Here is a 72,089-nt window from a genome sequence, read left to right as displayed (position 1 = left end):
GTCGGCTGCCTAAATCCATGGTAAAGCAGGTGAGTGGGTCTCCTGTAGAACCAAAGCCTTTGTCTCCTCTTAGCCTCCTCCCACTGGGCCAATTGGCATGATCGCTAGGGAGGATGAGCATTTGAGCAATGCGGTCTCCCGGGGAAATGACAGTGATTCCTCTAGGTGAGGATACTAGAATTTTAACCTTGCCTCTAAAGTCAGGATCTATTACCCCTGGATGTATGATGAGACCTTTTAGGGTGGTGGAGCTTCTTCCTAATAATAACCCTACTGAGTTTTCTGGTATGGGTACACTCCAATCAGAATCTATTGCTTGAACACCCATTTCCGGGGTTAGGACCAATCGGGAGGTGGCACAGATGTCCAATCCTGCACTTCCTGTGGTTGCTCTACGTGCTCCCCCTTGTGGGTTGGAGGATACCATTTCCGAGGGATCTGCTGAATCATCCGTATATTTGCTGAGGGCCCTGGGCTGGGCCCTGCTTCCCATTTTTTGACAATCTTGGGTTGGGGCCTAAATAATTTCCCTCTTTATCTTTGAGTGATTGACATACACTAGACCAATGGTTTCCCTTTTTACATCTGGGACAAAGCCCTGGTTCCTTACCCAAGGTGGGTTTTGGGCTTGGGCAATCGGCCTTCTTGTGTCCCATTTGTCCGCATGAATAACATGCATCTGGGCATGTTTTGGCTTGGTTTGTTCTGCTAAACCCCTGAATAATAGCGGAAGCCAAAACTTGACCTTGTATGGTGGAATCATTTATGTCTCTGCAGACCTTTAAGTAGGTCGTTAGGTCTTTATTTTTCCAGGGGTGAATAGCCTCTTTACACCACTTATTGGCCTACTCATAGGCTAATTGTTTAATTAGCGGCATGGCCTGTTCCGCGTCGCCAAAGATACGGCTTGCAGTTTGTATTAGTCTATCCACAAAATCTGCATAAGGCTCATTAGCCCCTTGAATAACCTTGGATAGTTGACCTTGCAAATCCCCTGCGCCCTGTAGGGTTTTCCATGCTTTGGTTGCTGCTGCGGCAATTTGCAAGTAGACAGCTGGGGGATATAGATTTTGAGCCTGTATATCGTCATATTGCCCTTGTCCAGTAAGCATGTCTACGTTCCATGCAGGATTACCTGCTGCCGCATTTCATCTAGCAGTATCCAGACAGAATTCACGATGACTCGCTTTCCACATTAAATACTGACCTCCTGAAAGGGCAGCTCTGGTTATGTTTTCCCAATAACGAGGGGTTAAATTTAGGGATGCTATGGATTCTAGCAGAGACACAGTAAATGCAGCCTGAACATCATAAGTACTGGCTGCCTCCTTTAAGTTCTTAACTAGTTTGAAATCTAGTGGTTGATGAAACCTCTGATTTTGTGCGTCCTCGAAGATGGGGAAGCAGCAGGAATTGGGAGGGTCAAACCCTTTCCACTTTTGAACATTCTTGGGGGTGCCGTGTTCTGGGTTGTATGCAGGAGGCGGCGCCGTTGGCATGGGAAAATCTTTAATACGCAATTTCCTCGCCCTACGTTCTAATTCCTCATCTGAAAGTTCCCCTTCCGAGCTGCTGCTGCTGCTTGTTACATGGGTGCGCGACCGTTGCTCTTTCACTTCCTCTAGAATTGCATTCCCTTCCTCTAGAGGGGCCTGAAATTTCTCTTTAGGCGTAGTTAAACAGCTTTTTACAAAAGTCCATATGGCTAAGGTGCCAGTGGCTAGGGCGGTCTTATCATTAGCCTTTTGTAGATCTTCCCCCAAATATTCCCATTGAGGGATATTTAATAGCCCTTCATCTAAGAACCAAGGGGCAACCTCCTCTACTGTTTGTAAAAATCTCCTCGCTGAGGAAGCTTTAAGGGCATTCCATTAGCTTTTAGTAAAGCCCTCAAAGGTCTCTCCATCCAGAGTCTGGATAACTCTGACCCCATTATTATTTGTCTCAAGACCTTCGGCCTTTTTTGTAGTCTATCAGTGGCCGCTTTCCGCGTACCTGGTATCCGTTTACAGATTGGGCCGCTTTTCGCGTACCCGGATAGTCGCAATACCGCGAACGTTAAGGCTGCCTTTCTTTTTACTTTTAATTCCTGTATTTCTTACCTTAAGAATTACTCACCTTTAATCAGTCGTTCCCGGGTTTCGGCACCAAGTATCCCGCGTTCTCCGCCCGCAGAGAAGCACGACACACTGATGTTAAGAGCTCTTTATTTCAGTGTACCTTCTTCTACACTCTCCAGAGGAAATCCCCCGCCTTCAGCGAGCGCCCTAGTAATAAAGGCTGTGCGAACCAATCAGGGAGAGGTACATGTGAAAAGCGCGTGGACAGTATATTGAAGCATATGGGGGCATGCAGGGATCATGCAGTGTGCACACTCTTTTCAAGCCAATGAGAGCAACTTCCTTAATGGACGACACTTGTTTGTCTCCTAAACCGCTCATATTGGCATGTCGCCAGCCGCCATCTTGGCTTATACTTCCGTTCGGGGTCCCGGGCACCCCGACACTAGAGCCTGAGTCATTCCAATGTTACATCAAGGTTTGATAAGGACAATCTGTAATATTCCACATCTTCGATAGAGAAACTATATTGACATAATACTTGTAAGAAACAGAGTTTCTTGAATTTGTCTAAAAATAGCATATTGTGAATTAAAGAAATTTTTCAAGGCTAGCAGAATATTTTTACTTTGTTTAGAAGTCTGACTAGGTTACTTGGGTGACATTGGTGCTAAAATGAGTGTCAGACAGTTTAAGATGATAGTTCAGGAGGATGGCTGTTTACTTGGGTGTTAATGGAATAAAGCCTCATAGCAGTGATGAGGGAACAGAAGGCTAGCTGAGGACAATGGAGAAGTTGGCACCCTACAGCAACCCCCCCCCCCAGCCTGCCCTTCATGACTTGTGTGACATTCCTCAGGCACTCCTGGCTGCCCTAAAGGAAAAACAAATAGTTAACGTGTAGAGATCCCAATCCTGCAAGACCTGAGTCTCCCTCACATTACAAATGTCCTTGTGATTTACAAGGAAGAGGCTTTCTTACCAACAGCCTGACTTCCCAAATATCCTAACTTCCAAAGACTCCTAACTCAGTTCCTAAAGCCCTAACATCATCTCCATTCCCTATACTTGAGGGAGCCTGAGGCAGAGGGAAATGTAAATAAAGTTAATTGTCTTCTAAACCTAAAGCTCATTGATAAGGACACAAGATTGTGGGACTGTGACATTCCTCCAAGAATCTCTCAACTATCTTAACTGTTAATGCCTTACTAAAAGGAAAAACCACCTTAACTTGAAAAACAGCAAAGCCTCTGGCATCCTGTGTGTCTTCTTTAAAACATAAAAGTTCTTTCAAGAACTTTTTCCTTACCTCCCCCAAACCCATAGTCTATAATCACCACTCCTCACAATGGCGGGGCAGCAGCTCTTTCTGCCCATGGGTCCTGCCCCATGTTTAATAAACCACCATTTTGCACCAAAGATGTCTCAAGAATTCTTTCTTGGTCATCCACTCTGGCCTTCCCCCACCGAACCTCACTCAAATTCTAAAACTTCGTCAGCATGACAGGGATAGAGAGGTCCTTGGCATTCACTTGGATTAGTAGTGCTCAAAACTTTTTCTTTTTAATTCAAATCAAAACAAAGTCCAAATATTTAAAAAAGCTAAAAGCAAAGCTGCTCTATCAAAATAGATGTCCCACCTGCCCACCTACATCCTGTCCTACCTATTTGAAAATAGGTAAATTTCCCCTTGTCCCTGTTAAAAGCACATCATTAGAGGAGTTTCCAAGAAATCTCAAAGAATCCTTGTGGGTTTGAAAACCTGTGATTTGGTGCAATGTTGCCTTTGAGATATGGGGACAAGTCCTGAGGCTGCTGAGAGTAAAGACAGGCAGGAAAATCATTCTGTTCCTCTGGGCTCTGTTCATCACCACCCCAGTGGACACCACGGCTGCCCTACTGTCCCTGCTGCTCCCACAGCTTTTCCAAAGTCTTTCAGTGTAAGTGTTCTGGCTCTCCTGATATAAGGGAACTCAGGAGAAAATCAAAGGGAAGGACTTTCCATTTGTACAACTGAAGGTGAACAGAGAGGGAGAAATTGGAGTGGTTATTTCTCAGTACTGTCTAAGGCAGTCTGGTTTGTTAACAGCAAGGCTATTCTGGTAAATTCAGCCCCTCACTGACAGTGTAGTTGTCTTTAGTGCATGAATACATGAGAAAGTTACTGGTATAGCCCACACAGACTTTTTCTTTCTGTGAATTTGTTAGATTGGAGAAAGGACTTAGGTCTTCAAACACATATGCTAATCTGTGCAGGGTTTTTTCTATATTAAGAACAGTGTCTTCTCTGGAATCTTGGGGGTTTTTTGGGTTGTTTTTTTTTTTTTAATTTTGTTGCTTAACATTGAGAATAATTCATGCTTAAAGAATTCTGTAATAGGAAAAGTAAGAATGCTTTCTCAAACTCTAGTGCCTATTTTGTGCAGGTAAAAACTGTGGAAGGTCTATTTTTCTATAAATGTATTAACATACAGAAGCATCCAAGAATACGCCTTCCACACAGATATAGGCACTTTCAGTCAGATCCTTGGGCCCTGGAGAAATCAACAATACAAATCTTTTAGTATTTTACTTGCTCCTTCATATACTCTTATCTGGACAAAATGACAAGGCGGAAAAATTCACCACAAAAAAAAGAACAAGAGGCAGTACCGAAGGCTAGCAACCTAATCAATACGGACATTGGTAATATGTCAGATCTAGAGTTCAGAATGACAATTCTCAAGGTTCTAGCCGGGCTTGAAAAAGGCATGGAAGATATTAGAGAAACTCTCTCGGGAGATATAAAAGCTTTCTCTGGAAAATAAAAGAACTAAAATCTAACCAAGTTGAAATAAAAAAAGCTATTAATGAGGTGCAATCAATAATGGAGGCTCTCACTGCCAGGATAAATGAGGCAGAAGAAAGAATTAGCGATATAGAAGACCAAATGATAGAGAATAAAGAAGCTGAGCAAAAGAGGGACAAAGAGCTACTGGACCATGAGGGGAGAATTCGAGAGATAAGTGACACCATAAGATGAAACAATGTTAGAGTAATTGGGATTCCAGAAGAAGAAGAAAGAGAGAGGGGAGCAGAAGGTATACTGGAGAGAATTATTGGGAGAATTTCCCCAATATGGCCAAGGGAACGAGCATCAAAATTCAGGAGGTTCAGAGAACGCCCCTCAAAATCAATAAGAATAGGCCCACATCCCGTCACCTAATAGTAAAATTTACAAGCCTTAGTGACAAAGAGAAAATCCTGAAAGCAGCTCGGGAAAAGAAGTCTGTAACATACAATGGTAAAAATATTAGATTGGCAGCTGACTTATCCACAGAGACCTGGCAGGCCAGAAAGAGCTGGCATGATATTTTCAGAGCACTAAACGAGAAAAACATGCAGCCAAGAATACTATAGCCAACTAGGTTATCATTGAAAATAGAAGGAGAGATTAAAAGCTTCCAGGACAAACAAAAACTGAAAGAATTTGCAAACACCAAACCAGCTCTACAGGAAATATTGAAAGGGGTCCTCTAAGCAAAGGGAGAGCCTACAAGTGGTAGATCAGTAAGAAACAGAGACAATATACAGTAACAGTCACCTTACAGGCAATACAATGGCACTAAATTCATATCTCTCGATAGTTACCCTGAATGTTAATGGGCTAAATGCCCCAATCAAAAGACACAGGGTATCAGAATGGATAAAAAAACAAAACCCATCTATATGTTGCCTCCAAGAAACTCATTTTAAGCCCAAAGACACCTCCAGATTTAAAGTGAGGGGGTGGAAAAGAATTTACCATGTTAATGGACATCAGAAGAAAGCAGGAGTGGCAGTCCTTATATCAGATCAATTAGATTTTAAGCCAAAGACTATAATGAGAGATGCGGAAGGACACTATATCATACTCAAAGGGTGTGTCCAACAAGAAGATCTAACAATTTTAAATATCTATGCCCCCAACATGGGAGCAGCCAACTATATAAACCAATTAATAACAAAATCAAAGAAACACATCAACAATAATACAATAATAGTAGGGGACTTTAACACTCCCCTCACTGAAATGGACAGATCATCCAAGCAAAAGATCAACAAGGAAATAAAGGCCTTAAACGACACACTGGACCAGATGGACATCACAGATATATTTAGAACATTTCATCCCAAAGCAACAGAATACATATTCTTCTCTAGTACACATGGAACATTCTCCAGAATAGATCACATCCTCGGTCCTAAATCAGGACTCAACCGGTATCAAAAGATTGGGATCATTCCCTGCATATTTTCAGACCACAATGCTCTGAAGCTAGAACTCAACCACAAGAGGAAGTTTGGAAAGAACCCATATACATGGAGACTAAACAGCATCCTTCTAAAGAATGAATGGGTCAACCGGGAAATTAAAGAAGAATTGAAAAAAATCATGGAAACAAATGATAATGAAAATACAACAGTTCAAAATCCGTGGAACACAACAAAAGCAGTCCTGAGAGGAAAATATATAGGGGTACAAGCCTTTCTCAAGAAACAAGAAAGGTCTCAGGTACACAACCTAACCCTACACCTAAAGGAGCTGGAGAAAGAACAAGAAAGAAACCCTAAGCCCAGCAAGAGAAGAGAAATCATAAAGATCAGAGCAGAAATCAATGAAATAGAAACCAAGAAAACAATAGAGCAAATCAACGAAACTAGGAGCTCGTTCTTTGAAAGAATTAATAAAATTGATAAACCCCTGGCCAGACTTTTCAAAAAGAAAAGAGAAAGGACCCAAATAAATAAAATCATGAATGAAAGAGGAGAGATCACAACTAACACCAAAGAAATACAAACAATTATAAGAACATACTATGAGCAACTCTACGCCAACAAATTTGACAATCTGGAAGAAATGGTTGCATTCCTAGAAACATATAAACTACCACAACTGAACCAGGAAGAAATAGAAAGCCTGAACAGACCCATAACCAGTAAGGAGATTGAAACAGTCATTAAAAATCTCCAAACAAACAAAAGCCCAGGGCCAGACGGCTTCCCAGGGGAATTCTACCAAACATTTAAAGAAGAACTAATTCCTATTCTCCTGAAACTGTTCCAAAAAATAGAAATGGAAGGAAAACTTCCAAACTCATTTTATGAGGCCAGCATCACCTTGATCCCAAAACCAGAGAAGGATCCCATCAAAAAAGAGAGCTATAGACCAATATCCTTGATGAACACAGATGCGAAAATTCTCACCAAAATACTAGCCAATAGGATTCAACAGTACATTAAAAGGATTATTCACCACGACCAAGTGGGATTTATTCCAGGGCTGCAAGTTTGGTTCAACATCCGCAAATCAGTCAATGTGATACAACACATCAATAAAAGAAAGAACAAGAACCATATGATACTCTCAATAGATGCTGAAAAAGCATTTGACAAAGTACAGCATCCCTTCCTGATCAAAACTCTTCAAAGTGTAGGGATAGAGGGCGCATACCTCAATATCATCAAAGCCATCTATGAAAAACCCACCGCAAATATCATTCTCAATAGAGAAAAACTGAAAGCTTTTCCGCTGAGGTCAGGAACACGGCAGGGATGTCCATTATCACCACTGCTATTCAACATAGTACTAGAAGTCCTAGTCTCAGCAATCAGACAACAAAAGGAAATTAAAGGCATCCAAATCGGCAACGAAGAAGTCAAATTACCACTCTTCGCAGATGATATGATACTATATGTGGAAAACCCAAAAGACTCCACTCCAAAACTGCTAGAACTTGTACAGGAATTCAGTAAAGTGTCAGGATATAAAATCAATGCACAGAAATCAGTTGCATTTCTCTACACCAACAACAAATTCTGAAGTATTCTGAAAGACTGCTATGGGCAATGTAACTGAAGAGTAAAGAGAGCAAATTCACTAGAGGGCTTCTGAGGTAATTTCTTTTTTTTTTTTTTTTCCAATTTATTTATTTTCAGAAAAACATTATTCATTATTTTTTCACCACACCCAGTGCTCCATGCAAGCCGTGCCCTCTATAACATCCACCACCTGGTACCCCAACCTCCCACCCCCCCGCCACTTTAAACCCCTCAGACTGTTTTTCAGAGTCCATAGTCTCTCATGGTTCACCTCCCCTTCCAATTTACCCAAATTCCCTACTCCTCTCTAACGCCCCTTGTCCTCCATGCTATTTGTTATGCTCCACAAATAAGTGAAACCATATGATAATTGACTCTCTCTGCTTGACTTATTTCACTCAGCATAATCTCTTCCAGTCCCATCCATGTTGCTACAAAAGTTGGGTATTCATCCTTTCTGATGGAGGCATAATACTCCATAGTGTATATGGACCACATCTTCCTTATCCATTCATCCGTTGAAGGGCATCTTGGTTCTTTCCATAGTTTGGCGACTGTGGCCATTGCTGCTATAAACATTGGGGTACAGATGGCCCTTCTTTTCACGACATCTGTATCTTTGGGGTAAATACCCAGGAGTGCAATGGCAGGGTCATAGGGAAGCTCTATTTTTAATTTCTTGAGGAATCTCCACACTGTTCTCCAAAGAGGTTGCACCAACTTGCATTCCCACCAACAGTGTAAGAGGGTTCCCCTTTCTCCACATCCTCTCCAACACATGTTGTTTCCTGTTTTGTTAATTTTGGCCATTCTAACTGGTGTAAGGTGATATCTCAATGTGGTTTTAATTTGAATCTCCCTGAGGGCTAATGATGATGAGCATTTTTTCATGTGTCTGATAGCCATTTGTATGTCTTGATTGGAGAAGTGTCTGTTCATATCTTCTGCCCATTTTTTGATGTGTTTGTCTGTTTCGTGTGGGTTGAGTTTGAGGAGTTCATTATAGATCCTGGATATCAACCTTTTGTCTGTACTGTCATTTGCAAATATCTTCTCCCATTCCGTGGGTTGCCTCTTTGTTTTTTTGACTGTTTCCTTTGCTGTGCAGAAGCTTTTGATTTTGATGAAGTCCCAGAAGTTTATTTTCGCCTTTGTTTCCTTTGCCTTTGGAGACGTATCTTGAAAGAAGTTGCTGTGGCTGATATCAAAGAGATTACTGCCTATGTTCTCCTCTAAGATTCTGATGGATTCCTGTCTCACGTTGAGGTCTTTTATCCATTTTGAGTTTATCTTTGTGTACGGTGTAAGAGAATGGTCGAGTTTCATTCTTCTACATAGAGGTAATTTCTTTGACAGCTGATTAGCTTATCCTGCTTCTTAGAATTCAGAGCAAAAAACATTAATATACTTAATATACCCTAACAGTTTCTCGAAGTTTAAGAAGGGCTCATGAGCAGATCAATCAACCTATAATGTACCACAAGTGGGCTATAAAATAATTTTTATGCTAGATTTATGAGTACCTCTTATATAAAGGTTATGCTAGCTTCATGGACTGAGTTGAGAAAGCCAAAAAAAAGTTGAAAGAGTGCAGGAAAATACAACCTTGGGTGAGGGCAAATCTCACCTAATCAAAAATGACCCCTAACTGATAGATACTGGATATGAAGAAAGAGAACATTAAATAAATTGTTACACCTTTAGTACATAAGCTCAAAGAAACACTTTGTGTCATGTTCTAGGAATCACCAAGTTTTCCAGTATCACTGAGAAGAGCAGGCCCTATTCCTAGCTCTGTGTAAACATCAATCACTCTTCCTTCTAATTCTTCCAGGTGCTTTTTTCCTGGCCTTGAGGAGTTTCCTCACATGCATGCCTTGGTAAGGCTGAATATTCAAGGGAACCTTCTACTGATCTCTGAAATTCTCTCTCTGGAACTCTTTCCTCACAGGATTCCCTACTGTGAACCCCTCCTGCTTTGACCTTCCAGATTCCCAGCTACTGCTAACCCAGAGACCTATAGAACTGCACGTGAGCCTGTCCTCTGTAATGCCCCAGACTGAAAAGTCTTAATGCACTAAGCATGGGTCTTTCTAGGGCTCCTGTTCCTACCCACCCAATTTCTAAGGGATCCTTTTTCTTCATTTTGTAAATGCCCAGTGTCTTGAAAACCACTTTTTCATAATCTTGTTCTTTTTTAAAATAGTTTCACTTGAAGCATAGATCTGGTTCCAACCTGGCCAGAAGCTGAATTTCTGTACTGTCTTGCATCTCACTGATAACTCATTTCTTACTGAAGACATTTTCATTCTGTTAATGTCAAATTATAAGTAATATTGTGTCTTATTCCTGAAAAAGTCATTTTGCTCTCATGTTTGATGTTTTCCCTATGAAATACAGAAAATTACATTTTTTTTTTATTTTACTGTCTGAAAATCAAAGATGTATTTACATGGACTCTTGACCTTTTATTTATTGCCCTTTTGCACCTAAGTGTCATTCCTTTTGGTTTTAACTATTATATTTCTGGGTGTTTTATCTGCTTCATTCATTCATTCATTCATACATTCATGCATTCAGGTCTTAATTTTAGTTCATCAAATCCATAAATGTCTAGTTCATTCTCTGCTGCTGTAATCTGTTTCATATTTTGTGTGTTCTTCCATCTAGAAACTACCATTATAAATGTGCTAGAACCGTCTCATTTCTTCCTATTTCTCGTGTTTATCTTTCTGTTCTGATGCGTGTATATTCCCATGTCTAACAGTTCTTTAATTTTCTTTATTTAACAATTTTTAGGCTACTTATTATATTAAAAATCACTATGTATTTTCATTTCTATTGCTATTTAAGTATATTGTGAATTACTCTCTTAAGTAATTTTAAAATAGTGTTGTTTTGTGGAATTCTGATCTCTTCTCATGCGTGGTCCAGGACTGGGAATTCAAGCTTTCAAAGATCTTTTATTTTTCCCATCCATAGTATAAAGGAAAGAAGAATTCGATTCTGTAGCTTGTCTCCTTCATTTGTTGAGATTATCTGTCACTTCAAGTGTCCTGGCTTTGTGAGTGGTCTTCTTTATAGCTTCAAGCTTTCCTTCAAGTAAGACCACATCACTATTCACCACAGTCCACATGGAAACCAAGTCCTCAGGGCCAGGCAAGGATCACCAATGTCAACTGATTTCTTTACTCTGAGATTCTTCTTCTTTCTAATTTGAGACAGAACTTCCTTTTTACCATTTTTTGAAAAAATATTTGACATATAATGACATTTTTGTCATGGTTTATCAAAAGTTTTCATGAAGTTTTGCCTGGATAGTGATCCACACTAGATACATTTGCTAAGATTTTCAGAAAACTTTATGTAACTTTCGGGTTAGGCATTTTAAAAGACTTGACCAGAATTGCATGATTAGTAAACATTTTGACTATGATTCAAACCCAGGTCATGACATCTCGTAGTTATGCACTTAGCCATTCACCTCTATAACCTATCTTTAAAGAGACAGGACATTTGGACATCTTACAGATGTATTTTTCTAAAAGGAGAAAGGACCTCAATTATTTGACCTATACCTGACAGTTGAGTGTGAGTATATCTTATGTTCCTTGCTATTTAAGTATATTGTGAATCTGTTCAAATTACTGGATTTGAGAAAAATGCAAGAAAATAAGGAAAAATAACATAATGTTAGACATTGGCAGGTGGATCTAGCTTATGTCTCTTTGTTGAAAAGTTACACTATTTCAAATTCTACAGGTGGCTACTGGATAGCTTCCTCTCACAGAAATTCTGAGTTTACTCTGTGATGTGCTAAAATCAGGCCATTGGAAGTTACTCATGATCAATCCCTGATATTGCTTGAGCTTTATCTATTTATCTTGAATTAAAAAGCTTACTTAGTGATGTATTGTTCAATTCAGTCTGCTGTTTCCACAGTACGGTCCTTTGCATTTAAAAAGGTGAACACTTAAAGCTCTGATTAATTTCTCCTTTCAACAGGAAAAGTATCACTTACTCCATGAATGAGGTTAAGCAGATACATGTCATTGATATATTATCATCATCATCATCAAATCCCTACACCAAAAAGCAAAGTTCAAGTTATTTTATTTAAATGTTGATATTATCTCTATGAAGTTTTTCTTCTATCCTGCAGAATTTTCCAAGGAGTTTCTCAAAATCACATAAATTTTAGAAACTCCCAGTGAATTCTACAGACATAAGTATTTGTGTCTCTGGTACATACAGATTTCTGCTTATCTGAAGTTCTAAGTCAGATGGAATCTTACTCTTTTTCATCCAGTCCCAATTAATTTGAAAATAACACTATTTTATAAGCACAATGTCCTAATAAGATAGAAGTTTTTATCCTTAAGTGTTCGTCCTAAGCATTTTCTAATTCTCTCAAAATTGCAAGACCTGCACAGTATTCCACCCGCACGATTATTAGCACGGATAATTATATCAATGACAGAAAAACACTGAAGGACACAGGATGGGACTTTTTCAATGTGACAAAAGTTATGTAAGTTTATGGGGATGACTGAACAAAAGACGATGTCCAGGGGTCAACATCTAGACTCCCAAAATAGGTCACTTCAGTTATGTGAGGGGTAAGTGGTTTGTGAGGTATAAAGATTCATTCCACAAATGCATGATGAGAATGTGGACAGATTTTAGAGGCTTGCCTTTCCTGTTTTGTACTCCTGTGTTATGCCACCCATCCCCAAGAATGCCTGCCTGACTCTATCTTAGCTACTCTGGAGACTTGAATATCTTTCTGTCTATTGCACTAGGTTCTAAGCACAAACCAACTATTTTGAACTCTCTTTGAGATTCAATATAGTTAAAGTTAGTCACCCCAAAACAAAGGTCAGTGGATCCTAGCTTTAGACCTTTATGAGATCCATTCTTGTATGGTCATACAAAATTCCAAAACTTTAATTCCAGTGGCAAGTTTGACCATCATGGTAATTACCAACATAATCTCGACACCTTTTTCAGAAATTAGTCTCAATCTTGTTTAGTCTAATCAATTACTATAATAGCATATTTCTGGCCAGTTTAATTGTAGACAGGTACCATAGGCCAATATGAGAAATGAAGGCAACTTCTTTAATGATATGTATAAGCCACTGAATTAACTGATGCCAAATCTACCCATTTTAATATATTTAATTTGAAATAAGTCAATCTATTAATTCAGGAACTTTTCACTGATTACTTGCACCTAAGTGTAACTTAACTGATATATTTTCTCAATCTTGGCCATGAGTTCTCCTATTCTTGAATACATTTTAATGGTATCCTTATAATTTCTTAGTTATACATTTTTAGAGGTAGACTCTGTATGTATGAGCAGTTAGGTCAAGTCATACTATTAAAGCTTCAGTCTCTACTAAGCAAGTGTCCTCCAGGAATGTTGTATTAATTTATGTACCAACAGCATTACATCATCACCAACAGTAGGATGAGGAGGAAGAAGGGGAGGTAGGGAGGAAGGGCAAAGACTACAACTACTACTTTTTAATTTTGGTCATAGGTAAGGTTCCATGTCCCCTGGGAAAAAAAAAGGTTTTGTCTCTAAAATTCAATAATTCAGAGACCTACATAGATTTCTTGAATGCACTGGATCATATTTTTGAACATGACTGAAAAAATTATTATTAAAAATGCAAATCAAATATAGAGTTAACTAAATATTTCAGAATATAGATATATAAGAGAGAATGAAAACAGAAAAAAAAAAGGCTAAGTGGAGAATCTAATACTTTCTAGAAAGATTCATACAAAGAAACATCATCATGAAATTTCAGAAGGATTGAAATAAAGCAAAGAGTTTGTAAAAGTGGAGATAATAAAAGATATTTCAATATAATATAAATAATATTCAAAAGTACTGTCAATTACCTAGAAACCAATAAAAAAAAGATTCAACATGTACTTTCATCAACTGTAAGGGCCTGTTTAGCCAGAGCAGCCCCACCCCAGTTGAACTGCCATTTTGTTGTTTATGCAGTAAAACTTAATTTGACCCTGTCCCCCACCCCGACCCCGGGGGGACTTACATAAAAACAAGTCCTGGAAACTAGTCCCAGGTAACAAAGCTCAAATACAAGGGTGGGTCAGGCCAGGTGGAGACATCCGATCAGTTGGGGGGGGTGCATACTGTCTCCCTAGTTACCAAGGATTATGGGCCCCGCCCGTTGGGCACCTTTTGGGCACCAATTCTGACCAAGGTGATAGGCTGGTTCAAATGTCTACTAGGGTAAATTGTAATTTAATTGGTCACCTAGCATGACTGTGCAGCTTTCTCTGTGTGTTACAATTTCATTGGCCACCTGTGCATGGCCAGGCCCAACCACATGGCCTTTGCTCTAGAAAAGTTAGTCTGTGAGGGAGAGAGAGGTTGCCCTCTCTGTAAGGGGTGCCCCTGATGGGTCTGTTTGACAGTTGGTTTGATTCTTGACGCTTGGTGCGAAATAAAGCTTTGCTTGACCTTTGGTTTGTATCAGTCTCGCTCCTTTAATCACAGACCCATTATTGGGAGAACCAACATTGGGGACCCAACATAACCACCAAACTTTTAACCATTCATGTATAGAAAAAACATTTTCGAACAGAAAAACTCAGAAAATTTACCTCTTTTACACTCCTTTCTTAGGGAGGTTGCTTCAAGTTGTGCTCTGGCAAATTCAAAAGGTAAACCAAGAAGTAATAAGCAAACAGTGGATCCAACTTAAGAAATGAAAGAAAAGACATTCCAGTTGAAAGATTAAGAATTAGAAGTACAAATGTATTATTTTTAGACATGATGATGACTGGCAAGAAAAAAAGTCAAAGGGATCTAAGAGAGTTACAAGCTGATTTTGTAGAGAGTATCTGTGTTTATTAGGTACATTACTTTTTTATAGATTGTAAAATAAATTTTAGAATAAAACCCTTTTATTATAATCAGTATTTATTAATAAAAATGTGTTAATATTTTTATTTGTCACCAAACATTTTTAATGTCACCAAAAATTGTCTGTATCCTAAATCATAAGCAGATGCATGTGTATACATATGCAACACACAGTAACTGTCTTATTCATCAGATATATGGGAACTCTGTATCCACAAAATTCTGTGGAATCAATGAATCTCCTCATTCATTTGACAACTCTGTGGATTGCTAGCTTGATGAATCCTAATACACCTGAACCCTTCTTAGAGAATAACTTACTAGTCAAAAATTTATGAGAACTTGTATCTTTTCAAATAAGTGTTTTGTTTCCTTTGGGTAAACACTAACTAGTGGAAGACCCGGATCCTATGGCATTTCAATTTTTAATTTTTTTGAGGAACCTCTGTACTGTTTTTCCTAGTAGCTGCCCCAGTTTGCAATTTCACGTGGTACACACGACTTCTTTTCCTCCACATCCTTGCCAACACTCGCTGCGTCTTGTGTTTTTTATTTTATCTTATCCATTCTGACTGGTGTGAGGTGGCAGTTCTCCGTGTTTTATTTGCATTCCCTGATGATGAGTGATGTTAAGCATCTTTCATGTCTCTGTTGGCCATATGTATGCTGCCTTTGGAAAAACGTCTATTCGGCTCCTCTCTCCATTTGTTTTTTTTTTTTTTTTTTTTAAAGATTTTATTTATTTATTTGGCAGAGAGAGATTACAAGTAGGCAGAGAGGCAGGTAGAGAGAGAAGGAGGAGGAAGCAGGCTCCCTGCCGAGCAGAGAGCCCGATGCGGGACTCGATCCCAGGACCCCGAGATCATGACCTGAGCCGAAGGCAGCAGCTTAACCCACTGAGCCACCCAGGCGCCCTCCTCTCTCCATTTGTAATTGAATTTTTTTTATTTGGTATTGAGTTGTATCAGTTCTTTATACATTTTTGGATATTTGTTACAGAAAAATGAAAATCAGACCAGCAAGAGATCAAGGGACTCTTTTGAGAAGTAGGGGTACTCAAATTTATTTCATGCTTGTGAATCCAGATGAGCTCATGCTTGAAACTCTGGGCCCCAGGCAATGGGGTCACAAAGCTTTCATGGGGGACTGCAGGCAGTCAGGTGCCCAGGGCCATGCTGACTGCTGGGAGGTGGATTTAAACTGGGGGATCAGGGGCTGCTTTGGGCAGGAACAGGATAGATCATTTGCAAATATCTTTTCCCATTGAGGAGGTGCCTCTTTGTTTTATTGATGAGCAACCCTAGTGTCCACTGCTCAATGAATGAATCAAGTAGATGGGGCATATATGTACAATGTAATACTTGTTAGCTATAAAAAAGAATGAGATCTTCCCATTTGCAAAAACATGGATGGACCCAGAGGGAATAAGCCAAGGTGAAATGAGTCAGAGAAAGACAAATATATGATTTTATTCATATGTAGAATTTAAGAAGCAAACAAATAGACAAAAAAGACTCTTAAACAGAAAAGACTGGTGGTTCCCAGAGGAAAGGAGGGTTGCTGAAATAGATAAAAGAGATAAAGAGTGCACCTCTCCTCTTGAGCATTGAGTAATGTCTAGAATTGATGAACCATTATATTGTGCACCTGAAACTCCCATAAGACCGTATATTGATTATACTTCAAAAAATTCACGGGCGCCTGGGTGGCTCAGTGGGTTAAGCCGCTGCCTTCGGCTCAGGTCATGATCTCAGGGTCCTGGGATCGAGTCCCGCATCGGGCTCTCTGCTCAGCAGGGAGCCTGCTTCCCCTCTCTCTCTCTGCCTGCCTCTCCGTCTACTTGTGATTTCTCTCTGTCAAATAAATAAATAAAATCTTAAAAAAAAAAAATTCACGAGAACACATGATTTCAGAAAAATAATACCTTGCCAGGAAAGGACAGCAATCCCTGTACTGATGAATGAAAGACTACTCCAAACTTGGCTGTCACAGAGAGGCAAGGCAAGGGGGTCAATGCTTGGAGACCCTTTGCCCTTCTTTGCTCCTGCTTTATGGGCCCCTCAGGATAATCACAAATCCTTACCACTGTTTCTCAACAAGGGCTCTCACTGACACTAGGAGGAGCTGTTTCCGGGAAAGATACAATATGCTAATCTTCCTGTTCACCTGTTCTGCCAAACATAGCCTAGGGTACAATGCATCCATCTCTTAGATCACAGGGAGCTGTTTGAACTAACAAAGCTTTGGGGAAGGCCCCTCCCCCACAGCATTCCAACAGCAGAGTGGGGAGCAGGCCAGGGCATTCTAAAGGCCTCTGCCTTCAGTCCAAACCTTCCATCACCCCCAGGGCCCTCTGCGTTATATTTCAGCAAGCCAGGTATTGCTGATTTCCTGCTCCCCATTAACCCCAGCAGTACCTGGCCCTGCTCTATGGTGGATCCTTACTGTGGCACCACGAAAGGTAAGAGTTGGTTTTCGTAAGACTCAGACCACCACTCTCTACTTCTATGTCAACTTTCCTCCACTCTTGTTGATTTGTCTTTTTTATTCACTTTTTGGATAGCAGGCAAAAATACCAGAAATTCTCTTATCATAATGAGGCAGAGATGGTGGCTATGTCCATATTGTCATCTAAATTGTGGCACAAAGTTTAAATGCATTTAAATTATCTGGCTCTAACTAGTCCTATACAAGCTCACATTTTAAGACAAAAAAAGGGCCTATTTAGCCAAAGCAGCTCCATCTTGGTTGAACAGCCATTTCATTGTTTATGCAGTAAAACTTAAACTGACCCTGCCCCTGCCTCTCAGGAGACTTACTTAAAAGCAAGTCCAGGAAACCAGTCCCAGGTAACAGAGCCCAAGTACAAAGGCAGGTCAGGCCAGGTGGAGACATCCAATCAGTGGGGCACGCATACTGTCTCCCTAGCTACCAAGGAGTGTGGGCCCCGCCTTTTGGGCATCAATTCTGACCAAGGTGATAGGCTAGTTCAAATAGCTACTATAGGGTAAATTGTAATTCAGTTGGCCACCTGTGTGTAGCCAGGCTCAACCACATGGCCTTTGCCCTTTAAAAGTTTGTAAGGCAGGGAGGGGTCACCCTCTCTGTAAGAGGCAGCCCCGACCAATCGGTTTGATTCTTGATGCTTGGCATGAAATAAAGCTTTGCTTGACCTTCGCTTTATATCAGTCTTGCTCCTTTGGTCACGGACCTATCACACCCATTTAGGAAGGCACGCAGTTACCTTGGGCACTTCACAGAACCCCAAATGCAAACAATTACTTTCTTAGGTTAGATTAAGTGGACAGTCTAATTTGATCTGGGATATTTAATGAGGGGCAATCACTAGTTTTCCACTGCTCACAAAGGATGTTGTGGAGTGTCCCATCCAGGCTGGTGGTATTGGCGCACAGGTAGGACAGGGGTATGCAGAAGTCTTCATAAATGTCAATCTTTAAAAAAAATCCTATGACAAGAGGAGAGGGATCTAAACAGGAGTAGTGGTTAAATTTCAATCTTCCCCAGGGCTCTGGCATTTGCCCAGAGACCTGAAGTGGAAAATTTAGAAAGATCCATGAAAGGAATAGCAACTGGAATTCTCTAGAAATACTTGGGAGAAAAGTAGTTCAGAGTTTGGTTTTTGGAAGGGATGCATTGGTTTGAGTTTTAAAAAAAAAATAAAAACAGGAATCTTGGTTAATTAGTATAGTTTCTTTTTTTTTTTTTTAAGGTTTTATTTATTTATTTGACAGAGAGAAATCACAAGTAGACGGAGAGGCAGGCAGAGAGAGAGAGAGGGAAGCAGGCTCCCTGCCAAGCAGAGAGCCCGATGCGGGACTCGATCCCAGGACCCCGAGATCTGACCTGAGCCGAAGGCAGCGGCTTAACCCACTGAGCCACCCAGGCGCCCCTAGTATAGTGTTTCTAATGAGGGAACAGCCGGCAGGCTGAGGACAGAGCAAAAGCTGACACCCTCCAACCTTCCCCCACCCCACTCCTGGGTGGAACATCTGTGACTTTCTTTAGGAATCTCCCACCCATCATAATGTTAATACCTTGCTAGAGGGCAAACTGACCTTGGCAATGGCAAGGCTTCTGGTATCAGGTATCTTGTAGGTCCTCTTTAGCATATGAAAGTTCTGTTGAAACCTCCCTTTTCCTTAGGTCCTCCAACTCCATGGTACATAATGGGCCACCCCTCACAACCCCGGGGCAGCAGCTTCTCCTGCCCATGGATCCTGTCCCTGTGCTTTAATAAACCATCATTTTGCACCAGAGATGTCTCAAGAATTCTTTCTTGGTCATTGGTCCCCGACCTCATCCCACCGAACCTCACCTATACTCTAGAACTTCATCACTTCTATGAAAGGGAAATTTAAAAAAACTAAATAGGGATGCCTGGGTGGCTCAGTTGGTTAAGCAGCTGCCTTCGGCTCAGGTCATGATCCCAGCGTCCTGGGATCGAGTCCCACATCGGGCTCCTTACTCGGCAGGGAGCCTGCTTCTCCCTCTGCCTCTGCCTGCCTCTCTGCCTGCCTCTCTGTCTGCCTGTGCTCGCTCTCTCTCCCTCTCTCTCTGACAAATAAATAAATAAAATCTTTAAAAAAAAACTAAATAAAACATGAAATTACAAGCCCTTTCCAAATGTGACTGTATAGCTTAAAGTTTCACGTTGTTTGGATTAAATAAACTCCACTGGAGATCAGCCTGCAGGGCATTAGGTGCTGAAATGGGGCTATCTAGGGAGTTCTTGATTATTGAACCAGAAAATGAAACTAGATGGAAATTTTAAACAACAACAACAACAACAAACCTGTTAGTGGGAGAAAAGCGCTCAATGTCATTATGCTGAGATGCCTATATTATAACCATTACCACTATTTCTGCTTCTGTACCTTCGCTTGCTAACCCATGAGGAGATGGAAAAATACCAGCAGACTTTCTATAGACACTCTGTAACCACACATCCCCCTCCCAGAATTGGACCTGACAGAATGGCTGCTCCCGGGCCCCCCATCCAGCTCTGGGCCAAGAGATAACAGCCATCTGACGCCAGAGAAACCCCCACCCGGAATTGGACATAACAGAATGACTGCTCCCGGACCCCCCCATCTGGCTCTGGGCCGAGAGATAACAACCATCTGGTGACCCGCAGCTTGACAGAAAGACCCCAGTCAATCCTGAGGTGACACATACCCTAGCGGCGCCAACTCAGCAGTTTGAAGAATGACCCTTTGTTTGAAGAGCCCATTGCCCTAACCGATAATCAATTCCCAGCCTTTTCCTGCTCTGTAGCGCGCCAGTCATATTATAGAGTTCCTTTTTGATTTTCCCGCGGTATGTGGCGATTTGTTACAAGATACTATGATGTATGCTAAGTCCCCGCCTCCCCAAAAATAGTGTATAAAAAGTGTTGTGATCCTGAGCTCAGGACATCTTAGCATCACCGGTAATGAGCGTGCGGAGGTCCGGGTTTGAACTCGTAATAAACGACCCTTGCTGTTTGGCTTTGACTCTGGACTCTGGTGGTCGTCTTTGGGGGGTCTCGAAATTTGGGCACAACAATGCTTATGAAAAGAACAGTCTCAACAAACATTTCTCACCCCAAAAAAAAACCCCTAAGATTTAATCAGAATAAACTGTGTGAGCATTTTGCAAAAGTTCCCTGTGGGATCTTCTATTTGCATGCTCCCGTACTTAAGAGTTATATGTCCCTCTGATGAGAGAGCAGGAGGCTGGCGCCTTGTACCCCCTCTCCACCCACTCCCCTTAGTAATATGTATGACATTCCTCAGGCACCCCTGACTGCCCTAAAAGAAGAACAAATGGTTATATTGCAGAGATCACAGTCCTGTAAGGCAGGAGTCTCCCTTTGTTTGCAAATGTCCTTGAGATTTACAAAGAAGTTACCTTATCAATAGCCCAATTTCCAAGGACACATAACTCCGTTCCTCAAGCCCTAATGCCACCCTCCCCTCCATAAGAAACCAAAGGAGGCAGAGGTAAAAAGAAAAGTAAGTAAAGTTAAATTTCTTCTAAACCTAAATCTCACTCACTAGGACGCTTGATAGCAGGAATGTAACATTCCACCAGGAAACTCCCAATTGTCTTTATGTAAATGCCTCATTAGAGGGGAAATGCCTTGACTTGATAGTAACCAGGCCTTCAATATCCTGATAGTATTCTTTGCCCCAATAGCTCTTCTGAACACCCCTTTGTCCTCACCTACCCAACTCCTGTGTATATAACCAGACACTCCTCACAGGCTCAGGGCAGCCGCATCTCTGCCTGCCCACGGGTCCTGTCCCCGTGCTCTAATAATCCACCTTTTTGCACCAGAGACGTCTTAAGAATTCTTTCTTTAGCCGTGGGCTCCGAACCTCACCCCACTGAACCTCACCTAGGTTCGAGAACTTCATCACCTCTGTTCTTACCAAAGGTATTACTTTAGCCCTTCTAGTTAGTCATAATGATGAAGTCTTAGAATATAAGTGAGGTTCTGTGGTAGCCGATGATCAAGAAAGAATTCTCGAGACGTCATTGGTGCAAAATTTGAAAGGAGAGAAAGCAGACTTTCAATCTTATACCAGTTTACTTTAAAATCTGTTTATTTTAATCTTAGTCCGCCCTGACCACACCTTAAATTCCATTCCAAAATTTTCCCTTCACAAACCTACAACTTTCCTCTGCATTCAGATTTTGTCCCAAGCCATCTTTCCAAACAGCCATCTTATTTAGGACAAAGTTACCTTTTACCTTCAACAACAATGCATTCCCATCAGACGTTTAGAATTTTGCATTCTTTAGAAACCTTAATCTCCAGTGAAGACTATTAGGGTCCGTGATCAAAGGAGCGAGACTGATACAAAGCAAAGGTCAAGCAAAGCTTTATTTCGCGCAAAGCATCGAGAATCAAACCAACCGTTCTGGGCCCTCTCTTACAAAGAGGCGACCCCTCTCAGCCTCACAGACTAACTTTTATAGAGTAAAGGCCATGTGGTTGAGCCTGGCTGCACACAGGTGGCCAATGAGATTACAATACACAGAGAAAACTGCAGAGTCGCGCTAGGTCACACACGGGCGGCCAATTGAATTACAGTTTACCCTAGCAGATATTCGAACTAGCCTATCACCCTGGTCAGAACTGGCATAAGGCAGGGCCCGCTCTCCTTAGTAGCTAGGAAGACAGTATGCGCGCCCCACTGATTGGATGTCTCCACCTGGCCTGACCCGCCCTTGTATCTGGGCTTTGCAAGTTAAGTTCCTCTGGGAGGGGCAGGGTCAATCTAAGTTTACTGCATAAACAATGAAATGGCTCCCTCTGGCTAAGTAGGCTCTTACAAAGACTAAGGAGTAATCAATTGTGAACGTTACATCAGAATTCTTTACATGGCAAACTTGTGACTCCATTAGGCACAAAACATGTTTACCAAGAGATTTAAATATCCTTCATTTCTTTGCAATAAGAAGTCAAAAGCACTGACCTATGTCTAGTAATTAATGACTTAGTACTTTATCCTATTTGGAAAATGCCTAGATGTTCAATGAATTTAATTCCATTTATCATCCAAGTCCAAAGACTTTGAAAGCTATCTGAACAATTACCCATGAAAACTTTTAGACAATGAACCAACAGTTTAGTCATTTTTTTTTTTTTTTGCTAACAAATTGCAACAGAGATCATATTAGCTTATTTGACTTTCAGCAAACCTCCAGAGTAAGATTCACATTCAGTGCTGATAACTTTAAAGACATGTCTATCTTAATTAAACCAACAAACTTAACTTAGTTTAAATGCTGATGGACATTCCACCTGGGCCCACCCCACTGCCAATGTTTACCTGAGACATGGGTGGGGCAATCTGGAGTGGGAGGTGTTAGGTCCAGGGGGTGCTCTTCTCATTCCCTGACAGTGAAGAGAGGAGGAGCCATGGAGGAGGAGGCACCAAGGATGGTCTAGAGGCCAGTTATGCAGGCCAGGCCACACCCATGTTGTTATAGAAACAGGGGAAGAGGGAGACAGAAAAGACAAAGTGCTGCCAGAAGGCAGAGAGAGTGTTCCCAGTTTCAGAGCTCTTCAGCTCCAACAGAGGAGCAAACACCACGTTTTCCTGCCAACAAGGTTCAGGGGGAGAGGTTAGGCAGTCCAGGTCGGGCCAGGGAATGTCCCTGAAACAAAGGGAGTTTTGACAGCTACTTGGGTATATTCCTTAATGTTTCCATCCCAAGGGAGACTAACCCTAGTTGGCTCCAGTTATAGCCATCAACCCAGAAAATGAGTGAGGGAGAAGTGAGGGAGAAGCCCCCACATCTGTTAGGAGGAACAAAGAGAGGAAAAAGTCAAGGTCCCCTTTGGTAGGGATGCCTATGTATCCTCCAGCAACCTGGGTTTACCAGGAGGCGGCTTAGTTACATAATTATCATCCAACATGGCAGGACAGGGGTTACCAGCCACACATATTTGGGCAAACACATTCTGCAGGAGGCTCTTGGGTCAGGGCCCTAGTGTAAAGCAGTGAAGGCATAGGTATGAGGAAGGAGGGTACCTTAGGTCCATTTCCCCTATTTTCTGTGGAGGAGGTCTAACTGACAGATCCCACTGAGGCCATGTGGAGTTCCAGGATCTCAGTCCTTTCCTAAGTTTTGCAATGCAGTTTGCTTCCAGTGGGTTTTTAAAAAGGCACCTCAAGTTAGAGTCCTTGGGAACTAAAGAAGCCTACTGAGGCCATGCTCCCAGAAAAGTAAAGAAAGTCCATTATCAAATCCCCCCTGCCCCAACTCCTGGCTGGCGTCCCCCATGCAGGATATATCAAAGGTTCCCGTGTCAAAAGGGACCAGAGGCATGCGTCCCTCAAGTAAGACATCACTAGTGATCATGAGCCTGCCTTCCCCAGGAAGGCATTCCTGCCAAAAAAGGCCCTGGAGGGGTGCCAGTGTCTCTCCCCTTCCTCATTGCATCCTAGGCTACAGATGGGAGCCTAGTGAATGGACTGAAATATCGTGCCCTGCCAGGCCATCGTCTGTCCTGAAGGTTGCATACTGCCCTGCCATTTTAACCCATGGAAAATACTAAAAAGTTTTACAAGGGGAAATTACCAAATTTTGTAGTTTTAAGTAGTTAGTAAAGGACACTGACAAGAAACAGTAAAGATTGAAATCCATCACGGTTGTAAGGGCCTACTTAGCCAGAGGGAGCCATTTTGTTGTTTATGCGGTGAACTTAGATTGACCCTATGCAGTAAACTTAGATTGACCCTGCCCCTCCCAGAGGAACTTACTTGCAAATCCCAGATACAAGGGTGGGTTAGGCCAGGTGGAGACATCCAATCAGTGGGGCCCGCATATATCTACTAGGGTAAAGTGAAATTCAGTTGGGCACCGGTGTGTGACCTAGCATGACTGCGCAGTTTTCTCTGTGTGTTGCTGACCTAGCATGACTGTGCAGTTTTCTCTGTGTATTGCAATCTCATTGGCCACCTGTGTGTAGCCAGGCTCAACCACCTTTATAAAAGTCTGTGAGGCTGGGAGGGGTCTCCTCTTTGTAAGAGATGGTCCTGACCGGTCAGTTTGATTCTCGATGCTTGGCACGAAATAAAGCTTTGCTTGACCCTTGCTTTGTATCAGTCTCGCTCCTTTGATTACAAACCTAACAATGGTCTAAGTGACATTGTGTGGTTCTGAGAGCCAGCTTCCCTAAGAAATGTCCCGGGTTGCGTTTTCATTCAATCGGTACTGGTTTCAGCTAGCTCCCAGTGGAGATGCTGTGGCTGGAAGCAGCCAGACCAAGGATATGATCTAAGGATCACATTAGATCCATCAGGAGGAAACCTCACACAGAAGTCTTAAGATTGGCAGCCATCCTGGTGACTTAGGTGGCTGTTCCATGCCCAAGACAGACAATAAGTATAAGAACAGGAATAACTAGAGAGCACCAAGTTTGTGGGTCTTATTACCATTCTGGTCAGGGTACTAACTGCCAGCCAAACGGCAGGCTTTCTCCTCCCTTAGAGCAGCCACAGGCTAGAGGATTACAGCCTGAGCAGTCAACATGCAAGTGTTCCAATAAGACCACACTCCTTGAAAAGCCCCTGAAATGAGAGTCAAGGAAGAGGAGAGAAAGTACTCACCAATTTTGCACTAAAGCTCAGTGTTCAGATGTAAAGACTCAAAGCCCCACGTTTGGGCACCAAATGATGAAATTTTAGAATGTAAGTGAGGGCTGGTGGGATGGAGTCCGAAAACAACAACCAAGAAAGAATTCTTGAGACAACTTTGGTGCAAAATGGTGGCTTATTAAAGCACGGGGACAGGACCCATGGGCAGAAAGACCTGCTGCACTGGAGTTGTGACCAGTGGCTGAATACAGACTATGGGGTTGGTAGAAGTAAGGAAAAAGGGAGATTCCTGAAGAAATTTCACATGCTAAAGAGGACCTACAAGAAACCAAATACCAGAGGCCTTGCCATTTTCAAGGTTTTTCCCTCCAGCAAGGTATTAACAACAAGATAGTTGAGGGAGATTCCTGGAAGAGTGCCCCCCATGTCCCACCCAGGAGGGGAGGGCTGGGGGGAGGGTGCAGGTGTCAGCTTGTGCTTTGTACTCAGCTTGCCTTCTCTTCCCTCATCGACAGTGGAATAGGATTCCAAAGGATCAGAAACAAGAAAGTTTCCTTTTGTTTGCCATATAATCGTTCTCTCATTCTGCCTAGTGATACTGCATGGCATGTTTTTGCAAGGCAAACCTCAAAGTTACAGTCTGTGCTCCAAGCAATGTGATAAATTGAGTGTCTTAGAGATTTTTTTATAGAACAATGTAGCTACCCTTCCCCAGGTAAGTACATGGTACCAATAAAATTTCATTCGGCCTTCCTGAGTTTGGCAGGGCTGCACACTCATACTTCCAGTGGGACAGTTCATTTGTAATAAATTAGCATCATACAGTGATGGGTGATACAGACAAAATTGGCAGGAGTAAAAGAAGTCGATAAACATTTACTATTGGAATCATGTTAAAAATATGATAGGAGTGATTCTGTCCCATAAAAGCTATAAAGGAGATGCCTATTGTTCTGAGAGACCTGTGAAAAGTTGCTCTTTTTAAAATACTTTCCTATATACCAAGGAAAATGGGAGTCATACAAAATTTTTTGGAATTACTGGCAAACATATTCAGAAAAGGAGGATGTAATACTTCTTTATACAGTTTGCAGTATGTGTTTGGGGATTTTCTAAAAATAGTTCACTTAAAAATATTTAAATAATTATCTATGGCTTTTTGACAACTGTTAATGTTACTAAAATCCCAAATAATGAGAAGAAACTGCTCTGTAAAATTTCCAAGAATCTAAGAAGTAGCAATCATCCTTACATACCACAGTCATCAATAGAAAAATCATACCATTGTACATACAGAAAGTCACCCAGAGATCATGAAATTCAGTTTTTACTCCTGTTAGCCTGTTGCCTCTCTCACTCAGCAAGGGATATGAGATATTCTACTCAGGGTAAAACAATAGGGATTCATTTTTTTTCCTTGATGTCTCCAGTCCCACAGCATTAATGGCTTTATGCTGATATAAAGCCCATTACTTGACATTTAACAAGTATTTGAAGGTTATAAAAGGAAATTAAGTATTATATTAAAAATGAACTTCTTTGCTAAAAAATAACACATTTATTCATACAACTGCATGCCAAGTATATGAGCAATACGAAGTTTTTGTTTAAGCCTTTTTAAATTTAGTCTAAATATACCTTCCAATTACTTTTGACTCTGGTAGTTTGTTATGGCATCACCATGACTGACTGATATTTATGGCCTATATAAGTGATCATTAATAATTTAGTACCTTTTGGTTAAGAGTCAAATGTTGAAGCATATTGAAGAAAACCCCAATGTTACATTTTGTTTCATTTTTTAACTACAGTTGCACTTTTTTCTTCATCTTGATCCCCTTTACCCTAAGTAGATTATATGTCATTTAACATGCCTTCAAAGCATTTAATCAAATTTAGCCAGAAGCAAATTTCAAGTTTATTAATTCTCAAGGCAAAAATCCATTTAGAATCTACTATGTGCCAGGTACTTTTCTTGCTCTGGGGATTCGGTGGAGAACAAGGAGGGCAGACTTCTCTTGGGACTTATATTCTTGCTCTTTGAGTGTGTGTCTTTGGTTTTCTCTTGAGGTCAGGGAAATTGTTTTTTTAGCTAACTCTGATAGCCTGCCCAATTCTTTTCTCTTCCTGAAAACCCTAGTATCATCCTATTTGGTTTTCAGATTTTTGTCTCCAATTATATTTTCATATAATTATATCATTCTTGGTACTTTAAAATATTATTTTCACTTGATTTTATGAGACAAGAGGTTTTGTCCCACCATTTATGGACCTGAATTTGTTATTCGGGAAGACATTTTTCAGTTATCACAATGTCCTTGGTGGGATGTGATGTGCTTGATTTTCTACAAGGAAGACAAAGACCTTTCCCCTGAGGACTGTCTGGGCAGTGGGAACTTGGGGGGTGGGGAAGCTCAGAGCTCTCCCAAAGCCAGAAGCAGTCCCAGGACCCAGCCCAGGCCGCCAGTAATTCCTTATCTGTCAGAGGGCCAGCCAAGCTTGTACACATAGTCCCAGTCAAGCTCCCTTGAACAGCACTCTCCAGGCTCTGCTGAAGGGAAAGACCAGCACCAGCTCTTCCCTGGAGCCAGCTCCGAGCTCCATACCTGCCCTGCTCCCTGAGGTGGGTGGCACAGGAGAAGTGGCAGAGAAATGTGGGTACAGCTGGGAGGGTATATGTTCAGTACCATGTCCTCCCAGAACTTTTGTGGGAAACAGCAGACTTTTTTTTTTTTTTTTTAAGAGCAATCTTGTCACATAACTTTATCTTATAGAACATATCAGTAGAATGTCACTGCCATTGAAACTATTGAAAATGTATAGATTATTTCTAGATCTTTTCTGCCCTTTTCCTGTCAGCAAACATAGTGGACTGGACAGACTGCTTCCGGGTCTGCATAACACATTCCTTCTCACCTCAGAGCCCACTACTCTGTTTTCCCCTCTGCCTATCATTCTCCTCTCTTCCTTTTGTTTGTCTTCAGCTTACTCAACATTTCCCTTCTTCCCTCTTCCTTCAGTGTGTGCTTACTGAGTACTATCATGTGCTAAGCGCTAGTGATACTCTGGGGATCAAAATTAATATGGTTTAGGTTTTTGAGGAGTTTTCAGTTTACTGGGAGAAGCAGACCAAAAAAGTGCATATAAATATATAAACCTTTATCCTAAATTCAATGAAAAAATAATACATTTGTCTACAGACACATAGTTAACTGAGTCAAGGGGTTGAGATAATGAACTCTCCATTTTCAAGAACTTTTCACAATCACAACATTATTCTGTATTTAATAATTAGAAATATATTAGTTTACTTCTCATACCATCATTTTTCTTTTTAATAGTCACTACTTAGGATATATCCCGAGCCAGTTAGAAAAACACAGCAAATTGCAATAGCATGGTAAAAAATGGATTGCATTATTTTTCACACCTTCCCATTTTTGTCTGCCAAGTGACTTTGCAGTCCCGTCTACTAAGAGTCTACAGCATTTCTCCACCTCATGGATGCTGGGTACATAGGTTAGTAAGTGGTTTGTTATGTAGCATTGTTTGTGACAATTATTGACAAAAACTGTAGATACTGCCAAGTCCCTTCTATATTTTAGAAAACCTTTTGGTGTATTCTAATCTTCAGTGTAAGAAGGTACCTCACAAACATTTCTTTTGTTGTATAATACAAAGAGAATTACAAACTGCTTGTTTAAAATAATTATGGATTCATATTTTTGGTCATAGGAACCTCAACTGCAACACTCCCACTCTGTCCCCCAAAGTAGGACTTACCAGGAGTAAGGAAGCAAAACTACTGGCTAAAACAGAGACATCCCTGTCTTGCACTACCTGTAATGTTTATTTTTTGAGATGTAGAAAAAGGGAGCTTAGATCTCTGTATTTCCTGTTTAGAGAGACATTTGCATTGATGTTAAGATGCTCCCATACTCCAATGAAACTGGAATTTGCAACCCAAACCTTTATTGATGGTTTGGCAGTTTGAGTAAAAAATAACTCAGTAAGGTCACTAATTCAAGAAGATTTTAACAGAGATGGTGGTGAGAGAGGTTAGTGGATGATTAAAATAAAGTAAAAGTCAGACAGGTCAAAGATGGAATGAGGTGATTTTCATATGGTACCATTCCCAGAGAATAAAATCTGCTTGTGATATGTGCGATCTTGAAACATACACGCACACATACAAAGGCCCCATTTCTCCCAACCATCACTCTTTCTCGGCTCTATTTAACAAAGTAATTGGTTAGACTTATTCTCTGCAGCCTGTTCTCCTCAAGAATATCCCAGTGAGATTTTGATGCCACAACTACTTCTGTCAAAATCACCTAGAAACGCATTGCGAAATGCAGGAGTCCTCAGTTTTTGCCATCCTTTAAAATCAGCAGAATTTTACATATTATTCACTCCCACTTTTTTTTGAGAGAACTGGCATATAACATTTAGTAGTTTTTGGCATAGCCATTTTCTAAAAATACTTCTTCAGTGGTATTCCGGGGCCCTTCCCCCTCCCGGTATTAGAAAAAAATTTCTAAAAAGAAATTATTCTTTTTAGCTTCCCATTATTCTACCATCATAGAACCTTTAACCAAAATATTTGGATATTTCTCCCTTACTTAAATCCATGCCTTGATAATCATAACTTTAAATATTATCTAAATATGAATGAACTCTAAAAGTATTCTCCAGCCTGGATTTCTCTCCTAAATCCCTGAATTCCAGACCCATACAATACCACCTACTATCTTTACCTAAGAAGTCAAAGACACCTTGAACTCAACATTTCCAAAGCAAACTTATCCTATCTCCCAAAGTCTGCCTTCTGACATCTTCTCTGTCTTGCTTATAGCTATATTGTTTTCAGCTGCCGAAGCTAAAAATCTTGGTGTCTTCCTTAATTATTCTTCTTTTATACCCAGCATTCACTTTGGCAGCCAATCCTATCAGCTTAAAAATATATTTTAAATATTTAAATATTTTAAAAATATATTTAAAATTCAATAGCTTACTACATCCATCACAGTGATATGATCCAAGCCATCCGGGCTTCTAGTCTAGATAATTGTGATGGCCTCCTCATTTGTTCCCTGATTCTGATTTCAATCCAGTTATCTAATTCTCCACACTGTAACTGGGGGGAAATTATCCTTACCTATATTTATATTGACATAAATATATAAATATATAGACATTCATCTTTTAGAATGTCAATCATATAATGCCATTCCATCCTTCAAACCCTATCAATGACTTGCCCTACTAGAGAAAGCAAAAACCTACTAGAGAAAAAGCAAAAACCATTACAGTAGCCTACAATGTCCCAGGAGATCTGCATATCATTCTCCTCTAATCACATTACTTCTAAGACCACATGTTCTGTTATTATCTCCCTTATTTCTTGTGTGTTAGCCACACTGGACCTTTGCTCTTCCAACACACCAGGCAATAGACACCTAAGAGCTTTTATATCCATAAGTGTTTGGGTTTGGGTTTTGGCTTTGCCTAAAAAGCTCTTCTATGGATAACACTCACGCTCACTTCCCGAGGCTTCTGTCCCCAGACACTTCTTCAGTGAGGTGTTTCCTAATCATCTGATTTGAAATTGAGCTCCCTCATTCTCTTTAGCAATTCTTTTCTCTATTTCATCTATGGTTCTTAATGATACCTGACGTCATAACTTTTTGCTAATTATTTTTGTTTTTTGGTCTTTCTTTTCCTATTTAAATGTAAAATTCATGAGAGCTGGGCTTTTGCTATTTCTCCATTGTGTCTTCAGAGTATGGAATGAATATTCAAAGAAAAAAATGGGTAAATAAACTAATCTAATGAATCCTGTTTGGCTAAAATCATTGGTGAATAAATTAGCTCATTACTTAAAACTGTCAGAGCAGATTCCAGCATCAAACAGGAGTAAGGATCTAGGTTTTCTGATCTTTAGATATCCCTTATACCTTAAAGTCTTAGGGTTCTCTGGAGATAGGACACGTATTGGATAAGAAAAAATTACTTTAGTTCTTCCTTTTTCTTTCTCCTCCTCCAGATGGTGACAGCATAGGAAATACAACTGATAATACAGAACAACAGCTCTGCCTCAGCCCAGCAGAGGACAATGGGCCATAGGAAATGGGACACACTGAAGAATGAAGTATGTCTCCCTAAATGCTGAGTGGGAACCAGCCCATAGATCCCTTGCTGGGTAGGCCTATGTCTGCCTTCCAAAAGCCATGAGAACCAACTGGTAATCACCCTGATTAGTTTCACATACTAAGTAGAAATTTGATGAGAGGATGGTTTGGCCTTGCAGGTAGTACTTGTAAAGACAGTCTTGTATCACTGAGTGGCAGTGTTGAATTTCTTTTCCTGTCAAGACCTAAACCCACATACATTTCACTCAACACGTCGGGATTTATAGTGTCAGCAGTCTCAATGCAGTTTTCATCTGCTGTGCATGGAGAAGGATTTGAAACAGCAGGAGCATATCGTCCATGGGCACTGAGGAATGAAAGCAGCAAAGAGTATGTGTGTGCACATACATATATTAAGGGCAAGGGCACTAGAAAGGGCGAGGACAAAAACCCTTGACTTCTTAACTATTTTCAGTGAAAACAGCATATGTGACAATTGATTTGACTGTCTGTATAGAAAGTTTGCATTTCCAGATTCTCAAATTCCTTTAACTTCTAAAAATACCACTATTACTAAAAGACCCAAGAAACATATTCCCGATTTCTTGGGGAGTCAGAGGGAAGTGAGTGGGTAAAAACTTTTAATTATATAGATCAATTTGACAAAATGGAAGTTCACAGAAGTGAACAATGAATGTTTTCACTTTCACACAATGCCAAGGATCACATGTAAGCATAATGAAGGGAAGCTAGCCAGTGCATACATAGCCGGTCTTATAGTACATAGTAAATCTTCTTCCTGACTTGGTGCCATAAAATAGTTAACTGCACAATGCTTACAAAAATCAGTAAAGGGAGAACTATTCAATATCAGAGGAAAGATGCTGACTCAGAATTCAAATGGTCAGGAACTAAGAAAACATATGGTAATTCCTGCACCTTGCCTCTTGTTTTTTCCTAAAAAACACCGCATGTCTTAGAACAGAAATGTTGAATTTGAGACCTCAGTTTGACAGGTAGATAACAGTGTGAGATGTCCAAATGGTGAAGTACTTGGCACAAGGTAAAATAAATAAATAAATAAATAAACAAATAAATAAATACCTAAAAAGAAAAAACAAAAAAACCTAGCCCAGGAGACTCAAGGGAATAAAGCATCAAGGGCTTGTATACATGATAATTGAGAGTATGCCAGAAAATAGCACATCGAGGGGCACCTGGGTGGCTCAGTGGGTTAAGCCTGTGCCTTCAGCTCAGGTCATGGGTCCTGGGATTGAGCCCCATATCAGACTCTCTGCTCAGCAGGGAGCCTGCTTTCCCCCCACTAACCTCCCCCCCGCCCGCCTCTCTGCCTACATGTGATCTCTGTCAAATAAAATCTTTTTAAAAATAATTTATTAAAAAACAAAAAGTGGTTGTGAAGGTCAGTATGTTTCATATACCACACCAATATCACCTCCAAATGAACCTAGGCCACAGGGATGCTAGGATTTTATTGTGGTAAAGAAATTTTGTGGTCTTATCGTTAAATATGACTGTATTTGTTATCTGGACCTAGAAAATTAAGTTCTCGTGGAAAAACTTTAATCACTGATGTGATAACTATTTTCCACTCAACAAAGGAATTTCATAAAGAATACAGAGGCTCATGAAATGCATTTTTAAAGTACTCTAAGAATATATGGTTTGACTTACAGGGAGTATACTGAACTCCTCACAAAGATCATAAGGTAAAATGGAGTTCTGAATGTGACTTATCAGCCCAAGAAAAAAATTCCGATAACTTTATTCAATAAGTGATATATAAAGTATTATATTTGTGATGGACTCAAATCTTTTTTGGTCAGTCCTTTTTGTTGTTGTGCATTTAAGAGTGAATATCTATGTGCAGTAATTTTTGTATATAAATTATTCCTCAATAAGCTATTAAACAGTAATAAATAAAGTAATAAAGTGATAGTTCGGGACGCCTGGGTGGCGCAGTTGGTTAAACGACTGCCTCCGGCTCAGGGCGTGATCCTGGAGTCCTGGGATCGAGTCCCACATCAGGCTCCCAGCTCCATGGGGAGTCTGCTTCGTTCTCTGACCTTCTCCTCGCTCGTGCTCTCTCTCACTGTCTCTCTCTCTCTCAAATAAATAAAATAAAATCTAAAAAAAAAAAAAAAAAAAAGTGATAGTTCACCCCAAAAGAAGACTGAATCTCTAGTTTCTAGAATATATGCTCTGGAGGGTACCTGGGGGGCTCAGATGGTTCAGGGTCTGCCTTTGGATCAAGCCCCTCCCTTATAGAGACCCAATTTAGGATCCCTGCTCAGCAGGGGGCAGGGAGTCTGCTTCTCCCTCTCCCTTTGCTCCCCCTCCTAGCTCATGCTCTCTCATGCTCTCTCAAATGAATAAATAATATCTTTTTTAAAGAAAGAATATATGCTATGGAAAAAATTAGAGGAGACTCATCTTGTAAGCTCTACCTTCTAAATTTATTTGACTACCACTTTAAAGTGATACAAAAAATTCTATGGATTCATAATCTGTTGTAGTTATTTGTGCATTTTTAGGAAGCTTTACTATGTGATGGCGCAGGGGAAAACAATAGTAAATAAGATAGATAACTTTCCAGCTCTCAGAACTTTCAATCCTGAGGAATATAGGAAATACATATATAATTACCTTATACAGTTTTAAGTCTGGATGAAAAAGTATAAAGGAGACCGCAGCGGGAATGGGAGCTAGGCTTAGCTGAGGAGGGGAAGGGTAACTGAAAGGGAGGCTTCCACAAAATAATTTATGGAGGGCAACAGAGAGCAGGACACCGGATGGACAAATCCCTTGAATAAAGATCACGAGGTGTAAGGCCACAAAGAGGCAAGTGAAGAATTTAAAGATTTGAAGCAAGTGTGAGAATGTTCTCTTTGTTATTTCTTTTGTTAGTTTTTTGTCACGGATAGTGAGAGCTGAAATAGAGCAGAGATGTGATTTTATTAATATGATCCTTCTCCAAAGTGCTCTGTAATTTTCAAAGATTTGTCAAATAAGTCCTGTCCTTTGACCCCTTGAACAGTGCCGAAATAAGTGGTGCGGTTCCAATTACACTCTTGCTGTTGAGGAAACTGAGGCTGATATGGTATCTCACGGTTGGTTATTAAGGAAGCCAGCACCAGAATGAAAATTGACATCTTTCTCTCTTGGCTCTTAGCTCACTGTGCCCTGTTGCCTTCTTTCCATTTGTCTTCTAGAGAAAGAGAAGCAATGGCTCTCTCTGACAATAAAGCACATAAAATCCATTACAATTTAATGGAAATTTTAAAAACAGGAAATATAGTGATGTCTCTCTTGAAGAACTATTTTACATTCTTCTCTAGTGTGGTTTAAGCGTGGAAAGTGATGTTATTTTATGGCATTGTAACAGTAAAGGAAAGCAGATTTATGGCAAGTCCTTGAATTGGGAAAAATCTTGTTTCCAAGCAGAACCTATAATTTGCATTTGATCTTATAATTCTAGGATGAACTAATTATAGCATGTTGTATACAATTAAGGCTGAGGAATAATTTCATTTTATGTGCTAATGATGTTCACATAGGAAAAGATGTCCATGAAAGCCACACTGAGAAAGTCAGTGAAAAGTTGGCCTGGGAAGAAAAACAAAAGAAAGAAAGAAAGAAAAAGAAGTGATTTCAGTTTGAAGATGATGCTAGATTTTATATATGGAAGAGATCAAAGAGAGAAGTAAAAAGTTATATGTAATATCATAACTTAAAATAGAAAGCTTATTTCTTAGTTTTGCTCCATTAATTTATATGAACCAACAATGTAAATTCATCATGCACTACTTTGTTTTCATCTGTACAATGGGAGGAAAATGACATTCTTACTTCTAGTGAAACTGTGGAACTCAAGAAGAAATCTCTTAGGGGCACCTAAATAATGCATCGTTTAAGAAAAATTGATACCTGTCTCCATTTAATTCATTAACCCTTCATTTACAAAATCAAATTAATGAATGGGACAGCACTAATCACAACACAGATGCTTCTGGTTATTCCTAAAACAAGGCTTCATATGACGTTTTCATGACTTAAAATTTGAGATGCCTTATCGCAAGTTCTAAGCAATCTGGCCACATGGACACTGAAACCTTTATAGTCTGAGTTTCATCACCCCTCCAAGACTCTCATTAACACAATTCCTGTTTATTGTTCACTTTCCTTTCCATGCCATTAGAATTACATGCTACTGTGAAACTGTTCCTGTATTTCTGCTTTCTTTGTCTTATTTACTGTAGGAAAATTTTACCTCCCTGATTAGGTTTTGTACCATTATTTCATCAAACTGCCCACCTCAGTATGCCCATCTTCATAGTTCTCCCTGGGCTTTTCCAACAAGCCTAAGGTAACAGTATGCTATTAAAATACCTTTTCTTGTATCACCAATTATTTTTATAAACAACAGTTTAATTCTTTGCCTTAACTGAAATTTTACTTTCTCCTCCAGTTCTCTTCACAGGAGAGTATCATTTTTTACCTTTCCTAATTCGTTTGAAGACTGAGTAGATTTCCACGTTAATTGCTGACCATGCTTTTGCCTCCACTAGAGGGCAATTGCTTTCTAGAAATCATTACCAAACCTTGACACTAGTTTTTTCACAAGTGGTGTCAGCAACTCACAGTCAAAATGCAATCCCTCTCATTGATGACTTCACCAATAAGCTCCTGGCTTTTATCACTACCTCCTACCTTGCCAAATATTTTTACAATTTCACCATCAGCATTGATGACCCTTCTGCCACCTGCAATGTCAATCACTTCTGGATATTTGAAGGCCATTTTTCTAGCACTGTTTCACCCTTGAAGAGATGGGTCACGCTTTTCATGTTTGGAAATGATCAATCTCAGTGAGTTCACACCTTGTGGACACCAAAATCATTTATTACATCTTTTTCTTTACCTTTTTGCAATTTCCCATCCTATGTTTTTTCCCATTCCTCAATTTATTAGCTTGGCCACCATATTAATTGACTAATGATTTGTTTAATTCAGTTAATTATTACTATTTATTGTGGATAGGTACTGTATCAGAGAATTGGGATTTGAAGAATTTAAGACAAAACAACAAAGGTTGATCACCATAGTACCTCTCCCTAGAAAATTTAATTCAGTAAGCACTAGAAAGTACTGCTGCAAAAGTTGGATACCCAGCATGTTGTAAAACAAAAATCCAACAGTACCAGCTGAGGTGGCTCAATAGGTAAGATGACATCCTCTGTAAGAAGCCCAGAAAGAATATGTGTGATGATAAAGTAAGATACTCAGAAGTTTTTTTTTTTAAAGATTTTATTTATTTATTTGAGAGAGAGACAGTGAGAGAGAGCATGAGCGAGGAGAAGGTCAGAGAGCAAAGCAGACTCCCCATGGAGCTGGGAGCCTGATGCGGGACTCGATCCCGGGATTCCGGGATCATGACCTGAGACGAAGGCAGTCGTCCAACCAACTGAGCCACCCAGGCATCCAGATACTCAGAAGTTTTAGCATGGTAATGGAAAGGTTACAAGGTTCAGAGTCAGGCTGAAAAAGATTCAAAGAAGGATTTCTGGACCGAGGACAGTTTGCACCAAGGCATCCAAATGTCGATGCCTGAATACTGTCCCCCCAAAGACCAGTCAGAAAGTCACATCTCACTGATTTCCACAAGCATAGATTCTGGACTACACCAGAGAGACAACATGGCGAAGATGAGAGAGCGGTGCTCAAAATCAAAAGGAGATTCAAGGCCTTCTTATCCTCTGTGACTATAAGAACATTGAAAGGTTATGACATGACCTCATCTTGAAGAAAATGAGAATAAGAAGCAAGCATTGAAAAGGCAGAATTCTCCCCCTCCCCCATTTTAGTGAGAAATAACTGACATCCGTCACTGTGTAAGTTTAAGGAATATACATCATGATGGTGTGATTTACATGTATAGTGAAATGATGACCACAAGAGGTTCAGTTGACATCCATCATCTCCTACAGATCCAGGAAAAAGCAAAGAACGAAGAAAAAAGAAAAAAAGTGCACCTTGTAATGAGAATTCTCATGGTTTTAATCCAACAACTTTCCTAATTACCCAACAGCAGTGTTAGCTGTAGTCATGTTGTAAATTATGTCCCTAGTACTTATTTATCCTATCTATAATTGGTAATTTTTGCATTTTGACCATCTTCCTCCCACTTCTCCTCCCCACAAACCTCCGCCTCTGGAATCCTCAAGTCTGATCTCTTTATGTATGTTTAGATTACTTGTATATTTAGATCCATACATATTTAGGTCCCACATATGAGATCATACAGTATTTGTCTTTTAGTTATACAGTATTTCTCTTTCTCTGTCTGGCTTATTTCACTTAGTACAAAGCCTTGAAGGTCCATCTATGTTACTGCAAATGGTAAGATTTCCTGGTTGTGTGTGACTGAATCATATTCTACTGTCTATGTATAGACCACAACTTCCTTATCCATTCATCCATCAATGGACACCTAGGTTGTTTCCAAGTCTTGGCTACTGTAAACAATGCAGCTGTGAACATGGGGATGCAGCTATCTTTTCAAGTTAGTGTTTTCATTTCCTTTGGCTATACTCCCAGGAGTGGAATTGTTGGATCCTAGGGTAGTTCTATTTTCAGTTTTTTGGATTCTCCATTCTCTTTTCCATAGTGGCTGCCCTAGTTTAGAGTTCTACCAACAGTGCACTAGGGTTCTCTTTTCTTCGCATTCATGCTGACATTTCTTATCTCATCTTTCTGATAATGGCCATTCCAACAGGTTGAGGTGATACATCATTCTAGTTTGAACTTAAGCACCTTTACATGTACCCACTGACCTGAAAGGCGGAATATTTATCTGAAAGTGATTAAATCATTGAAAATAGGTTTTTATACTTGTGAAGATGTAAGATCATATGTTAGCAGGTTAAACTACACAACTGACACTTGAACAATGTGAGGACTGAGGTCACTAACCCCCTGTAAGATTGAAAATTCAAGTATAACTTTTGATTCCCTAAAAACTTAATTACTAAAAGTCTGTTGACAAGAAGCTTTATGGATAACTTAAACAGTCTGTAAACTCTTATTTTTTAGGTTATAGGTATTCTATACTGCATTCTTATAATTAAGAAGGTAAAGAAAATCTTAAAGTTACAAGAAAGAGAAAAAATACATTTACAGTACTATACTGAGAATAAGTACTCACATAAGTAGACCTATGCAGTCCAAATCTGTTGTTCAAAAGTCACCTGTTTTTTTTTTCTTCTTTTAAAACACAACAAAATGGAAAACTGCTAACAAATTCAGATCCTTTATAGAAAACAAAAATGCTAGCTTTCGTTTACATGTTTAAGGAGTATTATGAGTAAATTTTTAAGCCTGCAATTAGTATCTATTTTCTCTTCAATGTAGATCTCTGTAATTGGTCATTGGGAAAATAGGAGTATAAAACAAACACTTTGAGACACAGCAGAACTTATATAATCAAATGTGAGTTGACTCCCTAAGTCATCAGTTACCTGACACTTACTCTCCATGGATGACAGATCTTCAGAGTAGCAGCTCATTTGGAATTAGCTATGAAGGCATTTCACCAGTGCCATAAGGAAAGCAGTTACATTACTCTGTGACCAAACCTTGAATTCCTCATAATGTCATCTCTTTCAGTGTAACTACATCTACCGGTGACTTTTCTGCAGCCACGCATACTTTTAGCTTGAAGGGAGAATTAGTGATATCCCATCTGTCAACTAACACTCAGGAAAAATTAAAAGCTCTGTGGAGAAGATTGGGTTTTGCAATGATGAGGACAAATTTTATCAGAACGATTGACAGCAGCAACCACTCTACTGCCCTGCCATGAATTACAGACTTAATCTGTGCCAGGAATAGCACCAGGCCATTTACATATAACTACCTAACATATACAAGAAATAGAAATGTGGAACATTGTTCCTGCCAATGACACCAGAAATGGACAAAATAAGAACATTTGGAAGATACATAGGTTGTGAGTAGACTTCGAAGCTAATTCAGACTGATTTCAGTCTCTGATTTTCAAGTTTTCTTTTTAAATTTGCTGCTGGAATATCAGCAGATTCCCGAGTTTGATTAATACACTCTGGGATGATGCTAGAAAGTGTGTGAGGCTTATGCAAATGAAGTACTGGTTTTGTTGGATTATGTTCTGAAAATTGTTTCAATAAGCAACTGCCTTCATTTTTCAGGAAATTTTCAGTGTTCCAGAAGGAAATGCTATATGCCTCTGTACCTTGAGGACTGCCTTCTAGCTTAAAGCCACAAATGTTTTATAATGAGTTATCTTTAAAAAAGAAAAAAATCAAAACATCACAACAGCTGTCATGTATATCCTAGAGAACCAGGCAAGAAAAGGAGACTGTAAATCTGACAAAACAAAACTGTATGGGTTTTGAGAAGAATATAGGAAGATGTGATTTAGGGAACCATTCTGTGCTAAATTTATTGATATTTCAATTATGTATGATATTTGTCACTGCCTTTGACACTCTAAGTAGGAGTGTTAACAAATTTTGAAATGACAAATGCAAATTATATTAGTGATTGGCATAGCAAAAAAAAATTGGCTTGAAGAATTATCAAAATAATCTTACAAATGCTAAAAAAAAAAAAGAAGGCAGCAGGATTTTTCATTTAAAAAATTCCCCAATGTGCTCACTTCGGCAGCACATATACTAAAAAATTCCCCAATCCATTCCCTTTTAGCCCTTTATCTAAAAACTGAGTTCTTAGATTACTAATTTTAGTTCACTGATTTTTCTCTACTATGGTAAAAGGTTATTTCTCAAATATTCTTAATTCTCTCATTTTCCCAATTTAGTTGTTACCCTTTTTAGTTAAAACAGGACACAATGTTTTACTCTGACAAAATTTATGTTTTATTCTTTGCCCCCAATTCATAAAGTGCTCTGTAACTTTTATTTCTTATAGAATTCTTTCTCCCTGTGATTCTCCCCAGACTCCCAACTTACATTGCCTGTCTTAAATCGTTCTAAAAACTCAAAAAGAAATAAAGACGAATCTCTTGCATATTCCTTTTTATTCACCAAACACCTCCCTTTCTCCTGGAAAATGCAGCCCTGCCTCTGTAGTCTGGACTGACTGCCATCTCCAGATCTGCTGTTCCAGGGGACTGGAACTGATGTCACTTCTTTTTTCACCTTATAGTTATGGTTTATCTCCTTCTAATGCTAAAACATCTAAGTATGTTCTAGGATTAGATATATGGAAAGAAGTTTTCTGATGTCTGAAATTATTTTTTATTCTATCTCAAACTTAAATGAAAATACTGAGTAGTGAACAGCTGGTTTAAAATCATCCATCAAAATTAAAAAGAAAATGAACAAAAAATAAACAAAAGTAACTCCTTTGTCATCTGTCATCCAGTGTTGCTGACGAGAATGTCAATGCTAATTAAATGATCCCTTCTTCTTAGGTAACTCTTTCCTCACCTTCTTCTGCCTCCTCACTCTCTCCTCCAGACAAAAAACAAACAAACAAAAAAACAAAACACACAAAAAACCAACTTCTAAATTTCTTTAGTTTTTCTGCAATTTCACAACTCTTCATCACAGTACCAGGATTTCTATTTTCATGGGTTTGGGATGCTTCTTTGATATAGACCGTTTTTTCCCTATGAGGTTCTGAGAAGCCCTGTCAGATTGATGTCGGACAGCCTCAAGGGATATTCTCTGTGGCACCTCCCTCCTGCGTACTCTGTGTCATCCATTTCTCTTTTCTTGGAATACTATCCATTGCCCTTTTTACTAATTGCTATTCAGCAAAGATAGTTTCATTTTTTCTCCCCTTCCATTACCCTCCTGTCTCTCACTTCTTGTGAACAGCATCACACTCCATTACATGCTTTCTTTGAAGAGAACATTCATTAGAGAAAGACTTTGCGTATCCGTCTTATTCTCCCGCTCTCCCTCTGCCAGGTTTCAGGCTTTCCTCCAATCTCTGTCGGTCTTGACTCTCTGTTCATATCTAACAAGGAGACCATGAGAGCATAATCCAGGAGCACTGTGTATGGTGTTGGGGTGGACTAATGAAGATTCAGTGCTTCCCTGTGTGACTGGAGGATAGGGCAGGCTTTAGAGTGGGGGGTGTCTAAGTGCTGATATGTGAAGAACTTTCTACCCCGCAGCCATTCATTTCTCTCTTTACCTGGGTAGTAGAATACAGTTTTCTACGTGGAAAACATTTTGTCAGTACTTGAGGGGAGAAGTCTATGGTTTGAAATACTGTTCCACTCATATTTTAGGTTTCCTTTTGTGTCTCACATCTGTCCCAAGTTATTTATTACCAGCTTCTCAAAATACTGATCTCTAAGGTTATCCATGGGACAATATCAGAACCTAGGCTAACTTCTGTTCTTCTCCCAGTTATTGGTCAAGCCTTTCTGATCTCTTCTCTGGGACTTACAACTGTGTTGAAATGTTTTGTTTACTACTGGAACCCCATTTTTTCTTTTTTGTTATGAAATTACACTCTTTTGCTTCATTTATTTTCAATTTAATGTATCTTCAGAAAAAAGAAAAAGATATGTATGACCAATTTTTCTTTTTGACAAATGTTACTGTTTGGAAAATTAATGCACAACTTGAAAGAGAAAGAATGTATAGCTTCTGACTTTTCAGATCTAATATTATGATCATTCAAATTATTTTTATCTAAATATACCTGGAGTTCTTAGAGAAATATCACACCACACAATTACCTAAATATGACTGGCACTGGCATGCAATGGATTATTTTAAAAATTAAGGTATGATTGGTGAAAGAATGTGTGTGTGTGTATATTTTCAAGCCTGGAGTATCTAGTACTTTAGGCTCTTCTGATAATTTTATTCAACATATTATTCAAAGTCTTAGCCACAGCAGTTAGGCACAAGAAATAACCAGTATCCAGATTGGAAAAGAATAACTAAAACTGTCACTATTTGCAGAACCTATGATTTTATATTTAGAAAACCCTAAAGACTTTACCAAAAAAGGTGAGAACTTATAAACAAATTCAGTAAAATTGCAGAGTACAAATTGAATACACAAAAATCTGTTCTGTTTCTCTCCATTATTAACAAACTACCAAAAGAATTAAGAAAATAATTCCATATACAACTGCATCAAAGGAATTAAATATCTAGGAATAAATTTAACCAAGGAAGTGAAAGTTCTGTCTCCTAAAATGTGTATACAGTTGATAAGGAAATTAGAAGTAAATTGAAAGACACTCTGTGCTCATAGACTGAAATAATCAACATTTTTTAGATGTCTATATTACCTTAAGACATCCATAGATTAAATTAAATCCCTATCAAGTACCAAGCAGCAATTTTTTTTTTTTTAGATTTTATTTATTTGACAGATGGAGATCACAAGCAGGCAGAGAGGCAGGCAGAGAGAGAGGAGGAAGCAGGCTCCCCGCTGAGCAGAGAGCCCGATGCGGGGCTCGATCCCAGGACTCTGAGATCATGACCTGAGCCGAAGGCAGCGGCTTAACCCACTGAGCCACCCAGGTGCCCCCCAAGCAGCATTTTTAAACCAAAATAGAACAAACAATGTTAAAATTGGTCTGGAACAACAAAGACCCTAAATAGCCAAAGCAATCTTAAGAAGGAACAAAGCTGGATGCCTCATGCTCCCTGATTTTGAACTATATTACCAAGCTCTAGTAATCAAAACAGTTTGGTGTTAGCAAGAAAACCAACAAATAGATCAGTGGAACAGAATAAAGAGAAATACAGTCATGCATGTATGAGAACTTACATTAAAGAAGGCCAGAATATAAAATGGACAAAGGATATTCTCTTCAATACGTGACAGTTGTAAAACTAGACAGCAAAATGCAAAGAAAGAAAGAAAAGCAAATCAGACTTCTCTCTTATACCATATACACAAATCAACTCAAACTTGGTTGAAAATTGGAACCTGACCTGAACCCACGAAATGCTCATTAAAAACAAACAAACAAAAACCCAAAAAACAAAACCTATGTGGTAAATTCCAAGACACTGATCTTAGTGATGATTTTTTTTATGTGACTCCAAAAGCAAAAGAACAAAAGCAAAAATAAACAAGTTAGACTATATCAAACTAGAAATCTTCTGCCAACAAGGGAAACCATCAAAAAAATCAAAAGGCAACTGATTGCAGTAATTTCTCCCATTCATATCCTGTATCTTATTAAGGGGCTAATATCCAAAATATATATTAAAAAAACTCATACAATTCAATAGAAAAAAATCTGATTAAAAAAGAGGCAGAGGATGTGAACTGATATTTTCCCAAAGAAGAGGTACAAATGGCCAACATGAAAACATGCCAAAATCACTAATCATCATGGAATTGCAAATCAACACCACAATGACATGTTATCCCATAGCTATCAGAATGGTTATTATCAAAAAGACAAGAAATAAGGGGACACCTCAGTGGCTCAGTCAATTAAGCATCTGACTCTTGATTTCAGCTCAGGTCATAATTTCAGGGTTGTGAGATCAAGCACCATTTCAGGCTTGGTGTGTGGCATGGATCGCACTTTAGATTCTCTTTCTTCCTTCTCACCCTCTGTGCTCCCCCGCCCAAAAAAGATAAGAAATAAGTGTTGGCATAAAGAAAAGGAAAATTTTTTTTCTCCCAATTTATTTATTTTCAGAAAAACAGTATTCATTATTTTTTCACCACACCCAGTGCTTCATGCAAGCTGTGCCCTCTATAATACCCACCACCTGGTACCCCAACCTCCCACCCCCCCGCCACTTCAAACCCCTCAGACTGTTTTTCAGAGTCCATAGTCTCTCATGGTTCATCTCCCCTTCCAATTTACCCAAATTCCCTACTACTCTCTAACGCCAAGAAAAGGAAACTTTTGCGCAATGTTACTAGAAATATAAATTGGTACAACCAATATGGAAAACATTACAAAGGTTCCTCTAAAAATTAAAAATAGATATCATATCACCATATGATCCAGCAATTCCACTTCTGGGTATTTATCTGAAGTAAATAAAAACACTAATTTCAAAAAAGATATATGCACCCCTATGTTTATTGCAGCATTATTTATAATAGCTAAGATAGGAAACAACCTAAGTATCCAGCAATGGATAAATGCATAGGGATGATGTAAAGGTGTGTGTATATGCATATGTACATACATAAAATGTATATATGTATACAATTATATATATAATTGAATACTGTGTTTTGTATATATAGGAATATATATAAATAAGGAATATCAGGAATACACACACACACACACAAAATATATCCATATATAGATATGTAGGTATTTAGGAATACTACTCAGCCATAAAAAGAATGAAAAAAATCTTACTATTTGCAACAACATGGATGAAACTTGAGGGTATAATGCCATGTGAAATAAGTCAGAAAGGGGAAGAGAAATCCATATAATATTACTTTTATGTGGAATCTAAAAAAAAAGAAAAAATGAACAAAATCAAATAAAACTCATGGATACAGAGAACCAGAGGTTGGCTGCCAGAGGAGAGTAGGGGGTTAAGTGAATGAATGAAGGGAATCAAAAGGCTTCGTTTCTAGTTATGAAGTGAGTATGTCCTGGGGATATAATTTTATAGGATGGTGACTAGCATCAATAACATTGTATTTCATTGCATATTTGAAAGTTACTAAAGGTAAATCTTAAATGTTGTAATCATAAAGAGAAATGTTTTGTATCATTGTATGAAGACTGATATTAACTACTTCTTGTGGTAAACATTTTGAAGCATATATAAATACTGAATCATTATGTTGTATAGTCAGAACTAATGTAATGTTATAAGTCAATTACACCTCAGTAAAAATAATCATAAATATGGTGAAATTAAAGAAAACTTTGTTTTCTCTGGCAAAATACTGCTTGGGATAAGCAAAGGTAGAAATCAACTTACTATTTCTGTCCTTATATCTAGAAACAAAATGCCTGTGTGGAAGGACTGTGTTGATACCAGTATTTCTGCTGTACTGTCCAGAGTTGATGGCACAAGATGTTTCAACTGTTAAAAGTAAGGGGGGTTGCGGGTAAGGGGTAGAGACCGTTTCAATATAGAAATACGTTCTTCATAGATGTTGGGGTCAGCAATTCTTCATAATAAAATGAAAACATTACAGATAATGTCATAAAGTTGCTATTTCTCAAGAACCAGCTCACTTGAGCACATTTAACAATGGTGTGAAATGTGGACAAAGAGAACATAAATTCTTCGCTAAGAAAGCAAAAGTGTAGCAGAGGAAGATTTTGCAACAGGATGCTTTAGCCAAAAGGGGCATCGCAGGAATATTTTCAAGAAAATGGGACAGATTTTGCTTAGTGCTTTTGAAGATAAAGAGTCAGTTCAAAAACTGGACGTAGAAAGAGTTTAGGGTCCCCAGAAAAAGAAAAAGGAGACACAGATTCTGTGACACAAAGTCATTTTAGGCTCCCACCTATTTTCTGCGATCTATACTCTACTTGCCCAAGCACATGTGTTGCAGAACTCCTAGAAAGTGTCAGAATTACAAAAAAGAAAAAAAAAAGCAAAAATCTTGGTAGTTAAGGACTTTAAGGGGAAAGGGGGACTTCAAAACATGAACAATCTATCAGAAGAGGAAAAAGCCTAGCCATATCAGAGACACTAAATGAGTAGAAAAGCCCCAGTGCTGGGTCAGAAGTAAGCAAGGCCCTGCATTCCCTACCTGAGATAAGGAGCCCCAAACCCCATGTAGTTTATTATTTATTTTTAATTTTGCTTATTTTTTTAGTGTCAACCTTTCATTTAAATTCCAGTTCACGAACATACAGTGTAATATTAGTTTCAGGTGCAAAATTTAGTTATTCATCATTTACATACGACACCCAGTGCTCATCACAGCCAGTCCCCATCTAGTTTATTTGGTCTCTCAGAACATGCCCACACCCCCCTTCCTTTCATCCTACCTCTGCTTCATTATAATTTTAAAACCTCCACTCAAGGAGCAATACAAACCTCACGAACATAACATATAATGCATGTATAGGCATTTTTCCCAAGTACTCACGCATGACATCACATCCACCTGGACATGTGATGACAACACTCCCCTTTATGAACATTCATTTTTTTTTTTTTAAGATTCTATTTATTTATTTGACAGAGATAACAAGTAGGCAGAGAGTCAGGCAGAAAGATAGGGGAAGCAGGCTCCCTGCTGAGCAGAGAGCCTGATGCGGAGCTCCATCCACCCGAGCTGAAGGGAGAGGCTTAACCCACTGAGCCACCCAGGCGCCCCTGTGAACATTCATCTTACCCTAAATAAAAGAAACCCACTTCCCCCTAACTGGGGGGGTCATAGCTTTGTAACTTATTCCCCATCATTTTCCTTCCTTCTAAAAACATCTTTTGTATGACAGCTTTGCCTAGTATGGTCACTCTCTGTAATTCACCAAGAAGTGAACTCATGTTAGTTCTGTTACAGTATTAGTCTTAGGAGACAATTTTTAATACAGAAGCCAATTAAACAAGTCTCTGCAAGGCCTTGGAGAAAATGTTTTGGCTTCAGATGGCAAAATCCTCTGATTTATTTATTTAAAAAAAAGATTTTATTTATTTATTTGACAGACATAGGTCACAAGTAGGCAGAGAGGCAGGCAGAGAGAGAGGAGGGAAGCAGGCTTGCTGCTGAGCAGAGAGCCCGATGTGGGGCCCGATCCTGGGATCCTGGGATCAGACCTGAGCTGAAGGCAGAGGCTTTAACCCACTGAGCCACCCAGGCACCCAAAAATCCTCTGATTTAAATGGAAATGAAATCTTATGGAAAATCATGTTGACAAAAAAACACTCAAAAATTGTTTTTTTGTGCTTAGGCTTGAGAGTGTGGAAGGAAATCAAGTCTCAAATCTTACCGAAAAATGGGAAGCACTACACGACAGAATATACATTTAGCTTCCTTTCTAGACTGAGCAAGTGTGACCCTTTTTCTGAACCTTTGGCTCGGCCAGAGTAGTGGACTTTGAGAGAAGAAAATGTCAGTGAGCTGTAGTATGTAGTCTCGTGACACTCCAATTAAGATTACTGCTCTGTCCTAAGCCAGCAGTGTATTTCTGTCACAGTTCCTGTTAAGACTATCTTGCCATTCATAAGAAAGCAGTGAATATTTTGCTATGTTTTCCATTCTTTTTTATGTGTGAGCAAGCTGCTGTGTTTAACAAGCATCCTGAGCAAGAGTAGAATTTACTTAAATTGAAAATAAATTCCTTTGCATTTAACTCAATTTTGCCTAAAAATTAAGTATTTGTGCAGCAAAAACCAGACACAGGTCTCACATTAAAGAAATTCTTTACATGTAGCATAAAAATACTTTTTATACATACACAAGCTTGTAAAAGGAGTTCAAGGAAAGAAAACCTTTTTATGGTAATTCTGTACTTACTATACCTAACTATTCACTTCTATGATACCACTTCGTAAGAAATGTTTATTCAAAGTCCTATAAATTTGTGTCTTAGACTAATTTGTTTTCATATTGTTTTGGATTATGGCTGAGATAAAATTTGCTATTGAATACTGTCATTAACATTAATGAAAATCAACTTGGATTTTACTTAAGTAATTTAACAAAAACTTAAACTTACCTTATGAATTTTAAAAATTTGTACAAAGAAACAAAATTAAATTTAAGAAACATGAATTCTTCCTAACAGCCTTTTCTGTTCTTCCCAAGAAGTTGCCTTTAGTTTTAAGAATGGGGAACTTTGAAACTGATGCTAAATAAATCATATACAATTTATCTACTTTGTTACAAATTATATAGAAGAAAATTTTGACAAGAATTTAAGATCTAATTGAATAACTATAATATCGATTACCTGCCTTTGTGACATAAAGTGGATATCGTTTATGGGGATGGTAAACTACACAGAGTAAGCTAATGAATTGGCTGAAATAAGCACATCCACAGGAAAATATCACTCTCTACTTAAAATACCAGTGAAAATTATTACTGTAGTATTATATCTACAAATTAGTGACCTCATTAAGTTACTAAAAGCTGTGAATATAATAATTGCTTATGTGGCTAAATCTAAAAATTATTTCAAAAATTTCCCCTGAAATGGTTAAGAAATATTGCTATTATAGATTATAAAGATATGTTACATATATACAAATATACAAACATAGAAGAAATAAAGTTAGAAAGAAAAAAAAAAGAAAAGAGAATCTTTTTCTATTATAATGCCCTACCATTGTTCAAGTACTCTAGTGTGCACCTTCTAAAAAATCAGGACAGTCTTCTGCAGTACCATCATACAACCATCCCATTCAGGAAATCAGCATGCCTACAATGCTATGTTCCAGTTCAGAGACTTCACTGTAATTTTCCAGCTATCACATGAATGTGCCTTCTCCATTTCTAGCCCAGCCACTTACCCAGGAAAATTTCTTGTGATTTTCATGTTTCACAAATCTTCAGTCGGAAAGAGTTGCTTAATCTGTCCTGTCTTTTATATCCTTAACAGTCTTGAACTTTTGCAAGTTTTCACATTATAAAATGATCCCTTACCTGGGTCTGGAGGATGTTTCCTCATAACCAGATTCTGATTTCTCCGTGGTAATATCATCATTGTGTTGGGGCACCTGGGTGGCTCAGTGGGTTAAAGCCTTTGCCTTCGGCTAGGGTCATGATCCCAGGGTCCTGGGATGGAGCCCCGCATAGGGCTCTCTGCTTAGCGGGAAGCCTGCTTCCCTCCACCCTCTCTCTGCCTGCCTCTCTGCCTGCTTGTGATCTCTGTCAAATAAATAAAATATTTTTAAAAAATCATCATTGTGAAGAGAGCTATTTCAGTATTACATCAGCATACTGTTCCTTAACAAAGCTTCAGCCACCAGCATTATTTTCCCAGTTATTAATGCCTAGCATTACTTCCTTATTATTTTATTAAAGAAGAGTTTTCTTTTCTCCCTTATACATTTGTGTTAGTATGGACTCATGAGTTCCTGTTTTATGAAAGGGGGATAATCTGATAGTTTAATTATTTTGATGCCAAATTGTCCTAGAAAATACTTAGTGAGAGAACCATGAAGAAGGCCTTTATATACTTTGACATGTCTTTACCATTCTTTGAGCACGTTTTCACTTTCTGGTATAAGTTATTCCTGGACAAGAAGTCTTGTTAGTGCAGATGATATTTAGAAGCCAAAAATAATGGTAAGTGGCTGTCAGTAAGCCTGTACTCATCTGTGAATACACACACACACACACACACACACACCTGATTCTCACTATTTATAGCATAAAAATAGACTTTATTCTATGAAGTCATTGCAAGTTCGAAATTAGGAAACACTGAATCATTGTCCCTGTGGATAGAGGGTTAATTTCCTAGCAGCCTCTGGTCACATTTCCACCAGTTGATCAATACATGACCATTCCCTGCGTGCTTCTGGTCAAAAACCCATTTTTAAAATATATATTATTAATTCATTAACATATAACTCATGGTAACAGTGTAAGTTAAACATGAACAAAGCTTATCTAAAACATGTATGTTTTCCATAAGGCACATCAGTTACTTTGTACTAGGAACACTAGACGGAAGGGCACCTGGGTGGCTCATTTGGTTTAATGACCAACTCTTGATTTTGGCCCAAGTCATGATCTCAGGGTTGTGAGATTGAGCTCTGCTTCAGGCTTTATGTGGGGCATGCAGCCTGCTTAAGATTCTCTCTCTCCCTCCCTCTCTGCCCCTTTCTCTTCTTCTCTCTCTCTGCCCTCTTTCTCTCCCTCTCTTTCTGCCCCCTTTTTCTCCCTCTCTTAGGTACAAATAAGTTAATAAGTTGATTAATTAAAACTTTTTAAAAGAAGAACACTAGACAGACCTTTAGCACTATGCTTGGGGAGCCATTTTAAGCAACATTTTAAGCAACTTGCCCCCCGACCAAGTACAGAAATGTGAAAATCATGGCACTAAGCAGACTGAAAAAATAAAATTTGTTCACACTATAGGCATTTAAACAAGCAAACAAAAAAAAGAGCATTGCTTTGTTTGCCTTCAGCTGGCAACATGCAAGTTAGACAACTCTGATTTTTTTTTTTTTTACAAGTCTATTCGTGTCTGCAATTAACTATGAAAAGACTAGATTGATTTGGGGGTTACAAATAAATTCTTGTAAGCAAACGAATCCTGAAACATGTAATCTATGAATAATTGGGGTTAAGTTGCATATTTAAAAAGATGATAAAACTTCATACCTGTATTTTCAATTCCAACCCCAAATCTCAAGGTTCAAACTGGACTTTGCCCCTGCCACGTTTGTGAATCATTTGTTAGTGCATTACCTAAGTGTAAATCCAACTGTTCCCAATGTATTGACTTATTTGCCCAATCAGCAAACTTGACGCGATGTAACCAAACTTCCAGTAACTCTGACCACCTTCTCTACCTAAACTGTCACTAAGGATAGATAGTAGGCACCTTAGGGGAGTAGGCACCTTAGGGGAGAGCCAATGATTTTGAGCAATGATGAATGGGCCCTTATAAGAATTGATGGGAGATAGGATAGTTTCTGCCAAACTGGTGTCAACTTCTCATTTTCTTTCTGTGACAATAGTCAACCTTCTCTGGGTGATGAAACACCCAGGGAGGGGATTTGTCATGATTGAGATCCTTCAAGGATCTCTCTTTAGGCAGATGAGGGGAATTTGGAGAAAGACTTCAACTCGAAATAATCTACGTATCAAAGGGACATGTGTTAGGATGCCATGTCCTGAACTCCTTCGCTATCAACAAAGTGTAGTTTATTTAAGTTCATGTTCCAAGAGAAACCCTCAGGAAAGTCCACTTAAAGGCAATAAAAAGCAAGCAAAAGTAAACTAAAACTAAAGAAGAGTCTATAATTAGAAGAAACCACATTGTCAAAGTAACAAATCTGCGAGTCTTTATTCAGTTATAGTCTCAAATCTATGTGCTTCTTGGGAAGGCAGAAAGCTATAGCCTTCCTGGCTTAGTATGTCAGAGCACAGAGTTTGCAGCAGAGTACAAATCTAGAGTTAAATGAAGAACATAAGGAGAAGGAAATCAAGTGAGGTAAATGCCAAAATCTACATGTAAAATTTATCCAAATCCTTTGCTGACCACTAGTTTATACAACCACAGGGAAGGGCCAGGGGTTGGTGAGGGGGGGCATCTAACAAAGAAAAAGAAGCTTTTAGAAACTAGAAAATCTCAGCAGACATATCAGTTACAATTATCTTCAGGGGAATCCAGTCTGGAGTTTGAGTCGATTCAAATTAACCATATGCTAGAAGAAAATCTTTCTTCAGAGACAGCACAGACCTTGAACTTCTATATACATTGTTCAAAATGTGCAATATACACTACATAATCTGTTGTTCAAAATCTGAAATTAAGGGGCACCTGCATGGCACAGTCAGTTGTATTCCACTCTTAGTTTCAGCTCAGGTCATGATCTCAGGGTCATGAGATCAAGTCCTGCATGGGGCTCTGGGCTCAGAGTAGACTCTACTTGAGATTCTCTCTCCCTCTCCCTTAGCCCCTTCTGCTCATGCTCTCTATCCACATTAAAATATGCAACGAAATGCATACATAAATCTCAAAAAATAAAAATTAAAAACAAATGGGACTTCTCATTTTCAAAAATTCAGTAGATGGGCTTAACAGACTAGAAGATAACAAGTATGAAATCCAAGAGATTGTTAGAAAATACCTTTTCTAAAGATAGCAATTAAAAGAATAGGACTACTAACAATGAACAAGTAGAATTTGAAATTAAAAATATAGTAGCACTTACATGAACATACCCCAAGTGAAACACATAAAAATCTAAAAAAAAAAAAAATGTACAAAAGCTACATGAGGAAAAATGTAAAACTCATGAATGAAATCAAAGTACTAAAGAAATTTGAAGATGTTCCATTTTCATGTTTGAGAAGGCTCAACACTGTCAAGATGTCAGTTTTACCCAATTTGATAAACAGACTCAACACAATCCTAATTCCAGCAAGTTTTTTATGGTTATTGACATACTGATTCTTAAGTTTGTATGAAGAGATAAAAGACCCAGAATAGCTGACACAATGGGGAGGGAAAGAACACAACTGGAAGACTGATGCTACCCAACTTGAGACTTAATGCAAAGCAACAGTAACCGAGACAGTGTGGTGTTTGTAAAAGAACAAATACATCAAGAACAAGAATGGAACAGAAGAGAGAGCCCAGAAATAGATTCACACAAATATACTCAATTGACCCTTGACAAAGAAGCAAGGCAATGAAGTAAGATAAGTCTCTAATACAAAATTGCAAAAAAATGAATCTAGACCCAGATCTTACACCTTTCAGAAAAATTACCTCAAAATGGATCACAGACCAAAATATGTAGCACTAAACTATAAAACTTCGGGGAAAACAACAACAACAACAGAAAAAAATCTAGATGATCTTGAGTTTGATGATAATTTTTTGTTACATCCTAAAATGAGTGATACATGAAAAAAATGTTAGAATTCACTAAAATTAAAGATGTATTCTCTGTGAAAGACACTGTAATGCAGGGGTGCCTGGGTGGCTAAATGTCTGCCTTTAGCTTTGGTCATGATCCCAGGGTGCTGGGATCCAGCCCTGCATTGGGCTCCCTGCTTGGCAGGAGGTTTGCTTTTCTCTCTGCATCCCACTCCCACTCCACCTGCATGTGTTCCCACCTCAGCATCTCTCTCACTCTCTCTCTCTCTCTCTGTCAAATAAATAAAATAAAATCTTAAAAAAAAAGGACAGATACTGTCATGCAAATGAAAAGGCAAAGACCAGTAGACAATATGTGCAAACACATATGGTGAAAGAATGGTATCCAATATATAAAGAATTCCTAAAATTCAATATTAAGAAAATAAATAACCTAAACTTGGATAAAATATGAATAGATCCCTCACGAAAGAAGATACACAGATAGCAAGGAAGCACTTGAAAAGATGTTCAGCATCTTAAGTTACCAGGGAATTGCTAATTAAAGCAATGAGACAAATGCCTGGGTGGCTCAGTTGGTTAAAAGCAGTTAAAAGTAATTATTTACTTTTTTAAAGTGAAAATCTCGGACTCTTGATTTTGAATCGGGTCATGATCCCAGGTTTGTGGGATGAAGTCCCATGCGGACTTTGTGCTCCACAGGGAGCCTGCTTAAGAGCCTCTCTTTTCCTCTGCCCCTACTCTGTGCAACATGTGCAGATATGCGCTCTCTCCAAACAAAGGAACAAAATAATGAGATCCCACTCCACAGCTTTTTAGAGCACCAAACATCCAAGACACTGACAGCACCAAATGCTGGTGAGGGTAAAGATCAATAAGAACTCACACTGACTGTTGATGGAATGCAAAACTATATAGTCATTTTGAAAGACAGTTTGACAGTTTCTTAGAAAACTTAGCACACAGTCCAACACGTGCACTTCATGGCATTTACCTAAATAAACTAAAAACTTGCATACAGGACAAATTTGGAAGACAAATATCACATAAAATCTCACACAAAATCTCACATAGGAATGTTTATAGCAGCTTCATTTTTAAATGTCAAAACTTGGAAGCAACCAAGATGTCCTTCAACAGGTAAATAAATAAACTGTGACACATCCAGGTGATGGAATAATGTTCAAGGCTAAACAGAAATGAGCTAACCAACCATGAAATGACATGGGACAAACTTAAATATATACTGCTAAGTAAAAAAAAAAGAAAAGAAAGAAAAGCCAATCTGAGAGGTTTATATACTGTATGACATTCTGGAAAAAAATAAATCAGTGGAGGTAGTAAAAAAAAGGCTTAACAGTGGCTAGGGGGTTAAGGGGAGGGACAGATGGAAAAAATAGGCAGAAAATGGCACTGTTAGGGCAAAGTACATGTATGTTACTGTAACAGTGGATACATGTAGTTCTGCACTTGTCAAAAGCAATAGAACTGACAATAGGAAGAAGGTAAATTAAGAACTTTGGTTAGTAATAATGTAACGGGATTGGCCCATCCTTTTAACAGCTCTATCTCACTAATGCAAGATACTAACAGTGGGAAACTACATATACAGAGGAGTGAAGGGTATAAAAGGAACTCACTGTACTTCCAGCTCCCTTTTTGGTGAAATTAAAACTGTTCTACGGGCGCCTGGGTGGCTCAGTCTGTTAAGTTTCTGATTCTTGATATCGACTCAGGTCATGGTCTCGGAGTTGTGAGATTGAGCTCCACATTGGGCTGTGCATGGGGGTATGGAGCCTGCTTGTGATTCTCTCTCTCTCCTCCTCTGCCCCTCCCCAGTTCTCTTTCAAATAAATAAATAAATATAATGTTTTTAAAAATCTGCTCTAAAAATATGGCCTATTAATAAAAATCATAAAATAAATAAAAATTCAAACATTTAAATCACTGCAGTACAAGTAAGAAGACTAAATTCTCAGAAGACTGAGATCTAAACTCAAGTACATGCTTTACCAAAGATACATTAAATTGAAAAGCACAAAGACACTAAAACTAAAAGGAAGCAAAATTATATATTATGCATCTTGAATGGTAATAAAGCTAGAATGACTAGAATAATTGTCTAAGTACAAGAACAAATAGATAGTGAGACAAGGAATATTACCAGAGGGCAGAAGTGACAATTCATAATGATTCCAGGCTCAATATATCAGAAAACTTAACACTGATAACTATGTATTCCCCAAATAACGGAACTACAAAATAGCTGAAGTATGATTTGGCAAAACCACCAGGCGATTCCGTAATCATAATTATGATCTTTAACACCACTCAGTAATTGACAGACCAACTAGGTTAAATAGCAATAGAGATATGGAAGATCTGAATATCACTATTGACTACTGTATCCCAAATGGTATTCCTAGAAAACTACATCTGATACCTAGACAATACAAGTTCTCTTGAACACATGAAACATTTGCCAATGTAGACACTGACCTAGGCCAGAAAACAAATGTCCTTCAGTTTCATTCCAATTTTAGTATATGTGCTGCCAAAGCGAGCACTGTCCTTCAGTTTCAAAGGAGAGCATGCTTTCAGTCTATGTCCTCTGATAAAACAGAAGCAAATTAGAATCAGTAAAATTAGATATGTGAGAAAATCCTAAGTATTTAAAAATAACAACAACTTGCTTTTTAATAACACATAGGTCAAAAAAGAAGAATTCACACATCAACTTAGAAAATTACAAGTGATTTTAAATAAATTATGATGAACATATTACATACCAATATTTTCAGAAGGCATTTATTATGCTTAGAGAGAAAAACAGTCTTACAGTCCTACGATAAAAAATAGGAAAGGCCTAAGATTAATTACCTAAATGTTCATCTTATAAAGTTAGAGAAGAACAAATTAAATGACAAGGATGGAAAAGAAGGGAAATAATTCAGTAAGGAACGATGTAGCAAATAAACAGTAAATTAACAAAGCCAAAAGTTCAGAAGTTTGTCCTTTGAAACAATCAAGAAAATTGTAACAACCTATAAACAGTGACACCAGGGGAGAGAGAGGAACACGGATACAAAGAAAAGACAAACAGCTATAGTGAGAATGTAAAAAGGTCTTACCACTAAAATTCCAAGAATATAAAAAATAAGTAACTATTATGAACATCTTTATTCCTTTAATTTGTTGAGTTACCCAAATTACCCCAATTTCTCTCTCATTCTTCAGGCTTTCAGACAACTAATCTCATACCAAATGAACAACTCAACATAGAGGTCAAACACCATATGAAGCTATCACAGAGGAAAGAGCAAAGTAACACCTTACCTACAATTAAAATCTGACAGGTTCACACTCAAAGCAGATAAAAGTAATTATTTACTATTTTAAGATGAAAATCTCAGAAATGAGGTGAGAATAAGAAAGTTAATAAATGAAAAACACACTTCAGAAATGAAAAATAAGTCATAAGAAATACTAGGATGACTAAATCTACTTATGATTCCTAAAAGTAAGAAGTTTAAATTTTTTTGTCCTAGTTTTAAAAGTCACATGTGGCATTAAGGACTAGGTATTATAGGTAATGAAGGAATCATTGAACACTGTAAAAAATACCTATGATGACCCATATTTGGGCTAGTCGAACATAGTAAAAATAACTAAAAACAAAAGGTTGAGTATTTTTTAAAAAATTAAATAAAAAAGGTATGCTGTGAAATTTAAACAAGACAAACCTTACTTTTTAAATAGTACAATGTACTAATTAAATATGCCCCTTAATCATTTGTTCAAGAAAAATAAAAGATGCAAAGGAAAAATAATAAGCTATAATTATCAAATTAAATAGGGAATATGATGACAGGTCTGAAGAGGAGATCATCTGAAGTAATTATTGATATCTTTATTTGCTAATTGATATATTGGAAAACTCCTTCAAAGTAACACAGGCTAAAGAAGACAGAAGAAACATGAATTCGCACTCTCTGTAGTTTCTAAACTGTGAACCAAGGTGCGTTAAGACAACATAGTGAACTCCAAGGTCTGACACCCTGTTTTTAAATATATATCATGCATGCATGAAATGCAACTTTTGGAGACGAAAGCTGCACTTTGATGACACTAGAGAAGATCAAATTTTCTGTACTGGATGCAAAATGTGTTAACCATTAAGGGATTATAGTAGAAGTAAGAACTTTGTTTATCAACTATTCAGAGAGAGTTAAAAAGCCAATGGATAAAGTAAAGAAGTATATTCCCAATATTTCTGAGAAAACACGTATAAAGAGAATGTAGAAGAGACTATGTATAAACACACACAACAGAAACTGCAGTGTTTTTGGTTCAGTTGATAAATGTCAGTTAAAACCACCATGATGTACTAACCACAGATCCACCAGATTTGTGAAGATCAATAATGACAAAAATACTAAGTTTTAGAGAAAATATAGAGCATGATAACCCTCTTGTATTGCTGAAGAAAGTGTAAGTTGGTACTTCTTTGAAAATATGTTTTTGCAATCTCTACTAAAACTGGAAATGCATTTCATGTGCTTAGATTTCTACTCCTATAGTCATCCCTAAAAGAAATGCACACAAAATTCCATCCAAAAATATGTACTAGAATGTTCATTGTAATAGCAATATTTGTTTGTTTGTTTTTTAAAGGTTTATTTATTTGAGAAAGAGAGCAGAGTGCATGAGCAGGGAGTGGTGGCAGAGGGAGAGAGAGGAGGGAGAGAAAAATCTCAAGCAGATGCCCCATGAGTGGGGAGGCAGCCGAACCATGAGATCATGACCTAAGCCGAAATCAATAGGTGTTGGACAGTTAACCCACTGAGCCATCCAGGCGCACAAGCAAAAACACTATTTGAAGTAGGCAAAACCTTAGAAACTAATCAAAAAGCTTTCAGCAATTAAACGGATAAATAAATGGTGGTATAGTCACTCCAATTACATGGCAATAAGATGAAATATCTTAAGTGGGTAGGAGAAGAATCCATGAAACAAGATGGGATAGGGAGGGAGACAAACCATAAGTGACTCTTAATCTCACGAAACAAACTGTGGGTTGCTGGGGGGAGGGGGGTTGGGAGAAGGGGGGTAGGGTTATGGACATTGGGGAGGGTATGTGCTTTTGGGTAAATTGGAAGGGGAGATGAACCATGAGAGACTATGGACTCTGAAAAACAATCTGAGGGGTTTGAAGTGGCGGGGGGGTGGGAGGTTGGGGTACCAGGTGGTGGGTATTATAGAGGGCACAGCTTGCATGGAGCACTGGGTGTGGTGAAAAAATAATGAATACTGTTTTTCTGAAAATAAATAAATTGGAAAAAAAATAAGATGAAATATCTAAATCATGTCACAACATAGCTGAAACCCATAAATGTAATGACACTGAATGAAAAATGACCCAAAGAGTACATTGTTTATCTCATTCACATATAATGCAAAACAAATAAAAAAACAAAACCAAAAAACAAGGTATTTTAGAGGTCAGGACTATGGTTATCCTTTCATGTGTCAGTGACGGGAAAGGAACATCAGAGTTATGAGGAACGGACAGTATTCTGGTAATCTCTTCATTTTGGCACTATTTCTACAGATATAATCAGTTTGTAAAAATTCATCCTAATTTCTCTGCCTTACCTCTTAACCCTCACCACTGCTGTCAAAGCGAACCATTTATAACTCAATCAGATCAAGTCTATACCCTACTTAAAACATATGTGTTGCTCATGATGTTTCTTTTGTCTGGATGACCTCACCTATACCTTACTCTAAGTCTTACACCTTCCTAAAACTCAGTTCAATTGTCAGCACCTCTGTGAATACCAAAGTGACCATCCAGGTCCAGACATGACCCTGTGCTTACCTCTGCTATATCACATTGAATGTAAAAGTTTCAAGTCCATGGTAAAAAAAAGAATGGGTTCTCTATAAGTGTAGTAACATCCATATCTTGAAAAAGCAAAAATGGGTTTTATTAACACTTCCCAGCTACTCAAGAGCTGCATTTGAATTTGATAGCAGTTATTAATTTAGAAATATTATTTTCTCTAGTCTACCAGCAAGGAGGATTCCCTATTCTGCAGTCTTGCTTGCTTTTGCTGGTCACTTGAGTTCTTTAAACTCAGTTTGTCTGCCGGTGTTATCTGTCATAACTGGAATGTTTCTGTGTTGTTGGTGATTCATTAGGAATGATAGGTGCCAGCAATGCGATTTCTGATTTTTTCTTTTTTTTTTTTTTAAAGATTTTATTTATTTATTTGACAGAGAGAGATCACAAGTAGGTAGAGAGGCAGGCAGAGAGAGAGGAAGGGAAGCAGGCTCCCTGCTGAGCAGAGAGCCCGATGCGGGACTCGATCCCAAGACCCTGAGATCATGACCTGAGCCGAAGGCAGCGGCTTAACCCACTGAGCCACCCAGGCGCCCCGCGATTTCTGATTTCTTTTAAATTTTAGCTATGGGCTCATAATTAAAAAATGATGTTTTTCTGAGTTCACCTCTATGACAAAAACAATTTGTATCAACATAAAGAAACTTTAACTGGTTTACCTCAAATTCCTCAGGGAGGAGGAAGCATTAATATATCTGAACTGGAGAACAAGGTTTCATTTGTGAGTCCAATCTGGAAGATAATGACACTTCTGCAATGGGAGGGCAGTTTTTCCTGATAAAGTGAATCTTATTTATGACTTACTTGTTTCCATCTCTAGCCGTTATATTTTTTTAAGGTTTTATTTATTTATTTGACAGAGAGAGAGAGAGATCACAAGTAGGCAGAGAAGTAGGCAGAGAGAAAGGGGGAAGCAGGCTCCCTGCTGAGCAGAGAGCCCCACAGAGGGCTCGATCCAAGACCCTGAAACCATGACCTAAGCTGAAGGCAGAGGCTTAACCCACTGAGCCACCCAGGCACCATTCCCTCCATCTCTAACCGTTATTAAACAATTCAACAAATGCCTACTGATTGGCCAATCCAGATATAGGCAATGCCAATTTCTGAGAATACAATCTTACACAAATAATGACAGTTTTGTGTAAAATATATATATATATATATATATATATATATGGTTTTAATGGAGATGGCAGTTTAATCATTTCATAAACAAAAATAACCAAATGTGGTTATTATTAAAAGGCAAAATAAATGAAGCCATGAGGCCATTTAACAAGGTGTTTTACCTTGTCAGTGCTGACTAGAAGGTAGGCAATTTCCTTTCCCAATTTCTGCTGATCACTTTCTTCTCATGCTTGGCTTAAGAATGGATTTCTCTAAGAAGACTTATTTGAGTAATTTTATTTCACTTTGAATGTTCCTTTACTCTTACGCTCAGGCACTTGTACCTTGATAGGATGTACTTGCTTACATAGAACCTTTTAATGGTGGTTTAGCATATAAACTTTAGGACTTCTATTAGATTACCAACTTTCTGGAATATTTTGTTCATTTTACTTCTCATAATATCTTGTGAGCTCCCAGTCACACAAAAGACTTTCCTAAGTGCTCATTTATAGTGCTTAATGAATCTACACTGAGTTAGGGAGATTAAAGTAGAAGAAGGGAGGAATGCTTTGCATGTGAAATGTCTTTTAATTCTAGAAATACATCAGTAAATTATTAAGGAGATCATCTCTGGAAACTGTCACATGCAGACAGTCACTCTATTTCACTCATTTGGTTCCCAATTCACTCTGAGTGTTCCTGGCTAGGAGAGAGGTCTCAGAGCTAGGCCAAGCTTTCTTGAATTTTAGGACATCTAAGTTATTCAGATTTTATGCTCCTAAGCAACACAATCTGCAGATGTTAAATTAGCCAACAGGGAGTCTATTTGCTGGTCTATAAATGTCAGGGAAGCATACTGAAACAGATAAAAGAGAAGTAAGAAGAATTCACATAGGTGATGTGAAGCTTAAACATCATTCCACAGATGAGAACTATTTCCATCTATGGAGGAATTTTAAAAAGGTGTTTTACTTTCTTCAAGCTTTTCAAAGAGCAAAATAATAAATAAAAAAAGGTTGCTTCTCTTTTATGTTGTCCATGTAATTCTCATATTAAACAAAAGAGTGATGCATGCATTTAACTGCATTTTTAAAGGCCATACAGTAGCAGCCATAGACCTTAATATCTCCATCCCTTGCATGATCATCTACTGGGTGAATGTCACCTGAACCCTTGGGTTCTTGGTCAGCGGCTCATCCGTATGTGAAGCCACAGACCCATGGTGTGAGCTGATTTAATTGCAGACTTTTGTTTGCTGATATTTCTGTTGTTTTGTTTTAAAGGTTCTTCCCATTAGGAATTCTCATCTGTACATGCAGAATGAAATTCTGAAATTTAAGAATGAAATTTAAGAACGTGAGCTCAAGGATAAGTGTTTTTAAATAGCTAATATTGAAATAGGATTATAAGAAAAAGAAGAAAACTATGACTTTGGAATAAATACATCTTCATATCTTTATAATATATTCGATATGCCATGGAGTGGGTTTTCCCATGTTTGAGATTTAAGAGCAGGAAAAATAAAGCTTAGAAAAATAACTAATGTTATTAAGTACTCACAGATATCGAGAGTGGCACAACTGTTTTCAGTACATTACCAAGTGGAAAAAAAGTAAGCTACATGATGGCAGACCTTTCTGAAGTTCTTTTTTGAAAATTTCCTGAAGATTCTTGAGACTGTGAAAGGCAGTATATGAAGATGGAATTGATGAGATATAGAAACTCATACCTGTCACAGGAACATGTGTATTGTACAAATGGTACAAGCTGATTAGTAGAATAATCTAGTAGGTTAGGACAATTAGTAGAACAAGTCTATTAATCTATTACTAATTAGTAAAATTAATTAGTAGAAAAATTAGAAAAGAATTAATTAGTAGAACAAGTCTATAGACAAGCTGATTAGCAGAACAAAGACATGCTCTCAAAGACAAACATCATATTCACGATCCCTGACCTGTATTGTATTTGGACTACAGAGATTAATACAAATTTGGAAATACAGCGATTTGTCTTCTTTTCTTCTTCCTCCACAGTTGGAAAAATGAAGAATTCTGAGAGAAACCCAGCCTCCCTGTTTACTCTTCAATCAGGGATACAAAAAGGATCAACCAGCTCTCTTGTTTTTGCCAAATTAGTTTCATTATGCCAGAAGAGACAAGACTGTGATCACCATAGAGAAAGAATAGGTGAACTATTTTTAAGCATGTCTAAATATGTTGCAAAATGCTAGTGTGAATTTTATTACAGGTAGGTTTCACACCCTTTCCTTGACCTTTCAACACTTTTCCCCTGGTTGTAGAGAAAGTATTGCTTTAAATTAGGAGGGAGAGCTAAATAGTAACATAGTAAAATTCCGGGAATCTTCATCAGTGGCCTGCCCAGAATGCTCACCCAGCTTTGTATAGTACAGAACACCTCGTGCCACTCAAGTGCATAAAGAAAACATAAATAATAAGAGTGAAGGCAGCTTTAAAAAAAAATCAAGATAAAAAATAGTTTTCAATGCAATGCAAGATTTTTAGGATCTTAGAAACTCTCCACCAGAATTTGTTTGCTGTCGTATTCATGAGAACGGAATACAAATTAGTATGTTTTGCTATTTTTGGATGCGCCTTAATCAAATAACCATTAAACTTCCCCTTCCAGTGAAGATCTTTCCTCTTGTTACTGAGTTTTAGAAAGCTCAAGTTTTCCAATTTTAAAAGTCACTATTTTTGAATGAAGCTGCTAACTTGGCATCCTTAAAAACCGGTTGAAATTTCATGAGGGTCACCTGATAAATGTGAAGCTGAGTAAGTCATTTATCACAATCAGAAAACTGAGTGGGTCATTAAAAACTGTAAATTTTTATTTCCAAGTGAATTATTACCTACACTAATTATATAAATTTTTATTCAAATACTGGAATTTCTATTAGCATACAGAACACACGAATGGAATTGTCAGAATGTGTTTGGTATCACGGAGGCCAAGCTCAAGATTCTGACTATGGCTCATGCCCTTCAACATGAACTCTAGAATAGCATAATTTTTATCCATTTATATAACAGACTTTGATTTAAGTGCTACTTCCTTCAAGGAAGGATTTTCATCTAAAATGGGCTTTAAAATAAGTAGAATAAGATATTAAATTGTCATTAAGTGCCAAATCTCAGGTAATTGTTGTGGATCCAATAACGAGATATTATAATGAAGTCAAACATTAACACTCAAAATACTATCAAGTAGTCATCAGATCATTTCATTTGTGTCTAGAGATAGGGACAGACTGGACAGAAGTTTTCTCCTTTGTTATACTTAACAAAGATGACACGTGTGCTTCTTGGTAACATTTTAACTCATATCTTCAGGACTGTTTTGAAAAGAGTTCTTTGGGAAGCAAACAAGGGAACATGGACTTCTCTAGATTGAAATAGGCCTCTAGCCAGACAAAACTGCAAATATCATGTTTGAGGTTGATGACCTGTGTCCTTTTTGTGACTTTAGTTGGTAACACAGAACATTAGTAATCCAGATTTTAGAGTTTTCTGAATACTGGTAAAGATGAACTAGGGTTTAGTTAGGACTAATATACCAAAATTAATACACCATATGTATTTCAGAGGAGTTTTTCAGAAATACTATCTAATACCCTGAGTACAACATGGAGACTCTCCCCTCTCTGTCCTCTCGTCTCATTGTTCCTGCTCTCTTTGTTTAACTCATTACATGTTGGTTGTAATAGAATGTATTAAGAACACAGAATTCTATAGCCTAATGAAATATATCAAAGTGAACATGCTGGGGTGCCTGGGTGGCTCAGTGGGTTAAAGTCTCTGCCTTCGGCTCCAGTCATGGTACCAGGGTTCTGGGATCCCTCTCAGCAGGGAGCCTGCTTCCCCCTCTCTCTCTGCCTGGCTCTTTGCCTACTTGTGATCTCTGTCAAATAAATAAATAAATCTTAAAAAAAAAAAAAAAAAGTGAACATGAGGTTAACTGAGACACTTAGGTCAAGAGGTTGAATGTATTCCATGTACCATAGCCCCTCTCAAAATCTCAAGTAATGTTACTTATATTTTGACATTTATTCCTTTGCATTTATTTAGAGCTTTAAGTTCTCTAAACACCACTGTACCACTGTTTAGATTTTCATTTTGTTTTATGTAAATGAAATCATATAAGATTTGGGTCTGGCTTCTTGCCTCAAATTTTTATCTGTGAGATCCATTTCTGTTGTATGGAGCAGTTTGTTGATTTTTAACGATGCATAGTATTCCATTCTGTTAATAAAATGCAGTTTATGTACCCATCCTACTGCTAAGGGGAATTTGGGTTGTTTCTACTTTTTGATTAGTAAACAGAATGCAATTCCAAATGGTTTGGGATATAGCTCTGACACATAGATCAATTTATCAGTTTTCTTTTTTTTTTTTTTTTTAGATTTTATTTATTTATTTGACAGAGAGAGATCACAAGTAGGCAGAGAGGGAGAGAGGAGGAAGCAGGCTCCCTGCTGAGCAGAGAGCCCGATGTGGGACTCGATCCCAGGACCCTGAGATCATGACCTGAGCCGAAGGCAGCGGCTTAACCCACTGAGCCACCCAGGCGCCCAATTTATCAGTTTTTACCTTTATATTTAGTGCTTATTTTTGAATGTCCTGTTGATTAAATCTTGGCCTATCGCCAGACCAGAAGATATTCACCTGTATTAACTTCTGGAATTTAATTATTTTGCATTTTACCTATTGATTTCTTTTGTGATTGAATTTTGTGTGTGATATAAGGTGAACACCAAGCTTTATTTTCTTCCACAAGGTTATGCAATTGATCTAGCACCATTTACTGAAAAGGACAATTCTTTCCCAATGTTTTGTAATACCATTTATTTTTTTCCCCTTTAAATCATGTCCTGGGGGGGGCACCTGGGTTGGCTCAATGGGTTAAAGCCTCTGCCTTCGGCTCGGGTCGTGATCCCAGGGTCCTGGGATCGAGCCCTGAGTCGGGTTCTCTGCTCAGCGGGGAGCCTGCTTCCCCCTCTCTCTCTCTACCTGCCTCTCTGCCTGCTTGTGATCTCTTTCTGTCAAATAAATGAATAAAATCTTTAAAAAAAAATTTAAAAAAAAATCATGTCCTGGGCTTCATCTAAACTCTTTTGAGTTCCACTAGTTTATTTCTTCTTTTTAGGACCCCAAATCCTACTTTATCAAAACTTTGGATATGCAGTAAAGCATATCTTCCTTATCTTCCATTTGCCCCATGTCTCTTTGGCCTTCAAAAGTTTCGTATCAAGTTAATGTCACTTGTCAAGTTCTATAATAAGAATGTAGTAAAGTTTGGAAAGCTGTGATTACATTGAATAAATAGAGTAACTTGGGAAGTATTTACATCTTTCTAGTATTGAATTGAATTTAGTTTTCAGGTTTGTGCTGACCTGAAAAGTTTGTGTTAAAGTTTTATTCTCTGTAATAGTCTATGAAACATTGGTATTACTTACTCATTCATTTATTCAGAATAGTTGCCTTAATCCAGAGTTTCCTTTGAGGGAGAGTTAGAGATTATGGATGTTTCTTTCATAGTTACAGGAATATTAGATTTAAATTTTCTTCATGTAACTTTGATAAGCTGTATTTTCCTAGGAGTTGTTGGTACATGCCCATTTTTTTAAAATTATCAACAGGAAGTTATTCATGATATCTTCTCATTTTTTAAGTATGTGTGATAGGTAGTAATGTATCTTTTAAATATCTTGATTTTAGTTTTATTTTTCTTAATTGTCTTAGTCATGTTGAAAAATCAATTTTGTAATTGACTTACCCATTCTTTTTTTGTTTTCGGTATCATTAGCCACCATCTTTATCTTTAATTTTAATTTCTGTTTGCTTTCTTTCTCTATAAAACAAATATCTAACTCAGTTCCAGTATTTACTTTTTTCTAACATGAATTTAAAGCTACAAATTTTCTTCCAAGTCTGGACTTCACAGTTTTTAAATTAATTAGTGCAAAATTTTAAAAAAGAACAGAAACATATTAATCAACTAGGAAAAAGCAATCATCCATAGTATCTAAAAAAATAATAGTTAACTTTTTGGCAAAGTCCTGATAAAAAATAGGGAACCCAAATGAACAATTATAAATTGTGAAGTTACTTATGGTTTGTCTCCCTCCCTATCCCATCTTGTTTCATGGATTCTTAATCTCACGAAACAAACTGTGGGTTGCTGGGGGGAGGGGGGTTGGGAGAAGGGGGGTAGGGTTATGGACATTGGGGAGGGTATGTGCTTTTGGGTAAATTGGAAGGGGAGATGAACCATGAGAGACTATGGACTCTGAAAAACAATCTGAGGGGTTTGAAGTGGCGGGGGGTGGGAGGTTGGGGTACCAGGTGGTGGGTATTATAGAGGGCACAGCTTGCATGGAGCACTGGGTGTGGTGAAAAAATAATGAATACTGTTTTTCTGAAAATAAATAAATTGGAAAAAAAAAAACAAAACAAAAAAAAATAAATTGTGAAGTTATTTTTTAATGAACATATTTGTATATATAAATTTTAAACTAGTAAATTTTAAAGCATAGATGTAAAAGACAATTTTAGATAGATATAAATGCCAAAACTGACTGAAGAGTTGCATATCTTCATAAGTTGATAACTTCAACACTATATAAGGCTAAAATAGACAATAAAAGGAAATAAAAAATTAAAATAAATTCACTATAGCTGTTTGCTCTTCAAACAACTATAAAGATATGCAGAATAAGTTGTCAGAAGACTCAATGAGACGGGGTGCCTGGGTGGCTCAGTGGGTTAAAGCCTCTGCCTTTGGCTCGGGTCACGATCCCAGGGTTCTGGGATCGAGCCCCGCATTGGGCTCTCTGCTCAGCGGGGGGCCTGCTTCCTCCTCTCTCTGTCTGCCTCTCTGCCTGCTTGAGATCTCTGTCTGTCAAATAAATAAATAAAATCTTTAAAAAAAAAAGACTTAATGAGACAAAAGTAAAATGTTATTTACTTTTTAGAGAATGGAGACCATCTATAAGAATTCTTGTGAGTATGTAGGTTTTTTTAAATATCCACATTAAATTTGTAGTAACATTTTGCATTTATGGTGTGGTCCAGAACAGCAAGTTCACATGCTTGAAACTGGGACTAGCTTAGTTATCGAGCAGTATTTATTTGGCAGTTTTTATGGGAAGTCTTCCTGGGAGCCCACATGCACAGAGAAGCATATTGATTTCCTAGGTTTAGTAGGCAGTAGAAGAAGTGATAGGAATTTATTTATGTAACTCTTGGGGGGAGGCAGCCTAGCCCAAGATGGGACTCAATGCTGTCAACCAGAGTAGACAGATTATCACTCCATGTTTAGCAAATGATCATGCAGACTAAAGGCAAACATGTCCTGAAGGTAAGGGGCCTGACCTGGAAGAATTTACTATAGACTAGGAATATTTTGCTTCTATTTGTACAGATATCAAAAACATGGACACTGAATTATTAAAAGTTCCTTTCTCTTTAAGAGTAATAAACAACTTAAAATTAAAGTTAGATTTAAACTTTAAAAATGATTACTTGAGGGAGGGGAGAGAAAAAGGAAAGCCTGTTCTTTTTTTATTTTTTTATTTTTTATTTTTTATTTTTTTTAAAGATTTTATTTATTTATTTGACAGAGAGAGATCACAAGTAGATGGAGAGGCAAGCAGAGAGAGAGAGAAGCAGGCTCCCTGCTGAGCAGAGAGCCTGATGCGGGACTCGATCCCAGGACCCTGAGATCATGACCTGAGCCGAAAGCAGCGGCTTAACCCACTGAGCCACCCAGGCGCCCAGACTATTCTTTTTTTAATGCCTTTTCCTTTTTCCATATGAAAAATAATACCCCAAGGAAAAAACATTTTTTTTAAAAAATTCTGAGAAATAGTAACTCTACTGGATCTTACAATTAAGTTTCTTTCTGTCCTGCAGTTTTAATGATTGAGTCACTGGAACAGAGGTCTTTGGTATACCTCGTTGAGTTGAAATAATTGGATATTTTGGGAATACAATCATAGAAGGAAGAACCAATTTTTCTGGAAAGTCATAATGCAAATTTCCACCAATTATGCACATCCTACTTGACTCTACAACTCCAAAGTCACGTTCTTAGATTACTGCAAGTTTCCAGTACTCATGGACACTGCATTCTGTCACATCAAATATAACAGAAAATGTGTCTTCTGTGAATATGTATAATAGAAATTAGCAATAAATGCCCCTTAAGTAAATTCAAAGACATGTTTTCGCCAGCTGATCGGAATAATTTTAAATGTTTTTACACATTCCATCAAACATTTGTTCTCTAGAATATAGAGCTGCTGTATCACCATTAACTAATATATTTTTTCCAGATATTAATGAGATAGGTTTAGATTTAAAAACTTAGTCCTGTGGTTAATAGGAAACAAAGGTAGAAATAATCTGTTCCAAATACTGCTTCCTCACCTCAGGGATGTTTAAAAGGGAAGGGGCAAGAACTCAGGTATGGACAGCTCCAAATCATCAATAAATTAGACCAGTCACCTTCAAATGTTTTTTGAGCTGGAAAGCTCTTAATTCGAAGAAATCTTTAGTGGAGATCCACCACATAACAAAGAAAGCAGAGCTGCCCTGGACAAAACAGGTCTGGGTCACCGGGTCTGCTTTAGGCAGCTAAGGTGGCATACTATACTCACATGATGAAGTCCTTTTCTAAATTAAATGGAGTCTAAGGGTGCCTGGGTGGCTCAGTGGGTTAAGCCACTGCCTTTAGCTTGGGTCATGATCTCAGGGTCCTGGGATTGAGCCCCGCATCAGGCTTTTTGCTCAGTGGGGAACCTGTTTCTCTCTCTCTCTCTCTCTGGCTTGCTCTCTGCCTAGATGTGGTCTTTGTCAAATAAATAAATAAATAAAATCTTTTTTTAAAAATTAACTTTAAATTAGATGGAGTCCCACAGATAGATGGATCAGAAAGAGCATTTTGTGACCTATCCATCTCATCTATCTTTCTGAAAAGATAACAAGTTTTTCATTAACCTTTATTGCTAGTACAAATAATGACAGTTCCTTTGGTTATGACTATACCCTTGCTGAAACACAAATGTCCTTGCAGGGGTAATTAATTCAATCCATTATCAATTATTAACACACTAAAATAAATTACTTTTCACAGCCCTTCCTTAAGGCAAGAAAATAAAGCATATTCCACCCCAAAATATTAAAGGAGAAGCTATTTAAATCAAACTTCTGCTTCATCACATTTCTATAAGATGCAGGTCAGTTGTATTTTAATATAATTTTAATTAAATTTTATTATAAAATAACAGGTACAGAATCCTGGATTTGGAAGCTCCACAGAATCAGGGAAGTGGTCAGAGATTAAGACACAATGACTAAGAGAAAAGTAGTCAGGATGACAAATCTCAAGGTAGCATGCAAGTTTTGGCACTTGTAATGTTGTAAGAAGCTGGTGGGGAAACAATTCTCCACAGGTCTTTTGTGATCCTACACATCTTGTAAAAAGCTGCTGACAGCTTTTGTTCTCAAATATCTTTTCCAAGTTTCATAAGAAAACAACCTTAAAAGAAAGAGACAGTGTCTCTTTCCAACATAGAGGCAGATACATTTCTCTGCTAGGTTATTTAAGATAATGTCTCCTTTTGGGAAAAAGGTAAAGCAGGTTTGCCAGCTCTCCCATCCTAACCACACTGTGTTTCCCACTCGGCCAGGAGTAATACAGTTCTATGTCTCTGGCCCAGGAATCTTGTATGTTCTGCCACCATCTATAAAAATCATGGCAGGCTTCATTGTTAGTGTCTAGTGTAAAATCTCACCCCCTTCTACAATCTTTATAGCAGTGTATTATACAGAAAAGGTCAGGAAGAGAAAGTATTGCTCCCAATAAGTAGTGCAATGGGGCCTCTACTGCCCAAGAATTGACAAGAAATTTCTACTAAAGCACGGTTGGACAAAAGAAAAAAATGAGCTCTCACAAGTTACTGGAAAAGAGAAGAGAATAAACAGACATGCAACTGTTTACAAAAAGGGGTTCCTTGTGTCTTGGACATGATTATTAGCCTTGAGAACATCAGGCCTAATTTTGTTGTGCTCCTTAGTCCCATTTCTGTAGGTTATCACAAAGAAACCCAAATCCATAACACTCTTCACTGCCTTTGACCTAATTCCCAACTAGTTTTCCTGTCTCCCCTGTCCCTCTCCGCACAATGTCCTTATCCTCCTTCCTGATTTGTATTTTTCCCCAGTATTCATGACCATATGACTATATTGTACATGTTTTGTAGGACTTGACTTCTTTCACTAGAATATAAGCTCCAAAATGGTAGAGACTTTTGTCTGTTCTGTTCACTTTATTAATCTTTACTTCTGGAACAGAGTCTAGCATTGCATAAGTAATAATTAAACATTAATCAGGATGAATTAATTAGTAGGTAAATAGAGGAACAAGAATGGGGGATTATGGTTAAACATTTCTGTTTTTTTTCCCAAGACTTTCATTTCCTTTGAGTCTTCCCTCCCAGACCCATTTCTTAAAGCATGGCTTTAATCTGGATCCTTAAGTGGCTAATATGACAGGTTTTCAAATTTATCTGAATAGAAAAATACATCCAGCTTTAAAAGGAAAGCATAAATATGGAATGCTTATTTGGGGTGTATAAATTTGAAGCTGGTGATCAGACAACCTTGGCTGGGTTAACAGTGCATAGAAAGAAAAAAATGACTCAGCCATCAGAAAAGATGAATACCCAATTTTTGTATCAACATAGATGGGACTGGAGGAGATTATGCTGAATGAAATAAGTCAAGCAGGGAAGGTCAATGATCATATGGTTTCACTTACTTGTGGAACATAAGGAATAACATGGAGGACATTAGGAGAAGGAAAGGAAAAGTGAATTGGGGGAAATTGGAGGGGGAGACAAACCATGAGACACTATGGACTCTGAGAAACAAACAGGGTTTTGGCGGGGGAGGGGTAAACCTGGTGATGGGAATTCAGGAGGGCATGGATTGCATGGAGCACTGGGTATTACACATAAACAATGAATCTGGGAACACTGTATCAAAAATTAATGATGTAGTTTATGGTGAATAACAACACAATAAAAAAAGAGTGAAAAAAATGTGTTTTACACATTTCTGAAATGGAAGAAATTTATGAGGGATTCATATTAGTCAACTGTGATTTTTCCCCCTATAAATAAAACTACATCATCATTAGCAGGTGATTGTTTAGTCTTTGTCCACACAGTCCAGTTGCATTTAGTAACTGATACACACACACACACACACAAACATATATACACATGTACAAATATGTATTTTTTAATGTTTATTTGTTTTAGGGAGAGAGAGAGGAAGTTCAAGGGGAGGGGCAAAGGGAAGAGAGAGAATCTGAAGCAGACTCCTTGCTGAGCGAGGAGCCCAATGCTGAGCTCAATCTCATGGCCCTGAGATGATGATCTGAGTCAAAACCAAGAGTCAGATGCTTAACCAACTGTGCCACACAGTATATTTATAGGGATAAATATGTATTTTTAAAATATGTATACTGTTTTAATGATGATAAGAACAAAACAAAAAAATAAAAACTTGCGTGTAATTACTCTAGAAGGACCACTGTGAAATCAGAGGAACAAGAATTTTAGAATGAGTTTTTTTTAATGTGTAGAAAGAAATATTACATGGTCTATTATGTATAAATGCTATACTTTGGGTTGTTACAAAACTTGGATATGTTCCTGAAATTTACTGTTCTAAGAATAAATTTTTATTTTTCTCAAAAAGTTAATATTCATATTTTGACATGTAACTTACTTTTGACTGTCAGACTGTTCAAGTTGGATCTTAAACCTTATCAATACCTATTATTATATTGTACTCAAATATTAGTTTAATATTTCTAAGTAGATTTGCAGATAGACACATTGTTAATGATTAAGAATACACAGAGAATTAAATCCTAACAGAGGATTAGAAAGAACTTATTAGAACATTCTTCATTTACTTTTATTCTGTAAGAAAACTTAAGCAAAAAACACCTGCCAGGGGCACCTGGGTGGCTCAGTTGGTTAAGCCGCTGCCTTCGGCTCAGGTCATGATCTCAGGGTCCTGGGATCGAGTCCCACATGGGCTCTCTGCTCAGCAGGGAGCCTGCTTCCTCCTCTCTCTCTCTCTGCCTGCCTCTCTGCCTACTTGTGATCTCTCTCTGTCAAATAAATAAATAAAATTAAAAAAAAAAACAAAAACAACAACAACAACAAAAAACACCTGCCAGTGATGACCTACCCAATTCAACCACCTTAAACAGGAACTTTGGATAAAAGTCAGAAATAAACATCCACATTTACTAGTAGATCTATCTTAGCCCAAGTGAAAAAGAAAGAGAAAGAGAGAAAGAGAGGAAGGAAAGAAGGAAAAAGACAGAAGCATGCATTGCATTCAAAAGATAAAGCTATGATTGCACAATTTTTTTTATTTTTGGAGCCA

The sequence above is a fragment of the Neovison vison genome, chromosome 8, assembly GCF_020171115.1.
Source record: "Neovison vison isolate M4711 chromosome 8, ASM_NN_V1, whole genome shotgun sequence".
In the NCBI taxonomy this organism is placed as follows: domain Eukaryota; kingdom Metazoa; phylum Chordata; class Mammalia; order Carnivora; family Mustelidae; genus Neogale; species Neogale vison.
Note: the sequence above shows the minus strand (reverse complement) of the source record.